The sequence below is a fragment of the Indicator indicator genome, chromosome 23 (genome assembly GCF_027791375.1).
Source record: "Indicator indicator isolate 239-I01 chromosome 23, UM_Iind_1.1, whole genome shotgun sequence".
Taxonomy (NCBI): Eukaryota; Metazoa; Chordata; class Aves; order Piciformes; family Indicatoridae; genus Indicator; species Indicator indicator.
The window spans coordinates 14,688,495-14,758,256 of record NC_072032.1 but is presented as its reverse complement, the minus strand read 5'-3'; the positions used below and the strand labels follow the sequence as shown (position 1 = coordinate 14,758,256).

The window sequence follows — 69,762 nt, the reverse complement described above, 5'->3', positions numbered from 1 at the left end:
ACAAGTGACAGGACAAGAGGTAAACGGCCTCAAGTTGCACCAAGGGAGTTCAGGTTATATATTAGAAGAAACTTCATGACTGAAAGGACTCTCAAACACTGGAGCAGGCTCCCCAGGGTGGAGGTGTTTAAATGATGTGGAGATGGGGTGCTGAGGGACATGGTTTAGCATTAGACTTGATAGACTCAAAGGTCTTTTCCAACCAAAATGGTTGTGTGATCATGATTCAAGCTTTGTCATACTCCTTCAGTCTCTCAAGATTTAGGAGTGCCAAGGTGATGTTCCTGCTATAACTATATATTAAACTGATCTGTGTCAGTTAATAACCTCTTCTTCATGAAAAAAATTACCAGCATATTTTAAAGTCTAATAGTCCAGGATCTCCTGGATCCCGTTACAAAACAATCCTCCCATTCTTTTGACATGGGCAAGAGAGAGAAAAGACAAATATTGAAAAAACAACTCATGTACACTGCAGAGAGCAAAAATGCAAGAATTCTGAGTGTCATGGCTGATCTTAGATACCAAGCAACATCCTTTTGAAACTGAACAGCCACAGAAATTAAACTCTGTTGAACATAACACTGAACTTCACCCAGTTTCATCAGCTGTTCTCTGTGCCAACAATATTTGAACAGTGACAACATCTATCAAGTGCTGCTGTAGAATCCTGTCCTTTCAACTGAAAATCTCTTAACTCACATTCCGTTGAAGGCTTAATCTCTATTTCAAGTATGATCCTTCCTCTTTCTTTTCCTTAGTTTAGGAAATATTTTAAGACAGCTTATTATGGACACATTTTTTTCTGTTATGAAAGACACTTGAACATAAACAAAACTTAAATCTATTTGGGGTTATTACATGAAAAGCACATAACAGAAATAACAAATGGTATTTAAAAGTTCTATCTTCCCCTGCTCTGCTTTGTCAGAAAATTGTTCAAGTGTCTGACACACATGAGATTAGTCTCAAAGCTGTGAAACCCCTGATAAAACTTGCTACTATCAGGGATTTGCTTATACTTCTTAAAAAAATATTATTGGAAATACACAGCTCCTACCTGCTGGATAAGATGCATGCATTTTGAAGACTGAACTCCATAGGCATTGTTGACAATATGGGGAATGTCATAATTAGCACAAATCACAGCCAGTTCTTCCAGCCTATGAGCACAAAATTGTAATTTAGAGAAGCACATTACAAATCAGACCATTTAAAGGCTGAAAGGAAGTCAGAATGAGAAAAGAAACTTTTTTGATTAGTACCTCAAGACAGCTCTTGACACTTTAAGCTATAAAGGTTAAGAAGAAAATTCTGTTAGCTTTTACATCTATTACAAACTGTTGACCTGGGCTGAAATCTTTCATGTTTCACTGAAAGTTTTGTCTGGAAAGTAAAAAGATCCCAAATCATTCTGCTTCAGATATTGGCATTTTTTAAATATTAGTTTAATGCTAACTAACAGAGCCTTAACTATTCTCACTTCCTTTCCTTTTTTTTTTTTTCCTAATATTCAGCTTGAAAATGGAAGCTTCAAGATGTATCTTGGGAATCAAAAGCATCATGTAACAGGAAGGGTGTTTTATGTGCTTCTGTTTATCCTAAAGAACTAATATTACAACCCTTTGGCTGAAATCTCACTTGTATATTTCAGATAAACTGATGAGCAGAAAATATATTCTTCAAAGGAATTAAGAACCCTAAAATCTCTGAATGTGGAGGATGACAAATTAAAACTTGGGTCAACTGTTTACTCAGAAATCAAGACAACCTTTATCTTGCCTTTAGAAATCCCAGTGAGCTCAGCCTGGATTGATTTCCCAGGCAAACGGGGATTCAAGTGGCTGCATCGGCCAGTTTGGGTAAGGGTCTTCAGCATTTTAAGCATGCACGTACTTAGTACCCTTTTTGGAAGCACTGCAAACAGGTTTTTCTTTTTGTTTTAAACTCTTGTTTTCCCCCAGAATTGTGAATATATTTTAAAATAAAATGTATTTGAAGAAAATAAAGTGACACACAATAACTTAAAGTGATGATAAAGGTAATATTCTTTCTTTTAAATAAATCAAGAAACTCTAAGCCTCCAATGCATTTTTACTCTATCTCCTTTTGTATAGTCTCTCGCTGTAATTTACTGACATTCATATAAAACTTGACAGAGTATGAAAACATTCTCCTAAGAGGTGACATTCCTTTGCATTCTATTTCTATTACATTGCCTGGTGTCATTTTGTAACACAAAAATTCAGCTGCAAACCTCAGATTACATTTTCTGAACCTCAGTCCTTAGGAAGACATCATCATCCCTGTATTACCCCTACAGAAATCACAGCTATTCAATGATTAGGAAACACCAGTAGTATAATGTAGGTATTGATCTCCTACACTCAAGATACTCAGCAGGAGCTGCATGCCCAATAATTTCTCACATTTATCAACATCCTGAATCCTGAACCACGTAACATTAACAGAATACTTCAGGAAACAGACCACTAACACAGGGCAAAGTTTTTGCCTCCTGATCTGCTGATCTTGATCAGACTCATTCCTCACCTTCCATAGAGACTCAAAGGAAAACAGTACAGGTAGAGATTTTCACCAAACTGGAAATATTAGAGGGTGTACTGCTGCAAATGTTTGTCTTTTTCACCTCTATGACACCAAGACTTTTTAAAAGGAGCAATAAGCAAGTTTCTACAAGTACTGAAGACAGAGAAGTATCTTTTCCTAAAAATATTCTACTGAACAATTAGATCCATATTACAACACAGGGTGAGAGTGCCACAGTTTGAAAAGAGTAAGTAATTATGCAGGGGAAGCACAGCACTTGTCTGCTTCCAGGGCTTAAAATGAACCACTAAATGTGCTGCTTAGTCACTTCAGAAAAAATAAAGCATTAATGTATGTTTTGCAACCACCTGAGATCAAAGAAGTCGCAGATATTAAGAGAAATATTTTCCATTTATTTTTTCTCTCCTGCCTGCAAAAGTTCGTAAAAAGAAAGCTTTGCTCTTTCTTCTAATACAAATAAAAGTAAAAAGATACAGACTTCTGCCAAGCACATAAACTCAAAAAGACACTTTGTTTCCTTTAGCTCTGTTTTAAATACAGTAGTTTTTAGACAGCTCCCAGCAACAGCAGGTAAAATACTAACAGATGTCCCCATGAGGAAGAGGGTTTGTACACTAGTGAATTACTGCCACGAAGTTAAATAACACTTCAAAGGACAGTGATCAGTACGCAGGCATAAAACCCTCACCTGACCTTTTAACACTTCGTAAGACACTGAAAATTTTAGAACACCACTACCACAACCAAACAAAACCTTACAAAAGCAAGATTTTTAAAAACAGACATTTTAAATGGAACCCTCCAGAAATGCTGCAGGGGATTTTCCTTCCTGCAGGAAGATGAATGTTATGGCCTTCAATAGTTGACAGTATCCTTTAAATAGAAAGTGCTTTCAAATCCTCCTATATCTGTAGTATATCATAACACAGTGCCACTACCTAATAATTCATCTCTTAGTTGCAGAGGACAAAACAATTGCATGTCAAAAAGAGGAGGCAGATAAGGAAAAGATTCATTTACCCAAGCTATAAAATAGACTATTCAATTTTGATAGCTGTGATTTAAGTTAGCCAATAAATCTGCAAGTCAACTCCAAGCAACGTTCATGGTATTCTGACAGAATTATACCACTTTAACATCCCTCTAGCAACTGGGTTAACCTATGATAAATACTGGGCTGTTTGGGTTTTTTTGTTTGTTTTGTTTTTTTTTTTAAGAGGGGAAGAAAACAGAATGAAACATTATCTTTACTTGCCTTGTTTCAGAGTCAACAATGTTTCTTTCCTACACCTTGAAATATTCAACTGAATTTGCCAGATAACGCAGTAATTAACAAAAAAGCATGAGCTGCAGAGGAGCTTTAAACCTAAGGTTCTTACAGGTTGTGATAAATTAAAAGTTCAAGTGGAACAAATGAGACACCATATTTAAAGCTATGCAAAAAATTAGTCATTTTATTAACACCTCATGCTTCAGTGTATTACACATAAGCCCACAAAAATATACCTGTCCAAATTACAAAACCTAATTAATTTGCTTCTTGATACTTATTTCTGCAAGCAAATAAAGGTTTTGTGAGTAACAAGGGTGCTCATTTTAGACAAGTGATTCAATACACCAAGCACTTTAGCCACCTCTATTCCAAAGAGCCATTTGCAGATTGAGAAGTTTTTCAAGCTATTTCCTAACCAAGCTACCCATTGAAATAATGTCCCAGATGCTCTACTTCCAATCCATAACCACAATGCTCATCTCAGCTTCAGCTAGTGCTTGAATGGCATCTTTGCAGCACCTACAGAAGCTAGGTACATGGACACATATTAGGAAAGAAAGCAATGCATATTAAGCTTCTTTTAATGGTGATTTAACAACTGGAAATTATAAGTAGCAGCACTAGGCAGCGAATGTTCAAACCAAGGTAAGTTAGAACAGGGCAAATCATGTTATGCTTGTACAGCACATCTGCCCTAGACAGTCTCATGAGTTTCTTAACAGCAATATATCTTCATTAGCCCTGTAAAACATCACCAGAATACTGAAAGTGTAACTCAAGTAAAGCTTTTACATTTGGTTTTAGCTTTCTGGCCTGGGAAAATTCATCATTGTCCAGAGAAGAAAAGCAGAAAAGGCAATAAAGAGCAGAAAAGGCAACAGTGATATCAAGATGTGGCATTAGCTAAGGAACTACATTTTCTGGACTATGTTTCTATGGAAGTCTACTTTTACCACTTCCATTCCTTTCACCACAAGAGCCTGTCATTAACCTCAGTTATACCATGGGATGAAAACCTGATTTTTCTCACCTTTTCAATGTACTTTTCTGAAAGTTGAACATTGTTTCAACTTGCCATTCTCCTTGAGCAAGGTGAGTAAAGTCTCTTTAATAATTGTTGGCAGCAATTTTAGGATGATGGGCTTTCAAAACAACAGTGTTTTGTGTTTTTTTGTTTGTTTTGTTTTGTTTTTCACTACCACCACACTACTCACCTATCGGGTACCCTTGGAGCAAAGCAAGATGTTGTAGAATGCACACAAAGAATATTTTCAGCACCAAGAGCCTTGATTTTAGCCTCCACTGCTCCGATGTCTGTCCGTAGCTCATCACCTTCTAATACATTTTCTATTACCACAGGCTCAAAACCTGACCAAAAAAAAGAGCAAGACCTGAATGTGCATCATCAGACCTCTGACTAATTGTGGAATTTTAGTTCCAGTACAAATCTGGTAAACCTTCTTGCTTCTGTTGTTTTAACAGATTCTTTCAGACTTGTCTTGGAGAGACAAATTGCTTTATTGTACAATGTCCATGTAACTAAAAACTACAATAACATTCTTGTTAAATACTGGACTACAGACAGAAGCTTACTTCACATTGTTTGCATGCAAAAGCAACAGGTTTGAAGATTAAAAAGCAAGTCTTTAAGCGGCAATCTTGTAAAACATCAGCCTACTGAAACAGCCTCTCTAAAAAAGGATGTCATTAGACAAGCAATAATGATCATTATGAATTGGCTTCCATCATAAGCCTCTGCCTTATTCAATCTATAAACTTCCAAATTACTTCTCAAGATAAAAATCTTCATCTTTGACCTCATTTTGAAAGTGAACTTCATCATATTATAAAACCCAAGCCGTCTCCCAAATATTTTCTTTCAAGTTTCCAGTTCAAATTCATATTTAGGATGTACAACAGTTGAACCTCATAAGGTTTTTCTCAAGGCCACCTATGAGAAATGCTTGAAACAAAGGAAGTTCTCTCCTCACAAACGCTGGAACATTTCCAGTTTTGGAACAGGTTGCTCAGGAGGGACATTGAAAAACCAGACAGGGTCCATCAGAGGGCTACCAAGATGGTTGTGATAATGCATACAAAGCTTAGAAAGACTTTTCAAGCCTCAAAAGGCTAAGGAGAATATCTAATGGCAGACCCAACCATCTGAAAGGGAATGAAAAACACAGAAGAACCAAACTCTCTGGGCCCCACTATTTAAGAAGGATGTGACAGTGCTCAAATGCATCCAGAGAAGGGCAACACACTGGTGAAAGGGCTGGCAGGAACGTCCTATGACAAGTGACTGAGGACTCTGGAGCTTGTCTAATTTGGAGAAAAGGAGGCTGAGGAGTGACCTCATTGCTCTCTACAGCTTCCTGAGGAGCTGAAGCAGAAAGGGAGGCAATGGTTTCCTTCTACCTGGTATCCACTGGCAGGATACATGGGAATGGTTTGAAGCGGTACCAGGGGCGGTTCAGACTGGACTAGGAAGTGTTTCCTTACTGAGAGAGTGGTCAAACACTGGAGCAGACTTCCCAAAGAGGTGGTCAGTCCCCCAAGCCTGTCAGTGTTTAAGAGGCACTTGGACAATGGCATTAAGATGCTTCAACTTTTGGTCAGCCCTGGTGAGGCAGTTGCACAAGGTAGTTGTTTTATGTCCCTTCCAACTGTTCCGTCAATAGTAGTTGCTCAACTTTCTAGGTTATAAATAAATCAACCTGAAAGGCTTTGTTTACAGAATAAAACACTGGGAACCATAAATTCCCTTCCCCAGACAAGTGTGGCATGGCAGCAACATGCTAGCTGAAGTGACTTACTTTCTTACAACTGATGAACATTCACTTTACTGAACAAAAGCAAAGAGTTGAAGAAGGGAAAAGGGAAACTCATTTCTAAAGCAGTGTAACATGGCAGCAGCTATATGAATTTCCCCTTCATGGCTCAACACCATTCCTGAACATGGGCATTTAAGGCTCAAACACTACAAAAGAACTTGGAATGATTAGGGCATGTTAGCCCTAGTCTGGTTTTCAATTAGTGATCTAGAAGATGGAGACTGCATTTAACAGATAACCTGAAACCTGCTTCTCTCCTATTTTCAGCAGATAATTATTTTAATTAATTATGTGGTACTATCTCAACTACTAAAAAAATTAACAGATTAATTATATTTCCCCACAACCTCCTCCTTGGCTTGATGTTCTAAATTGAGCATAACATTGCAAAAATACTCTCACTTTTCTTATATACATGTTCTATTTGTTCTGACCTGATTCATTTTAAACCCTTCTGCATCTTACCTGGACAGAAGCCAGTCCCTGCTTCCAAGCGTTTAGTCATTTTTTACCTAATGAGGTTTTTGTGCAAAAAAATAAATGTGTCCTTAGGAACTAGGACCAGAATCTATGCCACCACCTGCAGATACGTGCACTGAGGTGGAAAATTATGGTCTCCCTCACTTGACCTCTCCTTGATCCCATACATCTGCCTTCAGGAGGGGAAAGCTTCAGAGGAGGGATAGACTTATACCCTTAGCTTACTTACAGTGTGGTAAACAAGGAATTCCACTTGAGAGACATTCAGTTTGAACAACAAAATGCATCAAACTAATTTCCTGAGTGAGCTGAGCGACAAGATAAAAACCAAACAGGGCAGCTAACACTTCCCATGTTCTAAAAGAAAAGAATGCGCAAATCAGACAGCTTGTCACCTGATCACAATTCCTAGGACACATGCTTTTGACATAAACTTAAGTGAGAGATTTGAATCATGACCCTTGGCTTTATGTATTGGTCACAGCAACAAATCAGGCATCTGATAGTGAACTTCCTTAGTACTGTGTTCTATGCTGACCACTTTATACACTTCTGTACCTCAGCACACACCTGCACTTCATAAGGCATTAAGAAGACAATCCATAGGTGTGACTGCATGTTAGCAATCAGGAGTGTACAAATAAAGCACTTCAACCACTACACATTAGGCCTTCTCTGGATCTTACTGCAAGCACAGGAACCAATCACTCTACTAGATAAAGTTAAAAGAATACAAAGTATAGCCAAGTCAGCTCCTTCTTACCTGCAGTTATCATTGATTTAAAGCAGGATTTCTGGTCTATACGTGGCCAAATAATGTATTTTGCCTTTGGTCTCTTGTGCCGCAACGTTAAAAAACACAGAGTTAGACTCATGCCAGTTGCCATAGGAACCACAAAGCAATTGGTCACTGTTCGGACACCTGCACATAAGAAGAAAGTCAGAAATGAACATGAACAAGCCATGACATGCCCCCACAAACAGGAGATATTATCAGATTTACACCTACCAGCCAGCTTTATAATATCCAGAACAACTGAATTAGTAAGTTTGTTCAACAGGCTCGACCCTGCAGCTTTCGGCTGGACTGCAGAAATATCACCTGACCTTCCAATTCCATGGATCAACCTAAACCAAAAACAGGTTGAAAACATGTAGCAACTTTTTTTTTTTCCACATCCCAAAACTGGCTGACCAAAGAGAATTTAGTTTGGTAAACCTTATGAAACATGCTGTATCCAATGCAACCTATCGTAATGAGTTGCATGATAACTACAGATATTCACATGAAACTGTCATTTAGCAATGTTTCAGCATGCAAGTAATAATTTTGAGAAGACCCATAGTAGCAACACCTTTAGCATCTGGCAGGTTTCCTTTAAAGCACAGCTCAGCACTTCCTGATGTCTGTTGAATTAGCGTTATAAATGCTGACATGCTCAGACACAGCACCATGAAAATAAAAACCAGTTGCCTAGGGAGTAGCATCTCATAGGCATAGTACTACTATATACAGATACTCCCCTGACAAATGCTTCACCTCCACAGGGCACAGAAATAATCTATACTGTGACAAAATGTCCTGAAAGACAGTCAGTGGATCTCTCTGCTCATTTTTTCCTACTTCTTCATTTCATCTACCTCACTCTGCTATTCAGTATTACAAGCCATGAAACACCCTCTCTCTCTGCATTCTGTTTAGAAGCTATGTTTATTAAACTGAGTGTATAAATGCTGGATACTATTCATCACCTTTCAGGAGTCAAGGATCCTGTTATAGTTTCTAAAATCTAAGCTCACAGAATTAACTTTACCCACAGCTGAACTGCAGCAGCTGCTCAGTAACAGCCAGTAACAATGCCCATCTATTTATGGCTTTGATTCTGTTTTGAAAGTTCTGTGTTGGCAATAGAGTAAAATGCAGTCTGATGAGTGCACAGAATTCAGAACTTCTTGATACAAATTTCTGTATTGAATTTTCATTACCAGATCATTAAAAGGTCTTAAATGAAACAAAATTCTTTTATCAGGGTCGTGTCCTATATGCTGAACTGGTAGAAGCTTAAGATGTTGAGTTGGTTGCATGTAGGGAAAGCAGAGATCTTCCTGTTTAAAACTAATCCATGCCTTTCTTTTCTTTCTTAATACTGTGTAGCTTTTTTTCTGTATGTTACTAAAAAGTCCTGTAGTTGTAAAGTATCAAACTTTCCCAGTGAGCAGCTGTTTTTCTTTTGTTGAGCTGGTAATGAAAATTCAATACAGAAACTTGTATCAATTCAGCATAGCATTCTATTGTTTTTTCTCAAATGCTACCAAGGTCTCAGATAACCAGACACAATAAAGCATGCCATTTGAAAGCAGAATTAATAAATCTAAGTAATTCAAACTGCCAGTAATTTGTACCTGTAATGCCTTCGGGCAACGAGTCCTGATGCCACTCTTCCTTCCCTCTCACCCACACCACAGTTGCCCAGAAAGTTATTGCTATCCATAATAGCAAGTTCATGAAGAAACAGTTCAATGGTGCTTTCATCCCAACCATCTTCTGGACATTTTCCCTTAATAATAATAACAACAATAATATAAAAGTAACTACAAGAATTAGAAATTAAAAATTTAAAAACGTTATGCAACTTGTTAGATCACTGCAGCCCTTCTTTCTCACTCTGAAAAGGAGTTTATGTTTCATTATGTTGTTAGGTATTATAAAATGCTATGAACTCGTATTTGGAGGAAAGCTAAGTAATGGTGTACCCATGTATTAAGTGAAATTACATCAGCATATCTTGATATTAAAATAGGGTATTTTTCACTTTCAAGTGTTCCTTAATCATAGAATCAAAGAACGCACTGGGTTGGAAGGGACCTCTAGAGGTCATCTAGACCAAACTCCTTGCAATAAGGACATTCCCAACCAGCTCAGCAGAGGCCCATCAAGCCTGAGCTTCAATGTCTCCAGGTGGCCTCCATCACCTCCCTGAGCAACCTGGGCCAGTGTTTCACCAACAAACCTAAATCTACCCTTCTCTAGTTTATAACCGTTGGTCCTAGTGCTACAAGCCTTTGTGAAGAGTCCCTCCCCAGCTTGCTTGTAACCCCTTTACAGGTATTGAAATGCTGTTCTAAGGCGTCCCTGGAGCCTTCTCCAGGATGAACACCACCAACTCTCTAGGTCTGTCTTCACAGCAGAGCTGCTCCAGCCCTCTGATCGTTTTCGTGGCCCTACTCTAGACTCTCTCCACCAGGACTATGTGCTTCTTGTGCTGAGGGCCCCAGAGCAGGGCACAGGATTCCAGATGGAGCCTCACCAGAGCACATTAGGTACACACAAAAGCAGTGCAGCACATACACATTAATTACTCCCTAGAAGACAACAAATTATTTGATGTATTCTCTAAACATCAGTCTACTATGGCAATTCAACAGAGAAAAACTAATAAAAGGGTGACAACTACTAAGTATTACAGACCCAAAAATATTAGTTATGGCCTGAAGGGACACATAGCCTCACTTGTAACACATCATCTTATCTGCATCTTCCTTTCTAGCTATTTTCTGGCAGATAAGGAAATCACTTACAGAACATAACAGGTCAAAACCTGCAGCCAGATACTTGTTCCTGTGTCCTTTGCTGTTTTAAGAACTGCACTCATCTTTGTGAGCTGATGAGATCCTCAGAGGACAGGGACCCACAAACCCATGAAGCATCACTACAGCAGCTCAGAGGCTTTTTTTTTTTTATTTGGTGTGTCCCAAGAACAGTAAAACAATTCAATAGAGCTACTTAATTTCTTAAGTATGGTATCAAAGTTTGAAACTGTGGATTATGCGATTAAGGGACAATGATTTCTTTACATTGGAGACAAGGAAATACATTGGCTCGGCCCCTTCCAAACCTAAGTTTTTATATCCTGTAACAACATGTTAGCATCTTGGTGATTTTAAAAACTCCTTGGGTTTTTTTGGCCTTTCCCAGCAAATGCACAATCGTTTTTCCCTCCCAGAAGCTGCCGTTCGTTCTGGGGCTCCGTTGAGTCTCTACAGTGTGCCGAGCCCTCCCGAGCCGCCTCGCCCGGACCATGCCCCTGGCCCAGCGGCACGGGGGTTACCGAAGGCCCTGAACCCACTATCGGAGCTACAGGGGCTGCACAGCCCGGGCGTCTGCAGGGCCCGGCAGGCCTGCATAATCACGGGGCTACCGGGACACTCCCGCCGTGCCAAGCCAAGCCGAGCCGAGCCAACCGGGCAAGAGCGAGGCCCAGAGCCGGGCCCGCACCGCCCTCCACGCTCTGCAGGGCCCCAGCGGGCGGCAGCGGTTACCTGCTCCAGCAGGGCTCGCAGCCGCAGCTCGTGCGCGCGGCGACCCTGCGCCCCCTGGCGCACGTAGGCCGCCGTCACCAGCCGCTCTCCGCAGCCGAAGTTCTCCGCGTTCATGGCTGCGGGGCGGGCGGCAGCACGGCTCTTACTGACGTGGCTAACGGGGCTCCTGGCAGTACTGGCTCCTGGTCCGCTTCCTCCCAGCGCCGCATACAGAACTGACCACTCATCTGCCTAAGAACCTATCACTGTTCACCAGAAAGGCCGCTGCGCTTGCGCCATAAAAGAGCACCAGGACCCCTCCCTCAAGGAGGCTGGGCCGTACCCGCCTCGCGTCCCGCTCCGCTACTAAAGGCGGCAGGGTTTGGCGTCTCAGTGTGGCTTTGGTGTGGTGTTGTGACGGCCTTTGTCCAGAGCTGCTGTGTGGGTCACTGCGTAAGGGGAGGGAGGAGCCCACCCGAAACTAGAAATTCTTGGCTGTGAGGAACCTTATTCGTGAGCTGCTCCCTCAAAGTTTAGCATGGGACTACTTAAGGCTCTTGTACAGGGTAAGAGCCTTTTCTGTGGGCAGAGGTGGCTGTATGACTGTCTACAGCCAGTAATAGCAATCAGCTCAGCTTCAACCTGGCCTACCTGCCAGGGCTGTGGAGGCAATGCAAGTATTGCATTACAGGTAGAGATACACGTTGTTAAAAGATAGCTAATGTGCTTTCTTTTTTATGTTATTTGGGAAAACACAGTTATGGCAGTGGGAGTTCTGGGACAGCCATCGCATCTTTACTAGGAACTGCCAGGGATGCTTTAGCAGGTGTTGACTTCCCTGGAGCCCCCAGCTCCTTTCACTGTCCTCTGTGCTCAGGCAGCAACAGGGGCTGGCAGGTTGCCATTTGCCTGCCTAAAATCATCAGTAGCGAGTGTACAGAAGTTGAAGAGGTGTGTTAGTTACACAAAGTGTTTGTCCCAGTGTTTTAACCAGCCTGTACCTGATCAACTGAATTTGTTTAGTGAGTCTTATCTGATTCTTCTGCTTTACAATTTTAAGCTCAGAAGGCTAATTAACGTGGAAAGTACAGGGTGATCCTCCTGCTTCTGTAGGTCTAATTAGCCTGATTATGATCTTTTAGGCATTCTGACAAAGTACTCTTACACACTTGTTTGAATTGTTGTTCCAGACTATAATTAACACAGTCCTTTTGAACATAAAGGCTTTGAAAGTTGAATTATCCCGGCTCTTAGTCCCCCAGACACGCTGCAGCTGGATTGCTATGATGTGACGTGTTGCTATTCAGAGACCCTGAGCAGCTGTTGGTCTTGTTCTTTATTTTAAAGCGCCACAAGAGGGCGCTCACCCAAAGCTAAAAGTGCACAATTTCCAGGGATTTCCTTTTTCTTTGGTCTTTTTTTCCCACGCCAATGTTTCGACACAGTGCTCAGATGCATCTTATAAACAGATGACAAAACACGCTCCAAGGATTAGAGGGATAGTAACAAAAGTGTTAGCATGAGGAAAATTATCAAAGTTATTTGCATGATTTAATTGTTAGTAATTTTATTCCAAGTGTGTAATTGAGAGTATTAGCAACTCGGAATTAAAAGTAATAGTTTGTTAATAACGATGATGATAATGTATATTTTGTTTAATTGTGAGCTGTTGTACTATTTGAACTCTGCACTACTGAGGATTGAGGAAACGTAAAGGCTTCTTAGATCAAGACCTGTGTGCAAGTTACAGAACTCTCATTGCAAAACTAAGTTAGCTGTGTTTAGGCATATACTACCTTTTGTATGCTGATCCTTAAACCAGAAGAAATAACTACGGAGTTATTTATTATTTCATTCAAGAGCAAGAACTTCCATACTTTTTAGAAACTCACAGATGAACTGTTTGATTTTGAAACAGCTGCAACTCTTAACTAATGTAGCTCTAGGGAGATGAAGTTTCCTTAATGGTCTGCTGGGAAAAATGTCAGACTTCTCCCCTTTTAGCCTGATCTTTTTGCTGGAATTAACACTAGTATAGTTCTTTATACAGAAAATTACCCTTCCTATGCTTGTTTGCTGGGCATAAAGTGGCCTTTCATCTGGAGTCAGAGTTGACTATGCTCACTTTTAATAGAAAAGAATGGAAACAGAAATGCAAGTGTGAACAGGTTTTGTCAAATGTTACAGAAATTGATAGTTATGTAAGAAATTGACAGTGAGCTTAGTTCCAAAGTCCACTGGCTGACAGGTAACCTGAGACAAAACAAACACAAGTCAAGTATTTCAGTAAGGTCCTACTTTGTCAGTAAACAAAGTCATTTTCTTTCCATGCTCCAGGTAATGCACAGAATGAATCCTTATATCATAATTATAAGACTAATTAATAATAAATATGTGCTGTTACTACTTTAGCCAGGAACTGACTTGCTCCCTGTATGATCCAGAATCCCAGTTCTGTAGAGAACTCCAATATCTTCCTCCCACATTTCACCAAAATCTTTGGGCACTACACTGAGGAAAGCCCTTCTTCTGTAGAGAGGTGTAGGAGAAGGCATTCAGGTCAAAGTCTGGGGCAGCCTGTTGGGCCTGTGGTAATAATCTCTTACTGTCACTAACACAGGGATGGTTGTGGGAACATGGAAATAATAACAACATAGTGGTGTTGTTTTGACTTGTATTGTTTTGGAAGTTGCCATAATGGTGTAGAACAATGCTTTCTAGAGCATGAGGGTGTTGAGAAGCTGGCTAGTGGAAAGTGGTGGCCAGGAGAGGCACCTGTTTCAGCTGTAGAAGTAAAGCAAGTTTCAGGAACGGGTTTGATAAATGGCTAGCAGTGAAAACGATGCAGGTGTGGAGGCCTGTACCTCTGATTTCCCAGGTGAACGCCGAGCAGATCATGCCACTGTTAGGCTGTGTTAATCCACACCAGCTGCACACAGCATCTGAGGCTGCCCTAGCACTCACAGCAGCAGCAGCAGATCTCCCTCCTCGGGCTGACGCACCGCGGGAACATCAAATGTACAAACTCCGCCGTTCCCCGAGCACAGCCGTGCCCTGAGGCGTCAGTTTTCTGCAGCCTGCTCTGCTAGCCCCATGACCGGCGGCTGGCCTGCAGAACATTTTGGAGCCCGCAGGTACTCCAATGCCGAGTGCCACCCAACACCCCGACTGCCGGAGCTGTTTGCTCAGAGCGAGGACGGCCAGGAGGCGCCGCGGCTCCTTTAAGCAGGTAGCGGCGGCGGGTGGGGCGCCAATGCCGCGCATGCGCAGGGCCGTGACAGGAGCCGCGGCGGCGGCGGGCGGTAGTCAGTGCTATGGACTGCGGCGGAGGGGCCTGAGCTCGCCCGGAGGTGCCTCCTACCGTGCTCAGCCCCCGGCCGCGGCCGCCCATGGCGGAGCCGGGTGCTGAGAAATCCGATGAGCAGCTGCTGGTTTTCGAGGAGCTGGCGCCTCAGACAGGGCCGCCCTGGCGGGAGCCGCAACAACCGAAAACTGCCCCTGGCGGGGCTGTTAGGCTGTGTGGGGAGCCGGGGCTCGAGGAGGAGGAGGAAGAGGAGGGTGAGGAGGACTCAGAGGACTCGGGGCCCGAGGGGGATGGAGAGGACGAGCCTCTCTTGCGGGCGTCGGGTACCGGCCGCGGCCGCCGAGGGTGCGCCGCCTGGGACAAGGAGCCCCGCGCCCCTGCAGGTACGGCCCGGGGCCGCCGGCTGCTCCGCTGGGCTCGGCTGCACGCGGAGGGGAGCTGCGGGGGGTGCGCGGCTTGGGGTAGGTTGGCTCTGCCGGGGATGGCAGCCTGTGTGTCTCCTCGGGCGGAGGTACTCTGCCCTGTCCTGCCAGCGAGGCGAGAGAAGTACCTGAAGAGACCAAAGTGCGCTTTATGTGCCGTGCCCTGTGCCTCCCTGAGCTGTCCCTGTCTCAGAAGGGAGATTGTTACGAGCATCGGCGAGGGGCAGAGGTGCGTTGCCCTTTCTCGGCACACAGGCTCTGAAGGGAAAGTGCTACGAATAGCTCAAAATTTGAATGCTTTATGTGCAGCGCTACAGAAACTCCTTTGCGTCTTCATGAGTCTCCACTATTAACTTCTTGTTCTCTGTCTTCTGTTTTGTTGGGCTTTGCTTTGTTTCCATCATATCTCTTGAAACCTCTGGCTTTGCATGTTCTACAGATGGTTCTGTGGTGGGACTGGCTGCTGCTTCCTGAACACCTGGCCAAATCTCTCGAGTTTTCTATTCGTTTTGCCTATTTCATCACTTATTTTCTTGCAACCCTTATCTTTTTATCCTTTACTCTGTTCTTTATTCCAGTGATCTCTTCACTTACTTGTACCATCACATCCATTAACAGTTTTAGATGTGGACTCTGCTGGCACGTTTTTGGTGTTTATAAAAATGTATCTGCTTTCCATGTTTTGAAATCCAGTCTTGAAGAGAGAAATAAATGTGTCAGGAAAATTCAGAAATGCAAGAACTGAGTTATCAGTTTGAAAAGCAGCATGAGCATGACTGTTATCTCATTCTAAATATATGGACAAGATGATAAACTACACAGTATTTATGTTTGGTTTTTTTTTTCATGACGCCTTCAGGCTTTCTGATTCTGTGCAACTTTATAAGTAGATGTACCTCTAGGAAAAGTTTGCTGTCAGAAATCTCTGGACTTCTATCATTAATAATGTTTATTATTGTAATTATACCATAGAATTTCTTGCCAGAGACTGTTAAAAATTGTTCATTTTGCAACAATAGCATATTTTTTAAAATCCAACTAAGAACTCTTATCAATTTGAGCTAAATAAGTTATGTTAGTAACTTTTTTTTTTTCACTAGCCACAGAGAGCTTTTGCAAGGCTACTGTGCCTAACCATAAGAAAAAAAAAAACCTCATCCTTTAGCCAGTGATCCCAAGAGTAGATCTAACCTGTAATGTGAACTGGCTGTTAAAATATTAGAGTTCTGCCTTGTTCCCACAAGGTTTAAGATGTGTTGATGACAGTGCTTCTAGCAAAACATAGCAGTGATACTTCAAAGCAGAGATTAGAGCTGTGAGTCTTGCACCACTGGGGCAGTTAGGATGGTGAATGCAAAGCACTGCTTGGCATCTACTGCAGGAATATGTAGGGAAATCTCAGAATGGTGGCTGATCACAGCATCTCATCTCTTGTTCTTGATTCTTCCTTACCTTGTCTGTTTGTCTAACACTCGAAAGTACAGGATTGTTTCATGTGTCGGGTGGAACAAACACGCAACAGATGGTATTGCATCAAAAAGAGTGTTTGCATAAAGGAATTAGGGTCAGAATAGGAGACTGTATAGAAAAAGATGGAACTGGTAAAAGGAACTGCCTTTAATCATGGTCAAATAGTGTCTACCTAAAATAGTTTAAGTAGTGACTATGTAAAGAACACAAAGATGCACAAGTCCATGGGGTCCAATAAGATCCACCCACAGGTTCTGAGGGAACTGTCAGATGAAGTTGCCAAACCACTGTCTGTCGTATTTGAAAGGTCATGGCAATCTGGTGGAGTCCCTGCTGACTGGAAAAGGGGAAACAACCCCCATCTTAAAACAGGGAAAAAAGGAAGACCCTGGGAACTATATGCCAGTTAGTCTTACCTCTGTGCCTGGCAAGATCATGAAGCAGATCCTCGTGAAGGCTTTGTGTTAACCAACATGGCTTCACCATAGGGTAAATCACGCCTGATGAACTTGGTGGCTTTCTATGATGGAATTACAATGTCAGTGGATAAGGGAAGAGCAACTGATGTCATCTATCTGGACTTGTGTAAAGCATTTGACACTGTCTTGCATGACATCCTGGTCAAATTGGAAAAGTATGGATTTGAGGGGTGGACCCCTCACTGGATAAAGAATTGGCTGGATGGCTACACTCAGAGTTGCAATCAATGGCTCAGTGGCTAATTGGAGACCGGTGACAGTGGGGTTGATACTGGGACCAATGCTGTTTAACATCTTTGTCAGTGATAGGGACAGTGGGATCGAGGCACCCTCAGCAAGTCTGCAGATGACACCAAGCTGTGTGGTCCAATTGACATGCTGGAGACAAGGGATGCCATCCAGAGGGACTTGGACAGGCTTGAGAGGTGCACCTGTACTAACCTTATGAAGTTCAACAAATGCAAGGTCCTACACCTGGGTTGGGACAGTCCCAAGAACAAACACAGGCTGGGCGAGGAGTGGCTCAAGAGTGGTCTTGAGGAGAAGGACTTGGGAGTGTCAATTGATGAAAAACTCAACATGAGGTGGCGATGTGTACTTGCAACCCAGAAGGCAGCCCTGTGGTGGGCTGCATCAAACAAAGCATGACCAGCAGGACAAGGGAGATGATTCTCCTATCTGCTCTGCTCTTGTGAGACCCCACCGAGTATACTGTTTCCAGTTCTGGTGCCCCCAGTGTGAGAGGGACATTGAACCGCTGGAGCAGGTCTAGAGGAGGGCCACAAACATGATCAGAGGGCTGGAGTGCTTCCACTATGGGGACAGGCTGTGAGAGAGTTGGGACTGTTGAGCCTGGAGAAAAGATGATTCTGGGAAGGCCTTATAACAACCTTCCAGTACCTGAAGGGGGCTACAAGAAAGCTGGGAAGGGATTTTTTACAAGGGCTTGTAGTGACAGGATGAGATTGTGGATTATAGCATTTGTATGTTCAGTGCATCCTCATCATACAGTATTGCAGCTTCACAGCCTTAGGTATTGTCCAAATTAATTGGAAAAAGGTTATTGAGCTTGGTAGTGAAACTGCGTGAGAGCTGTGGTCTCCTGAGCAGGATTTTAATGAGTAGTTTTCAAGAGTGGTTGCAAGAAAAACCTTAGTAAGTTATATTGCAAATTTAGAGACTGTACTGAGAGCAAGTTGTGGCCTTAACGTCCTTTGACAGTGAAAAACTTGATTACAACAATTTTTGAAGAAGAAACCAACTCAGAGAACCCTATTACATTCAACCAATTCTGGCTTGTTTTCATATGGAGAATGTGGATAAACTGAAAGAAAACTTCTTAAAGATGCCAGTTTCCTTGCTTTCAGCCTGTTTTTGTAGAACCACATTGCTATGAAATCAGATGTCTCTCCAGTAGCAACACTGAACAAATTATACATTTCAAAAAGTATTTCTTACTTTTCCCCTGAGCATACAGCTTAATGTGATTGATTTGTTTTTAATCTGACTGTTAACTGAATATATTTTTTCTGCAGTTATCTTTTATGTTAGAACAGACATGGCTGAAGAATTCCTTGAGGCAGTGAGACTTGTCATAGATTCTAGAGTGAATGCACAGAAATTAAAACTGATCTCTGAGAAATTTGTCTTGCACATGGGTAACTTTAATACAGAAAGTTCTCTCTGTATGTCCTCTTCACCTGGAAGATTAACATGCAGAGCAACATAATATGGATGTGGCATTTCATTTGGTAACTGTATAATACATAACTCTGATTTTGCTTTTACTGACAGAATAGGTAGCAGTCACAGTTTGTTGAGGCTTGGATATGGAATAAGAAGCACTGATTTGAAGTGACTTTTACCATAAAAGTGTATTGTGGTGTTTTTGCTGTATTTTTATAAATCCTTTAAGTATTTTGTGACAGGAAAATCCTAGCCAACAAGAGAGAAAGGGTTCTGAGACTGAGATGCAATTCACTGATTGTTCCCTGACAGTCCCAGTAAAAGTCTTAAACTAGTTTATGGCAGAAGTATTGGCCAAGTAGTCCCACACATCCTGATTCTGTGGTGGTTGATCCTTAAGAATATGCTGTTCTTTTAAGTCTTCTTTTCCTATGCTTTTTAGTTCTTGTTTTGGAAGCCATGTTGTTATTGGCAAGTGTTTCGTGCAAGCAAGAGGCAATGCTCTAGAAAACAATGACCTGTACTACTACAAGGTGTCTGAAACATCAGGAGTAATTTTTAGTCTTTGTTTTTTTTTTCATTTGACTGTCCACCACCATCAGTTTGGGAGTTTTTCTGAATGGATTCTGTGTCAGTTCTTGTTCCCCTATGTGTTTTGTTATATCTTTTGTTTCTTCAAGTACTCAGATAGGAATAAGGCAACTTTTACCTCTGAATGTTTAATTAAGAAACAGCTACATTAATAGCAGAAAGGAGCCCTAATGCCCAGATGTTCTAAAAGACACTGAGAATCTGCAATAATCCTTAGTCCTAAAAGTAAGGTACAAAAATCTACAGTTCCAAAACTTGCAAAGACATTTTAAAGGTTTTAAAAAGTAGAAATACTGTATCTTGGCAACTTCTAGTCTAGTTATCTTTCAAAGTGTTTGCATAGAGTCACAGGCTTTGCATAAATGCCTGTGTAGAGCTGATACCTTGGTAGGTATGTAAAGAAATTCTACAAGCAGCTGATAGTGTTTTAATGTTGGAATGGTAATGACATGCAGGACTCCACTGGGATATTGGTGCCACTTGTAATGAATGGATCATTTTGTGAATAACCTGATTGTGTCTTAGATAACAGTCTGGCTAACCTGTTCCTGAAGTGAATGATGTGATACCATTCCAAAAGTGAGCAATGGGTAGTTTCAGGTAGCTTTCTCTGTAAAAGGACACAAATATTAATAAAAATCTGTGTAAAATCTTTAGCACTTTTTTTTTTTTACAGATATCATTTTGAAGAGATTTTTTTTTCCTCCCTTTAAAAAAAATTCCTTGAAAAGTATAAACACTGCAGTGCTACTCTCTAAGTAGTTGTTACAGATTTGGTTGAATAAACAAAAGGTAAATCTGTGGGAAACTTGCACTGATTTAATGGACCAGATTTTTCAGCCTGCTGTTGAATGGGCATTAGCAGGGAAGGCTTTTCAGTGTGTTTGTTTATGTTGTTGTTAATTGTAGTAAAAATTACACTGAAGTTTGCTTGTTTTCTTATTTTTCAGGCCATCTAGGACATACTGCTGATATGAATATATTTTTAGATGATCCAGAATTTGCAGAAATTATTCTGAGAGCAGAGCAAGCAATAGAGTGTGGAGTTTTTCCAGAGAGAATTTCTCAAGGATCCAGTGGGAGTTATTTTGCCAAGGATCCAAAAGGGGTGAGCTTATTACTGCAAAGGCAGAGACACTATCAGCAATGAGTTTAAAATGGAAATTTAAAAATCCTATTTAAATGGAAATTCATTTAAATGAGTTGTTTAATAATTTATGGTGTGCCCAAATCTATGTCGGAATATTCAACACAAGTAATATTTAGATTTCTAATTATGTCTTGCAGCATAAGCTAAGCCAACATAACTATTATTTCTCTGTTACACTTTTACTGTGTTTTAAATGGTCTGCACCAAAGAAATAAAAAGACCTCTCTAACATCTGAAAACAATTCAGAAATTCCTTTGTGCAGAATCTAACATTTTGAATTTCTTTGTATCTTGATATTCTGCAAAACTGAGCTTCTGATTTTGGCGTTGGTTTAGGTTTCTTTAGCCAAGCTTCCTGTATTATTATCTCTTTTTAGATAGTTCTTTATTTAGGTCATGTCTCCTTCCTCCTATATGAGTATTAGATGGGCAAGAAGAGTGATACAAAGAAATCTACCTTTTTACTTACACTGATCTGTGGAATCTTAACTTGAAGATTTGGCTTCCCCTCCAATAGTGATCAGAGCTCTGTTTCAAAGTAACCTCAGGAGAGCTAAGTAACAGTTACCTGAATATCATGCTTGAAAAGTAACATCTGGTTAGCATCATTTAGTCAAAAAGCAACACCTGGTTAGCATTTAGAGACAATGTCTTAGGCATACCTTCACACTGTTTTCTTTAAAGGAAGAAGCTTTTGCTTGCCAACCTGTTTCTAAAATAAGACTCCCAACCTCTACACCTTTGTTCATTCGTTATATGTGATTTTATTTTAAGCTTACTCAACAGTCTTCTGGTCTTAGGTAGATGCAGGTGTTCATTAATTCTGAAGATCTTAGTTGTGTTGGACAAGAAAGTTGTAACACTTCAAGTGCTTGGGTTTGCACAATGTGTTCAAGGTTGTTGTTCTTCCCTGCATCTCATCGATGGTCATTTCCCATTTGTTTAGGAAACATTACATGTTCTATTTAGCTTTTATTCATGTTATTGGTCATTACAGAATCTTTTGCTAGTTAATTTTCACAGGTGTTTACTTTGTTTTAATGCCACTTTTCTGGTGGTAGCTTTTACACTTTGAGTGATTTTTAGAATAGTTGCCTGACTGAATTAAAATAAACATTGGAATTTATTTATTTCTAAGATGGAAAGTGGCAGACTTACCCCTTCAAAATCATCTGAGAACTGCACATTGGAGTTCATACTCCTGTGTTCCAGGAACATCTGTTACTAATGACCCTCTTCATTGTGGCAGAGGAGAGCCAGAATAGGTTGGGAAGGAGTGGGGGGTCTCTCTCCTTCTGAAAATGGAAGGAAAAAGAAAATTATTTCCTAATCAGTTTGTGGGATTCTTGCTGTGGTGTTCAATGCTGTTAGCAAGGAAACCTGTTCAAAGATTCAGCAGGCATTTATAAATCCCTACTTCAGTAGTTTAGTTCTCTGTAGGTTTTCAGATTGTGTGATTATAGATATTCAAACTTCATAGTGTTTTTAAAGAGGCATTTTAAATTGGGATAATTAGGATTCTATCTTAGTTAACATGCAATTGGAACAAATCTGAGTAACCAACCGAATACTGGCTTACATCAAAACTTCTTCAAAAAATCAATGCATGATGTGTCTAAGGAATATTCTACAGTGGTGTTATGCTAAAAATGCTTTAAAACTGGTTGTCTTGGTTTAAGAAACTAAAATAGATCCAATTCTCTCTCTCTCCAATTCAATGGCTCTCGTTTAGCTGAAACCAGGACACTGCTGAAGTGGTTTCTTGGATTTTTTTGTAATTCTGTGAAATCAAGATCTTTTCTTAGAAAGTTAGTTAGTAGGGAAATTACTAGGGGAAAAAAAGTACTTTTTCAGGATTACCTGATATGCAAGTCTGTTTGAAGCCTCTTCAGCCTGATTTTGCAGTTTTTTGATGACTTGCAAATGCTTGAGAAACTCACTGTGCCCTGGGTCTAGTGAGAGAGTACCTGCACATCATTTTTGTAACCAGAGGATTTTAGGTGAAGCATCGTATTTCCTTCTTTTTTAAAAGGTAATTTATTTTCCTTGCATGGTTTTATTACTTCTGTCTTGCAATGAAGCATTGTTTTTGTTTCTAGCTAAGGTCCTATTAGTGACTTGCCCTCCCCCTTCATTCAGGTCATTGGTTTCAATGTAAGCATTTAGGAGAAATGAACACTGGAAAAGCTTCCCTCCCCCCCTTTTTTTTTTATATGAGCTACAAAAAAGGTCATGATAAAACATGAAAGTGTTTGCCAATATGAAGCTGTGAGAAAATGATACTGAATTCATAGCTGACTTTCAATTTTGCTTTCGTTCTGTGTGCTGAATTCAGAGCTTGTCTGGATTTGTTTTCCCAGTTAAAGGTCTGATAAAACTCCATTATGCACTCCCAGAGCAACTCCCAGTTGTAGAATGGATTTCACATCCTGGTTGAGGGAGTATTGCATCATTCTGCTTCAGACCAGTTTTGTGACTTGCTTTCTCTTATTCTTCTTGAGTAATCTGCTCTTCGTTGTGCTGGGAAGGAGCTTATTAAAGATGTGCTAAGCCTTCTTACTGGTAGCTTCTGAAACGTTTATCCACACTAATAGGAGGTTACAGGTCAAATAGTCTGTTTCCATTAGGTCATCCTAATCACTGATTTGGCTCTCTTGCTAAAATAAAACTCAGATTGCCTAATTAAAATAATTAACTTGTTGCATTTATTGGCATAGCTGGATAATGCTACAGAACAGTTCAGTTCTTAAGTAGCACTGTTGCTGAAGTATTGAATATTTCTGCATTTGTTGTTCATGGTGTAACCAATGAAGTAAAAGGTCCTGTGTCTGTTACAAATTGTTCTACAAAACATTTTTGATAGTTTAGCTTTTGGCTAATTGAAAAATGCCAGTGGAGTCAGTCCAGAAATTAATTGTGACTTGCAAAACTAAGACTGCCTTGATAAATTGTCTGTGCATTAAGCTTTCTGGGTCTGCTTTGGTCCTCCACAGCAGTGGCTTTGCCAAACGTAGCAAGATTTTAACTTCAGTGAAACCTTGAAAACCAGGTCTAGATTTGATACTATAGCATAGTGCTGTCCAGGAAAGTCAGGGAATGAGCTAAGCTCTGATTTAAAACCAGCAGTTTGTAGAAAGTATTTTCCAAAGAGTGATAATTAATGGCTTGCCATATACTGCCAAGCACACCACTGTGGTTCTGGGAAATGAAAAGCTGCTAGGTTGGTTTTGGGCGGGTAGATTGAGTTGGTTGGTTTTCCCTGTGATTCAACAGGGAAAAAATTAAATAACTCTTTCTAACAATTCTAAACCTAACATTAGAATTTTGCATAAGCAAGTATACCAAGTAAATGCAGTTTCTAAAGTGTGATTAAAAAAAAAAAAAAAACGCAACAAGTCAAGTGTTCAGAGAATATCCCAGCCTTTCATGTTGCATACAAGATTTATTGCAGCCTAACCTTTTATGAAGGTCTGAGTTGAATTGTGTCAATGCAGAACTTGCTCAGGAGTTTGTATGTAACCTTAGTATCACAGATAATAGCATACTGAAAACAAGAGAATTTTGTTAGTTTGCTTTCCTGGCCCTGTTGATAGCAAACTTACTCTACAAGATGAATTCAATTAGTGATAATCTCCTTCAGAAACTCATGGCATGAGGCTTGGATAAATGCTCTGTGCACTGGATAAAAAACTGGCTGGATGGCCAGGCCCAAAGAGTGGTGGTGAATGGAGCTAAATCTGGCTGGTACCCAGTCACTAGTGGTGTCCCCCAGGGTTCGGTACTGGAGCTTGTCCTCTTTATCAGTGATCCTCATGACCTAAAGAGTGAGTGTTGGTATGACAACATCCACTGTTTATCTCACTGAGATACAATTTGGAAAGGATTCATGAAGATACTAATATGAAAATGCTTCTTAAACAGTTCTTAAAAAGATAATATTTTAATTTACTTAACACAGTCTTGTGAGAAGGAATGAAGATGCTGCGTTTCTGCTGCAGCCTAGTGCATAAAGTCCATGTAGTGACTCTTCTATTGCTCAACTTTATCACAAACAATTGGAGGGCTATATATACTTCAGTGTGGTAATAATCCTGTGGTTTGAGATTAACAAATATAGAATCACATGTAGGAGGCACCTTGAGAAACCATCTATTTAATGCCTGTGTTGTGGAGCAGGATTGTTCCAATGTGATTCCTGATGGATGTCTAACTGACCTGTTGTTAGTGGCATCCTGTTTTGGAGACTCCCCAGCCTGGCACTCTGTTCCAGTCTTGAGCTGTTCTTATGGTTCAAAAGGGTTGTTTTTTCCTTTGCAACTTATCTGCTGAGATTTAAGTCTATCGTTTCTTGGCTCATTAACAGTAAATGGGTTGTTCCTTTCTTCACTCTGGCAACCTATTACATAGTTCATTGTGCTCCATTTTCTCTTAGGCTAAAGAATCCCTGTTTATACAGACTTTCATTTTTTGTGCTAATTCTCGTTGTCTTTTTCAGCTTTCTCCAGTTTAACAGATTTCTTGCAGCATAGTGTCTGAATAATTTTAAATATAAATGGTGGTAGATAGTGTGAACCATTGTCAGCTTTGAGTTAAGAAATCTACAGCAGTGGTAAACAACATCACTCTTTGAATTTGTACAGTGTAGAACATTTTGATCCATTCAAAGGAATGAGTAAACCAAATATAACAGGAAAAGTAACATTTGATTATTTGAATTCTGCATGTTTGTCACTTTCCTGGAACCATTATTTCTCTGTCAGAAGCATCTTGTCAGTGAGTTAACTGATAGGCTGAAAATTAATTTGTTATTTTTTTTAAAGCTAATTTAAGTCATCCTTTTAAAAGAAGAATATATTCTAAAATTCAGTCCTCTGTCATTTTGAAAAACTAGTACATATTAGCTTGTTTTCATTTTATCAGAAACTTTGAATTAGTACATCTCTAGACAGGCATTTTAATATAAATTTATTTGGAATGCCGTTTTGGTTTATTTCATCAAAAAGAGCAGCTCTAAAATCCAATGCATAACATCTAAGATACTTTCAAATAACTGATTTTCAAAATAATTTTAAGCTTTCACAGCTCAAAGTATTCATGCTTTAATTATCTTTTTTTCATCCTAGAAAATTATTGGAGTGTTCAAACCAAAATCTGAAGAGCCTTATGGACATCTAAATCCAAAGTGGACCAAATATTTTCACAAAATTTGTTGTCCTTGCTGCTTTGGCAGAGGCTGCCTCGTTCCAAATCAGGGATACCTCTCTGAAGCTGGTGCCTATCTTGTGGATGACAAGCTGGGGCTAGGAGTTGTACCTAAAACTAAGGTAAGAGTTAAAATATGCACATTACTGAATACAATAAAAAGTATATAGTGACAGATTTGTCATTCTCTGGACTGTGTTTGTGGAGACATCCTTTTATATGATGCATTATCCCAGTCATAAACTGTTGCAAGTCCACAGGCACAGTGGTTTGGTGTAGAGAGAGTGATTGTGATTTTGGTTTTGAAGGACAAGTTTGAGATCTGAATTGAATCTTCTTCAGAACCACTTCAGTTTCTAACATTTTCTGGCACTTTTGTGCATCATTTGTGAAATACAAAAACTGCAAAAGAGCAGTATCTCAAGACTCCCATTTTTGTTTGGGATACACGAAATAGAAAAGTACCTTTTCATGTCACATTTGTCTGTTGGAAATGCCTGATCCTGCCTTTTTTTTTAACAACTGAGCATAACATTTGCTGCAAATTTGTAATTGAAATGATAATAATAATAATGATTTCTGACATGTGTGTTTAACTTTTGTATTTCAAGGTTGTCTGGCTTGTCAGTGAGACCTTTAATTACAGTGCAATAGATCGTGCAAAGTCCAGAGGAAAAAAATATGCTTTAGAGAAAGTGCCAAAAGTTGCTAAAAAATTTAATCGAATTGGACTACCTCCTAAGGTAAGATGAAAAAGAAGTGCATTTCCTCATCCTTCAACAAAACTTTGAATTAAAAGGATAGGGAACTTCTACAGTAGAAGAAAAACCTTGTTGCTATCTCTTAATGAGTGATGTTTGATGAATGACTGTTAAATCTATCTGCTCTGTTCCATCATGCCTTCATTTGAACTATAATGATTGTGCTACAAGTTTGCAATCTAGCTTTAGGCTCAGGGAGTGACATAGTAGAGTGCTGTACGTTGCTCATTGTTCCTTTTTCTTCAGTGTCATGTTCTCATGTTGTCTGTTTCTCCCTTGCAATGTGAGCCTAAGATATCTGGTTCTTTCATTTTTCCTACATTTTCTTTTTTACTGTTTTATTCTTTTAGGTATTCTATTGTTGTGTTCATCCTACCTTCTTCTCATCTTGTATACAGTACTCTAGTGACTACAAACTCACATCTTTCTTAACTAATGAGCCTCGTTGTGTCCCCCAGATTCCACTACAGTGTTCTGTTCCTGAACTTTTAAAACACAAGTTCTGTCCAGCTTGGGCAATCCACTTGTGTCGGTTCCCAGCAGTTTCAATCCCTGTGACGTGTGTTATGCAAGCTTCTATCAGCATGGTTATTCCATGTGTTCTGTGTTTATCCATGTCCCTGCACATGTGCATCTATCTGCATTTCACTTCTCAAATATCATTTGAATTTTAATTTTGAAGACCTTTCCTGAAACCACACATGTCAGCCTATGCCATCAATAATTTTCTTCCTGTGACTCTTTGGGAAGCCATTTTCATGTAAAAAAAGGTCTGTCTTGAAAAAAAAGGTTAATGCTGCTGTTTTCATCAATCCATACAAGTGTTTCAGACAGGAAGGGTTTCCTCCTGTAATTTTTGGTGAGTTTCACTGAAAACACTTGGTTCAATAATTCATAGGAAAAAGAATATACATTATTTATTTTAATTTCTTTCACATATTGCTCCTAGTACTCTGTTCATTTATATTGACTTGTCTGGCTGTATTTTATTATGGTAAATGCAGTGAGTGCTTAAATATTTAAAACCAAAACAAATAAAAAAACCCAAACAAACAGAAAACTCCCAAACAAATAGCAATAAAAACCCAAACAAGCAACCTCCACCACCCACCCGGACGAAAGAACAACCAAACCCCCATAAAAAAAGGTGATGATTTGAGTCCTACTTCTTTTTTTTCCTTCAGAATTTAGAAATGAAAGTAAAACCATTTGATAGGGGTTTTGTTTGGTTGGGTTTTGTGTGTATCATGCTTCCTGTGTTCTGAACTTTGAAAGTATATTTTCTGTTAAGATTAGTTAATGTGACCTACCCAGATACGTTTTCCAAATGCAGTTTTTTCCTATTTCAGGTTGGCTCCTTCCAGCTGTTTGTTGAAGGATATAAGGAAGCTGACTACTGGCTCAGGAAGTTTGAAACTGATCCTTTGCCTGAGAACACAAGGAAAGAATTTCAGACACAGTTTGAAAGATTGGTTATCTTGGATTACGTTATCAGAAATACAGGTATTTGTTAGTGGGGCTTGGTATCTATCTGGTTTTGTAAAGCAGAAAGGGTAAGCAGTGCTGGCTGAAAGCTGCTCCTGAAGACTTCTAATGCATTTTGGATGCTTTTCTCACAATTGAAGGACCATAATGGCTCATTTTAAACTTCAGAAAATTTACTTTGGATTCAAACAAGTTTAAAAATCCAAACAAGTTTAACAATATAGTCATTTTGGTTGCTGACTGGTTTGATTTGGTTTTTTTATTGTTTTTTTTTCTCCCTAGGAAAAAGGCATACTACCCCAATGTTTCTTCAGAAAATGTTAGTTTGCTTGATGTTTTGCTCCATATTTGGCCAGTCAGGGAAGCTGAAGCAGTAATATGTACCTAAGAACACTTGGTGCTGTTTTGGTCTTTCCAATAAATCAGTTGCTTTGTACATTTCAGTAAAGCTAAAACATACGTGATAGAAAAAGCTTTTTGAACAGTTTTATCTGACTCCTTTGGCAGATTCCCCATTTACAATGTGTATCACTTTAGAAGATTTCTCTATAAATAACATGTGGTGACATGCATTTTCCTGTTTCAAGACAGAGGTAATGACAACTGGTTAGTCAGATATGAAAAAGCAGATGAAGGAGTTGATCTGTCAGATAAGGTAAGAAAATTGTACTCTGAAACTTAGATTCTTTCATTTGTTTAGTTTCATAACTTTGGCTTGCAGGGGTTGAAGTGCATGGCTTTAATCCTGGTGCATGGTCTCAAGAAAAGTGATAACTGCAAATTGTTCTAGGCAAAATGAATGGATAAATTCTTTGGGTTAAACTAATCTGGATAGAACAGTGCTAGAAATAATTTTTACTGGTTTGTTTTTCCTTACTGTCCTGGGCTATAATAATAAAAGTGCCCACTGCTGCTCAAGTACGTTTCTTCAGCTGCTTATGTGCTCTACTTATCTTGTATTTGGGGGAAGGATTTCTTTGTGATGGTAGTAGAGTAAGAATTATATATGCTGGAGATGATTTCGATGCTCCTTTATCTTGCTTTAAGTTGTCTTTAAGCAATGAAGCTAAGAAGTATGTTATTTAGTAATTTTAATGTATTTCACTGTTGTAAGTACAGAAGTATAACTTACTCTTAAAATATTCCTTCCATAGGACAGCCAATGGACCATAACTGAAGAATCTACTATTAAAATTGCTGCAATTGACAATGGCTTAGCATTTCCTTTTAAGCATCCTGATGAGTGGAGGGCATGTAAGTATTGCATTCTTCAGTCACCTTCCTTTTGGAGATTGGTTCCCAAATAACTCTTTTGGATGGTTATAGTAAGAAATTATCACTGTAGTTATACATGGAATCTTTAAATAAGGTACTTTACTTCAGAAAGTTAGCAACAGATGCCTTTTTGCAGCAGCATGTGTGATTTAATACTTGTTCATGTATTTTAGGTATTTTTTATTCATATTTCAAAGGTATAAACCTTTAAACAATACTAATACATAGTGATTCATAAACATACTCCTGTATGTAAACTGACTGCTGGTGGAATTGGAAAAAATGAGCAACATGTTTCTCGTGTGTTTGCTTGAAAAATGTGGTGGAAAATTACTTGAGTAATATGGACATGCAAGTTCTCTCCAATGACTAAACTTGCTCCAAACCCAAAGTCTGCTGAACAAGTAAACAAGTTACATGTTATCTTTACTTGTTCTCACCTTTAGCTCACTATGTACTTCAGTATTTTTGATGAGACTGAAAACTGATAATGCTGTTAAAGCTTGATTGCTTCTGACCACATCTCTGACTACCTGTAGTTTAGAGGGAAGTGCCCAGCAGGGTTTACAATTACTTCTGTGAACTATGAGCCAATCAAGTGTGGGCAAGTGTAGCTGTCAAGGCTGGTAAATTACCACACCCAGAGCTGTGTGTAGTCTCTATAGCTTGATCATACTCTACAACTACCTGAAGGGAAGTTGTGGTAAGGTAGGGGTCAGGCTCCTCTCCCAGGCAACTTGGGACAAGATGAGAGGGCATGGCCTGAAGCTTGCACCAGGGTTGTATGTTAGGAAGCACTTCCTTATGGAAAGGGTAGTCAGACAGTGGAATGGACTGCCCAGGGAGCTGGTTGAGTCGCTGTCCCTGGAAAGTGACACGGTCTGGTCGATGCAGTGGTGTTAGGTCATAGGCTGGACTTGATCTCAGAGGTCTATTCCAGCCTCAATAATTCTGTGATCAATTGTGCTGCTTTTCTGCACTAGATCCCTTCCACTGGGCTTGGCTTCCTCAAGCAAAAATTCCTTTCTCTCAGGAGACCAGAGACCTAGTTCTTCCTCGCATTTCTGATATGAACTTCATCCAGGATCTTTGTGAAGATCTTTATGAACTGTTTAAGGTGAGTTGAGTGCTTCTTTAAATTGAGCATTACTGAAATAGCTGATACCTGTAATAGAACAACTTGGTGATTTTTGTTTTTATAAATGTATCTTCTGTATGTTGTGGTACATTGCTATTGTAGCTTAAACATTGGCATGGTTAAAAAGGTGTATATAATTAAGAGGAAACTGTCACTAATGTGGCTAATTGATAGTAATTAGCTCATTTGAAAACATAGTTACCTTTTATGTACCCAGTTTCATATAATCAATTAAAGCTAATTAACAGTTATAGCACAAATCTGTGTAAAAACTCCATTTAACATACCTGTGTGGTGTGGATATGCTTAAAAACTGTAGCAAGCAGAGGAAATCATCTATTTAATGTAACTTAAAGGACCTGCATGCTTTTCATGGACTTGATTTTGCATGCATATTGTGTGAAGCTGATGCTGAAATCTTTACCATGTTTAAAGTAAATCAAACTTATTTTAAAGGTACTGAAACTGTGCCACAATATTGACAGATAAAGATGTGTTCTCCTCTGAAAAGTTACACAAGCAATATCACTTGGTCAAGTGAAATAATCCAAGTGATCAGGCTGGAAAGAAATGGAAGTTTCCTACTTTTAATGAAAATGCAGCTGTAGTGTCAAAACTAGTTTATGAAATACTCACAATGAGTCTTTGACTCAAAGTCAGAGTGACTCTGGCTTCTGTGTCACACCCAGTGGAAGCTGAAGCACTTCACTCTGAAGGAGGGACGTATTCTTTTGCCAGAGCAGAGGTGAGAGAGAGCAGTGTGACCTGACATGATGGTATTCAGCCTACCTACCAATTCCCTAAAGTGGTACTCACTGGTGTATTTTACTTTCATCATGTGGAACATCCTTCTTTTTCGCATATGTAAACTTCCTGCAAGAGAGAGACCTTTTTGTGGGTCATGCTACGACTCCACAGAGTTCCTGTAATTATCATAATATTGGTAAACTTGACTGTTTGTATTGTGAAACTGATGAATTTGTGTGCTAAATGTACAGCTAAAAATAGGTCATTTCCTGTAATAACTCTTTGGTTTCTTTATTAAAGACTGATAAAGGATTTGACAAGGCTACTTTTGAAAACCAAATGTCTGTTATGAGAGGGCAGGTAAGACTGCCTTTTTATTTTATTTCTCAACTGATTTTTAGAGGTATAAAACCTAATTCCTGTTGAATTGAAAGAAATTTTGAGGATTTTTGGCTAAATTTCTTTCTGGAGTATGTCCTTACTTTCTGTTGTCTCATCTGTATGCAAATAAATACTGATTTTAAAAAATTGTTTTTTCTAGAAGACTTTCTTCAGTGGGATTGGGTTTTGTTGGGGGTAGGGGAGCACTTAATTTTGTATGTCCTTAAAAAATATATCCTGTATATAGAAACATTCTGTATATCCTTAAAAAAAAAGAAACATTGGAGTCATAAACTGGGATGGAAAATTTGGTGCTAATTTGATTGTTATTAAAATAAATGTGAGTATTTTAAAATGCTCTTAGATTTTGGGTTCAAACATTTTCCAAAAATGCAGAGAGGGTTGCATGAAACATTAAAGAAAAGTGTAGTCAGGTAGCAGTAGGCTGTCATGGTGTTACCAAATAAATACCATCCTTCTATTTGCAGTCAAATATCTTTGTAAAGTGCTTTATTTGACAGCGCTGTCATTTATAGAATTAAGAGTGGCATCTAAATTTATCAGCCTGTTAACCATAGTTGATTTGTGTGCCCTCACCTTACCTTGCTTTTACTTTTTTTAGATACTAAACCTTACTCAGGCATTAAAGGATGGGAAGAGCCCCATTCAGCTTGTCGAGATGCCACGTGTGATTGTGGAGCGAAGCAGCACGGGAAGTCAGGGCCGAATTGTTCACCTGAGTAATGCATTCACACAGACCTTTCATAGCAGGAAGCCTTTCTTTTCCTCCTGGTAGCAACAAAAGTACGTGGGAAGAGTAAGTTTCTCATAACTTCTGTGTAAAGGCTCTTCAGCTACATAGTTTTGCTGTACACTGAGAGCTGACTGCCAACACCTCAGAATTTAAATTCTAAAGACTTAAGAAATCCGTTTTGAATGTAATAAAAGTTTACAATTTTTTGTGTCAAAATTGTAAATCCTTATGTCAGGGAATGGGAAGAACTTATCCATACTGTATTTTTATAGGCTGAAGTAATGTATTCTGAATAATAATATTATGAATAAGGGACGATACATGCTTTGCATATGCTGAAAACCTACTTTTGAATACAACAGGAATTCTTTTTTGTTGTTGTTTAATATAATTATAAATGTGAGGCTATCACTTTCCTTTTATATGGTCTTTAAAAAAAAAAAAAACAACACACAAGTGCAGAATGTAGTCTTTGATTATGAAAATGCTTTTCCTTGGAATTTCTTCCTGCTATTTTAAGCTGTTTATAGATTTTTTTTCATATGCTGGTTACTTGAAAAGTCATGCACTAAAAGAAAAAAAAATTAAAACATTTAAAAAAATCCATCTGTCCTTGACGAACATGTGAAAGAAAAGGACAAGGGAAAAAATGTTCCACATAGGTTTGGTTTTTTTGCACATGGGGACCAAAACCAGTTAAATAGTTCATCAAAATTCAACCAGGGTGAGTACACACGGTTCCTACTATGGTAAAATGAACTGAGTGTACATTTCAGAGGTTGAAATTTCACCTGTAGCTTTTGGAACTTGTGTATTTAAGTACATGTATGGAAAATTGTGATATTTCTTTCTAGATGCATCACAGTGAAAGAACTGCACCAGGTTATTAAGAGGTTTGTTTTGCCATATGTGTTCATCAGTAGTCACCAAAGTGGTTCTGCACTATTAATGACAGAAGCACTAATGTGTTCATCACAAAGCCCAGTCTGCCTTCTAAATTTCTATCTAAACACACCATTATTTTTTTTTAAGCTGGAAAAAAGCAAGACTGTAATGCACAGAGATTTCTTACTGTGCCCTTGGCAGTGTCACACTTGTGAGCCAGTTGCCATTTGGATTTCTGTTTAAGTTACTCGATGTTCATGTTTCTAGATCTGTAGCTTATGTAACACAGTAAATATTTTTTGTAATTTTCTGGACAGTTAAGACTGGAAATGGGAGAAGAACTGCTGCTTTTATGAAACCTTCAGTATTTCCAATTTTGATGTATTTTGTAATTCTAAGCAATACTGTTGAACTCAAAAATAATAAAATGCTTGTATTTTATATAATTTTGAGTGGGTGTAAATATTAATGTAGCATGTCAGCAATTCACAGGATTAACTGAAACGTTTAAGCCTTAAATGTAAAAATTCACTGTATGGTGGAGTTCAAAATAAGCTTGAGATGACCACCTTGATAGACTTTCCATGATTGTTTTTATTCAGACAGTTTATTACAAAATTTAAAATGGTGTTTATGTACGAGACTTGCCTACTGAAGCAAATAAATGTCTTTGTCTGAAGCGCACGGGGATTAGGCTCGGGAGTCTCCTTTGTTCAGCAGTCACCACCCCTGCTTTTGCTCTGTTCCATCCCTGCCTCTGCCGTGGACCGAGAGCTGCTCTCTTAGCCGTGGGGCCGCCGCTCCGCTGGAGGGCGCCGCAGCGCCGCTGTCCCCTTCTTGCCTCTGTGCGTGGCGCCGGCCGGGCAGTGAGGGCTGCCGGGAAGGCGGCGGTGTCATGGCGGCCAGCGAGGCGGCTGACGCTGAGGCCTTATGTGGTCGGGGTACGGGTGGGCTGACCCTGCTCGGCCTGGCGCCCAGCGCACCCAGCTGCCCGCACGGTGAGCCGGGCGGCGAGCAGGCTGCATGGGTGGGATGGGAGTGCGAGGCTGGCCGGAGGTGACAACGCTGACAGAGGTGGCCTGGGTTCCGGTGGGTCGGCGTTTGACACTTGTCTGAACGTCTTTGTTCGCCCTCAGCTGTCTTCTCGGCTCCACAGCGAGGGATTGTGTTTTACCGCAGGCATGGTTAATGCTCTGGTCTAGGAGCTTGGCACCTGGCGGTGGAGGCATTAAAGCAAAGATGTTGGTGTTCCGTGTGTCATCGGTAATTACCTTTGTTCTTTAGGTCCTGCTCTTCTGTTTGTAAAGACCAGCCAAGGGAAAGAGGAAGGAAGAAGATTCTACGCTTGTTCAGCTTGTAGGGATAGAAAAGATTGTAACTTTTTCCAGTGGGAAGATGAGAAGGTAAGAGAGCACTGCTTAAGACTGATTTTAAAAGTCAAAAGATTTTTTTCTTTATTTCAGAGAAAAATATATTTTGTTCGTGAAATCTGTGGTAGTAGCTGTTTACAAAACTTTTAAGTTTAGTGGAGCACTTATTTCTGTTGGGAGAACATGTTTCAAGTATCACTTTCAAGGCAAGTTGTGTATATTCTGCTGTCTTCCCCCTTTAAACAAATCAGTTCAGTGGGTTTTGCACAGATGTCTTGAAACTATTAACTGTGAAACCTTAAGGATGTTTTGTGGGTGCAAAGTACAAGACTCAGAGAAAAGCCCTCATGCTGGTTAAATAATCACACAAAAGACTTGGGCCACATTTCAACTGTTAGCAGTTGTTGAGGGCCAGATATAGATCTTCAGAGGGAATACAGCTCTTAGGAGTTGTGCTTAGGAAAAGTACACCTCTTAGGAAAAGTACACCTCTTCATCAGAACCATGTTTTGAGTTTTTCTGAGTATTCATGTGGTGGAGGAATGAAGTGTTTATTTTTTGCACAATTAAAATTCACAGTGAGACTCACGTTGTTTTGCAGCATGCCTCTGTGCTGCAGTCTTGCTTGCTCTTCTGCAACAACAATCCAGAGAATGTGGTAGGAGTTTTTTTTATGCAAAGTGACTAAAGTGTGAGGCCTTTAATGAAGCTTTTTTGTCTAATACTGAGTTTTAACATACAATATTGAATGATACCTGTTTCTTTTCTGATTTCCCATACACATGAATTTTACAGGTGTCAGAAACTAGGCTTGCAGCACGTGAAGAATATAACAGAACCCATCAGCCTTCTTGTACCCACAGACAGAATGTGGAAAGGTATTGTTATGTACGTTGTCTCCTGTAAAAATCAAGTCACACAGGTTTAGGTACTCTGAATGTAGAGATAATGTTTCAGGATTCTTTCAAATGCGAAAACATGCCAGAGGGATCTGGGAAAATACAAACTGGTTGACTGCAGTGGGAAAAGAGCATGAAATATTTAATTAGAGCATGGTGTTTTCAAAACAGGAACTGTCTCTTTCTTTTTTAAAGCATTGTATACCTGTTATATTAGTGCTCATAATGTGCTAACAGCAGGTCAGTAGCAGCACTGACTTTAGTGTGCAGAAAGTAGCAGGCTTATTAATGCTGTGAAAAGCAGAGGCACCTGAGTTTGTGTATAAACACCATATGTATTTGACCAGTTTATTATATGCTTCTCAAAAAGTGCTTTTAAGTATTTTTGTTCATAAATATTACCTCATTCAGTTAGGTAGTGCAGTTTTCCAAAGAGCAGCTTAAACTACCTTGCCTGTGTAAATGTCTGAACTCAGAAAAGTGAAATTCCTTTCATAGCTCCCCTTCACATCTGTTATAGAAGCTTTTTTAGAGTTTGTTCCCTATTGTTGTTTGTGTTTAAAGGTACAAGAATTTCGTTCTGTTACCGTTAGCAAAGAGGAGGTTTTGCCAGGAGTGCCAGCAATTGCTCTTGCCACCCGAATGGGACAAACACTCGGATCACCAGCTCCTTTATGATATCTCCACTGCTCAGTTACAAAGTCCCAGTCAACTTTTATATCCACTGGAGAATAAAAAGACAAATGCACAGTATTTATTTGCAGACAGAAGTTGCCAGTTCCTATTGGATCTTATTATTGATTTAGGATTCAGCCGAGTGCTCTCTGTTGGGACACCCAGGTGAGAATGGTTACACTCCAGTGTAGAATTGTTACACTTTCAAATCATATTTCTTCTCAAAATTGTGTGGCTTACTAATGTTTAAGAAATCAGAGCTTCTCTCATAATAAGAAATACTCTTATGTTTCAATTGGTTGAGATTATCCAAGCATCTACGAGGTCTTGCTTCAAGCTTATATGATACAGGAGAAGGCTGTAGCTGTACTACATACAGCACACTTGTTTAAGTGTCCTGCTTTGTTTCTTGCTCTATTGTTTTGTGTTTTGTTGGTTTTGTTTGTGGTTTATTTTTTTGGGGGTGTGGGGGGGAGTTGTTTTGTTTATTTCATCTTTTAAGACTAACACATGTTTCTGACTTTAAATATTAGCAAATGAATTTATCCACATTCAGATTACTCCATTTTCTCTACCTGTTTGATTTTAGGTTTAGTAAAGTGCCAGGCATTCTTGTCTTGCCAAGATAATTTGCTGAAGCCAGTGATTATGTGTTAAATTTCTTTGCTCCAATTATACCTCAGGCTTCATGAAATGATCCAGTCAAAAGCATCAAAAGAAGAAGATTTCAGGGTTAGAAGCCTTCTGCTAGATATTGATTTCAGGTAGGTTTTAACAAATGCTTATCTCTCTCAGGAGTATGTACAAAGATTTGTGTACTTACTGCTTTCAAAGATAAATTGTTGGTTGTTTTCCCTTTCCTGACTCTGCATCTCTGTTCCTGCACACATACACAAGTGATGCCCAGTTTATGAGAAAAGTAATGATACTTAATAATTCCCAGTGTTGGTTTGTGTTCTCAAATAATCAGAACCCAAAGAAACGTCTTAAGGCCTTGTTTTCACTGTAAATGCCCCTTAGGGCAGGCAAGAAGTTGTTTATATATAAAAAATTATTTTACAGGTATTCACAGTTTTACAAAGAGGATGAATTCTGTCACTACAACATGTTTAATCATTATTTTTTTGCTGGAGAGGTAAGGCCAAATATTTCTTGAGTACATTGTAAAGAAGTACATGTTGTTGATACAGAATTTTGTAAGAAAGTTGTGGCCAGTCTCATGGAAACAACTCTCATTAGGTAAAAGTGGTCAGTAGTACTGGAAATAAGAATAAAGAATAACAGTGCTTCATCAGCAGTTCTCTCCCACTTGATTCAAAGATAAAATTGCCTATTAAAGTCTTGCTAGCTAGTGTTCTTTCCACACTTTAGCTGCTGCATTTATTAAAACGACAGTTTGGTGTGAGTTACTGTCTTCAAGCCTTCATTAGCCCCTTCTTGCACTGCTACAGCAGAATTAATTGTTTTAGTCCCAGCCTTTACAAGTCCAATAAATATTCCTTTTATTTCAAAGACAAGATTATTGTAGTTCTCAACTCTCTGTTCCTGGAAATTACCCTCTGGTTCTTACAGGCTGGACATGAAACTTGCAGGAGGTTCTTGCGTCAAGGCAACGGTGAAAAGGTCATCATGGTAACTGATCCCCCGTTTGGAGGTTTAGTGGAAGCACTGGCTTCTAGCTTTAAAAGACTGATGGCAATGTGGAAAGACACAGAAAAAGAAGGTATCTGTTGCAACCAGATAGATGTTAAGCTGTAACATCACTGTGAGGAAAAGCACCTATTTAAGAGTCTGTGATTCCTGCTATGTAGGTGAATGCGAACACACTCATGTCATGATTTCTAAGGACAAACTACAATGTATCTAACAACTCTCCTGATGCTTTAATAATGCCAAATTCTCTAAGTCTCTCTTAAAAACCTTTTTCTTATACATCTGTTTGCAATTAAAAAGGATTTTAAAGGCAGAGAGAAGAATCACAGCACTGTTAGGGTTGGAAGAGACCTCAAACATCGTCCAGTTCCAATCCCCCCTGCCATGGGCAGGGACACCTCATGCTAGATCAGGTTGCTCAGAGCCCCATCCAGCTTGGCCTTACAAACTTCCAGGGATGCTTCTACCACTCCCTGGACAGCCTGTTCCAGTGTCTCACCACCCTCATGGAGGAATAAACTAACAGATCAGAGTTGTTAGCTACGTGAAGCTTACAGCTCTGCATGAATCTAATATGCCCAAACTTTGTTGCTTAAAGGAATTCATTCGTTCTTCTGCCCAGCATGCCATACGTATCTTGATGTATTCAGAACTGTTCACTGTAAATTTTCCATGTTTCATGTACTCTGTGTTTCTTTAATGCACATCTAAATCTTTTCATTACTAGATCCTATCAGCCAGGAGATGCCCATGTTCTGGATATTTCCATACTTCTTTGAGTCTCGTATTCTTGAATTTTTCCCAAGCTTCACTATGATGGATTACCAGGTATGACTGAACACAGTGAATCTGCTGCATTTCAGTTGTGTGCAGTGTGAACAGGACTATGAGTGAAAGCAGATAGATGGTAGCTTGTCACACTCACACTCCTACCATTTATTATGTATCTTCATGCGTCCACTAACTCGCTTCTGCTGGGTTTTCAGTGTGATGAAATTTGCAGTAATTTTAACAGGTGCATATTGCAGAGGTGGATATTTCACTTTTCCCACATGCTGAAATGTCAGTAGCTTCGTGGGTAATGCCCATTTCTGGTCAATAAAAAAGTCCTTTCATCTCCAAAATTGCTGGGACCAGAGTAGGATTTAGGATTACAACAGAAGTGTTTGGAATTGTATAACAAATTAAGATGTCAGTGCTGAAGAAGTAAGTTGCTTATGAATGTGTACACCAGTAACTTTTGAGAGCTCAGTCAGGGGTATTCATAATGTTGAAGTTTTATTCTCTCATTTAACAATTCTGCATAAAATATGACATGGAAACAACATACTTGTATCGTGTAGAGTGGAAATTTGTGGAAGAAAATTGTAAACTCATGCTAGGCTATGCTCTGCATTCCTGCTAGTGTTTAGAGATGAGAAATTTTGTGACAGAAGTCTCTGGAGGCAGTTTTGGAAAAGCTGTGCTGGTTGAATTTTTCAACTTGGTAACTGTACTGAGATAGGTTATGATGTACATCAACTGTCTTCCAGACAGACCAAATGGTATAGTTCCTTTTTTGTGCTTAGTGGGTTGCTCTTCTGTTGAGCAACTGCAATGTTATCTTGGATATCCCACGCAAAACAGCACAAAGGCATCACCAAAGTAAGATCACAGTGGCACGTTAGAAATTGAGTTTCTTGAGTCTAGCCTTATACTGTGGTTGCACAAGCTTAAAAATAAATGAGACAAAACACTGCAGAATTTGTAATCTACTTAGAGGTTAATCTATAGAGAAATTTTCATAAGGCCACGTGTAGTAAATATGCAAATAGTTCTGCCTGTGCTTAGCATTCAGTGTAAGACATCTTTTGCTTGGTATTATTTTTCTAGGTAGACTACGATAATCATGCACTTTATAAACATGGCAAGACAGGTCGTAGACAGTCTCCTGTCCGTATCTTCACCAACCTCACCCCAAGGATGATTGTGCTTCCTGTAGAAGAGGGTTATAGGTAAGATGTGTTCAAAGAGTCTATTTGTTCTTGGTCAGGGCATAACGTTTCTAAAGCACATTAGTATGGTACTGTTCAGTATTGTCATGCCAAACTCTTAGGTGCCAGGCTCAGGACTGCCTCTCTTCTTCTCATTCTAAGGTCACATGTTTTGTGAGGTCTGTTCAGGAGAGCTGGGCACCTAAAAAGCAGTGTGGAATTGTGGGATACCTCAGCTTGTGTCTATAGGAAATGTGTGCCTGGCAATCAGCTTGGCTGAGACAGTTAATAAACACTAAGAGAAGCATCAAGAGCAAAAGAGTGAATTTGGCTTGGCTTACTGCTAATAGTATTACTGATTTCAGTTCAAGCACCTGAATTTTAGTGTTTGGGAGTACTCTAAAGGATTATGAGGCTCTGGGCCTAAGTGGTGATTTTATGCCCCGAAAACATTAATTTAGTAAAGTAGTTTTGCAATCCTTACATTGTTGAGCTTGTATGAAACCAATTTACCTTGCTTTGTGAGTAAATGGTGAACCAGTACATTTCTAATTTTTTTTCCCAGGTTTTGCTCTATATGTCAGCGTTATGTTAGCTCTGGTAACCAGCACTGTGAGATATGCAATTCGTGTACATCAAAAGTAAGTATCTTGACTTTTTTTCTGGATGATAATTTTAGCAGTAGTCAAATAATAACTCTGGTGAAATATTTGCTCTCATAAATGCCTATTCTGATACTGATTTCCTTGGGAAAAACCAAGCAGTTCCATTTTGTGGCCGTACTGTTAAGTTCACAGGACATCATTCATAATCCACTGAGAATTAATTTCTCTTTCCCAGATCTCTGTGTTGCAAAGAGGATGAGAAAAGTTTGCTGCTTACCACTTACACTCATACGTCCTTCATTGGAGGTCTGTTGACACAGACATTTGTTATATTTCAAAGTTGTAGGACTTGTTAATTTCAAAATACAGTCATTTTGCTGCAGCTGTCACAGATTCTCAGGACTCTTGTTTCTAAGTTTCTGTTACTCCTGTAGAGGTCCTGTTTCTGTAAATAGTTGGTACCATACATCAGCAGTCCAGTATCAAGATATGATTGGTGCACTGCTTTAAAACAAACAAACAATGCATGTGTTTATCTGTTGTAGGATGGAAGACGATGGAAACACTGCTTTCTTTGCAAAAAATGTGTAAAACCCTGTAAGTACAGAAAAATACTTTTGGAAATGGAAGTACACTTAGTGTTTAAGGTATAGTCCAAAGAAACTGAGATTACAAACCAGAAGAGAAAATATTCCATAAAAGAAATAAAATGTAATTATTCAGAAGGCACAGAGTACAGGAAAAACCTCAATTTCGCAGGAGTTGCCATTTGATAACTTCAAATATGTGCTAAATTCTTTTCAAGGCATATTAAATCCCATTTCTATTTGTTATGGGAAAACTTCACTGTTTTGTCACGTAAGTGTTTCCTGAATTTTTTTTGTTTTAGTAAACTTTTTTTATTAGAATTTAGTTTTAAAAAATAGGCAGTTACTAAAATGTTTGAGAGAGCATGATCAAAGTGTGGTTCAGGCACACATGCAGTTGTGTTCATAGCTTGTGCTTAAACAGATGAAGCAATCATTTTTGTTACTGATGCAGAAATCACTATTTGTAAGTTCTTTTGAACATCTGGGCTGTTTTTCATGTGAAGATCAGTGATCTTAATATATAATACAGTGTTCTTCTGTAGTAATTCAGTAGTTCAAATGGTGAAATAGTTAAGTTCTATTGAAATAGTGTATCTAATGAAGGCCTGACTGCCTTGTGATAAGGGACCAGAAACTCACACCCATCTCTCTAAAACTAAACCAAAATGAAACCTCAGGTAATACAGCCTGTGTTTAAAACTGAGTTTCAGAACAATCATTCTACTGCTCCTCTTCAAGATCATAAATCATGTTACTTGTTTTGCAGCTTGGTTTCACTGTAACAACTGCAACTGCTGTGCTCTTCCAACCCACGCTTGTGAGAAGGCTGCTGCTGGCTGTTTTGTTTGTGGCCAGGCAGGTCACAAACGCAGTACCTGTCCCAGTCTTTCCTGCAGCAGAGCAGCTTGCCAGTAAGTGTGATACTGCAGTAATATGATGAAAGATAACATTCACATGAGAATAGCTCTTATCCCATGGAAACATTTGAGACAGAGGTGATTTTTGGTTTTGGTTGCTGATGTCAGCCATCACTATTGCCCACTTGCTGTGGTGTGTGTATACTGAAGGGAGGATGTGACAGCAACCAGGCAGGTCACTCAATGTGACTCCCTGTTCCTTAACTGTGGCTTTTCTTTCAAATCTGCTTTATATGAACCCCAGATTTTTTGAGTGGTGCATGAGATGGCTTTGTAAGGAAGATTTGTAATTATTGAAACACATTTTTAACCCCTTCAGATTCTTCATGAAAGGGCAGAGAGGAGTCTCTGTACTGGGTTTATTGCTTCCTGTCTCTTTTTGCTTACTTGTGGTGTCTTTGGTTTGTTGGGGTTTTTTTGGGTTTTTGTTTGTTTTCCTTTCAGTATTTCGGGTGGGTGGGTTTGGTGGTGGTTCTTGAGTGAAATGGCTGTAGCAGTGGAAATGCAAATTTTTCCTCCCAAAAGATGTACTGCTGTGGCTTAGTGAGCTTCAGGTAGTTAACCTCTTGGGTCAGCATCAAGAGATTCACTAAGTGCGTTTCTTAAGTTTTTTATGTCCATTTAAAGGTAAATGCTGAATAAATGAAAAATAATAGCAGTAAAGTGGGCAAACAGTCTTGGGACAATTATATATCATAGCATTGTAAGATGGAAAGTTCCATGTGTGTTTTGTGACAGTACTCCTGAGTTCATATACTTACATGGAAAGATTATTTCAAATACCACCAAATATAGAAGTACATTCTCCGTTTTATTCTAACCTGTATGTTCCTTCTTTTCTTTTACAGAGCTGACAAAAAGCAAAGACAGAAAATTACTCAAAAGAGGGTAAAGATGGGGATCTCTAAAAGATCAGCTATGAAGCATACCATATTCTCAAGGAAGAAAGTAAAGAATAAGAAAAAAAAGACATGATTTGGCTTGCTTATACAGAATTATTAATTTATTTTTTAATGGCCAGGCTTTGATTTTGTTTTTTAAGTGCTCATATTAACATCTAAAATAAAACCTGATTGAATTAAAACTTGCAGTTCTTCATTACTGGCACTAAAAAAAATTGCTAAGTAAACCACACACTCGCCATGCTTTTTGTGTTTAGGATTAACAATTTGTCTGATTTAATCTGAAATAAAGGGAGGAGTGCTGCTGGGAGCTACACTGGTGGATACCGTGGTTTTGTCTTAAGTACTGGGGCATGTGGGGTGAGGGAGGAAGTGAAGTTGGATGCCAGGAAGGCACAATTTCTTAGGAATCCAAGCTCTGTGTTTCAGTCCTCTCACAGTATGGGTTTGAATTTTCTCTCCAAATAGAAGCCTAAGAATAGAAAAAAAGTATTTAATAAACTCAGTAAGTGGAAAAAAGTTACCCTGTAATATGTTTTGGGTTTAAGCTACTTAGTTTTAATATTTTTGGCTTGGCACTGTTGATGGAGGTCGGTCGTACTCTCAAAATGTTGCATTGGTGCAACACGTTTGTGGTTGTAAATGTAAGAAATACAGAGGTTTGTATCGTGGGAGGGAATGTCCCTTCTGCATTGTTACACTGCAGCTGAAGCAGCATTTCTGTTGTGCTTATCCCTAGTAACAGCAGGATGAGAGCAAATGGCCTTGAGTTGCACCAGGGTAGGTTTAGGTTGGGTACTAGAAGAAAGTTCACTGCAAAAGGTTCTCAAACCCTGGGACTGGCTTCTCAGGGAGGTGTTTAAAGGACACAGAGATGTGGTGCTAAGGGACGTGGTTTAGTACCAGACTAAGGTAAGATAAGGGTTGGACTCGAAGACCTTTAGCGATTCCCTGATTCCATGAACGCAGCTGCCCCCAGCCAGCGCAGGGACCCCCTATCGCCTCCTCTCCGCGAGTTCCTCAGGGCCGCGGGCACTGCTCTCAGCTCCATGCGACAGGGCACAGCTCTCGAACCCGCCGTGGAGGACAGGGCAGGCGGGGATCCGTCCCCGCGGGCAGGGGAAGAGCCGGAGCCACCCCCGGGCGCTGAGACGCGGGCAACCACAGCCCTCCCGTCTAGGGCCCATCTCCGCCGCAGGAAGCACCGCCTCCGGAAGCCGGCAGCGGAGGGCGAGGAGGGGCCGACGTGCTGGGTCACAGGGGGTACCCGGTGGCAAGGAAGGAGTTCAGCCAGCCGCTGGAGCAGCCCCGGTTCCTGGCCGGGGAGCCCCGCCGCCATGCCCGCCTTCCGGCAGGTCGGGGAGAAGCAGCTGCCTCAAGAGGTCGTCTTCATGGCCTGGTCCCCCAAAAGGGACCTCATCGTCTTGGCCAACAGAGCCGGGGAGGTGAGTGACGGGGGCCTGCTGAGCCGCCGGTACCGGGGCCGGGGTGATTGGGGCCGTGGTTCGGGCCGCGCCTGGGGCTGCCGGGAGGCACTGGAGGAGGGAGGGGCGGCTGCTGCGGGCGGGAAAAGGCAGCCCCATGTGTGCGGTCCCTGCCGAGCCTTGGCTCTTGGCTGGGGCATAGCGCTCGTAAGCATTTAGGGTAGCGAGGGGGCTTTATCAGGCTTCTCGGTGCTTCATTGTCTCTTCCATTTTTGCTTTCTAATTTCTAAGTACTTTTACTGAGGATATTCTCATTGCCTGTATCGGTGGGGTTTTAAACCGCAGGAGATGTCTTGTTTAAGTTGGTTGGAATTTTTGGCTGGTTGGGTTTTTTTGTTTTGGTTGGGGTTTTGGTTTGGTTGTTTCCTGGGAGTGTTGTATGCAATCATGCTTGAAGAGAGGCTGTTGTGCTTTCAGGCTGTCACTGCTGGAGGGTTCTGGGTATCTATCCCCTGTTAGTCACAGGCTTCTAGGTTTACACAAAGCACAGTTTATTGCTCGGTTTTGCTGTAAGCAGTGTCCTATCCTCTAAAATTATATAGGAATGAATCATCTGCTTGGAGGAGTGGGGAGACTGACCTTTTAAGCCCCAGGAGTTATTAAAAAATAGTTTTAAAAGTGAACCTTGAAGTGATTTACAAACTGGTGTTAATGGAAGAAAGTGGCTTGGTTTTATTTCTGTTTTCTGCAATGTGTTTGCTTTGTAGGTTTTACTCCACCGGCTTGCGAGCTTTCAGCGCGTGTGGAGTTTGCCTCCAAATGAAAATACAGGAAAAGAAGTGACTGCTCTTGCTTGGAGACCAGATGGCAAAAGTAATGTCAAGTATATGAGGTGATAATGGTGCAATAAGAATCCCTTTAAAACCCAGTGGAAGTTGTGGTGATGATACTTCTACCTGTGAAGGAAATTCTCAAGTAAACTGTGTTTGAAGAGAGGGGGTGGCTTGATTTTATGTGGGGTTATTCAAAGTAATAGGTTTTTAGGTTTATTGCTGAAAGCAATTGCAAGAGAGATTTGTAAGGTGAATTCCTTTTCAAAATGCAGCTTTTTCAAGGCATAGGACAACTTCAAGTGCTGAAATAAGCAGAATATTTTTGTATGAACTACAAATTTATTGGGAGAGAAAGAGACTGTCTGATCAGGACTGAATGAAGAGCTTAGCTTCTTTAGTATAAGGCTAGAATTGCTCTAATAAAGCAATTACTTTAAAAGCCTTTGTCTTATCAGCAGAAATAATATTGAAATTAGCAGCTTAATAAACCTAGGCTGGAAATCAGTTAATTTTTTGATTCAGAGGTAGGAGAATGGGAACAATTCTCTTCCATGATATGTGGGTTAAAAGTATGTGTATTTTTTTGTGATGAAGTCTGAGGAGTTTAAGAAACTTAAAGCTGGTTGCTTTGCTTACAAGAAAGTAAGCACAGAAATTTGTGCCTGCCATGTGCTTTTATGGATGAATAAAATTAAGAAGGTGATGCAAAGGTGCTTAGCAAGTCTTGCGTTTTGTGGTATTTTTTTGTAGTAAACCCCAAGCCTTTCTGGTGGGCAGCCATCTGTATCATTTTGGCCTCAATTTGGCAGAAACTGAAGGCTCTGCTTTATCAGAACTGTTATTAGAAGTGTTAGAAGCATGCTCATTTTGACATGTAAATAAGTAATTGTGAAATCAGGCCTTTGACTTAAATTTATCACCTAAAATATGATAGGAGTTCAAATTCTCACTTGAAATCTACTTATTAGAATCAGCATTTGGAACAGTTTTAAATAGAAAGCTTGGTCCAGTACTTAGCTTTGAAGAATTTATTTTCTAGTTCAGTTTTAAGCACAAAATTTTGCACAATCTAACAATAACAAATAGCAAAATTATTAATACATTTTGCTTATCTTTCTCTAGTTTTGGCTTTTGGCCTTAATGATACCAAGAGGATTATTCTATGTGATGTAGAAAAGCCTGAAAGCTTGCACTCCTTCTCTGTGGAATTCTCCATTACATACATGCACTGGATGGAAGTAACTGAGGAAAGCAGGTGAATCTGAAAAACCTTAGGAGTAAATTATGGGTTCTGTAGTGCCACCTTATGCTTAGTGCCACTTTATGCTTAGTTTGTTACAAACAGCCATATAAAATAATATTATGGAACTGTGGGGTTTTTTTAACTGCTTGGCTAAAACTTTCCTTTTTTTTTTTAAAGATTAGACACCTTTCATATGCTCATTTTTAGTGCTGATACCTTAGTCATAATTCTTTAGGTTATATACAAAAATTTCACCATGTTCTTGAGCACCCACCTCTCGAGAGCTGCTTAGTCTAGTGTTAGCTTGCACAACCTGTTTTCTCTTCCAGTTTACTCTGTTAGTAATTAATTAAACTGAAATAATGTTATGTTTATCTATTTTGTTGTAATCAGTATTAGATTTAAATCTTCCTTCCCTTTTGTTTTCAAGACCTTTTAATGCTTGCATCTCTCATGATGTGCCTTTGGTGTTGCATCCAACCCCACTGGCAATGCTGCTGTGGGTGTGCTTGCTTCAGGATGTCAGACTGACCAAGTGGCCTTGAGCTCTGTGGCATCAGAGTATTTTTAGCAGCCTTGTGAGCTGGAGGGCTTTGTGGTCCCTTACAGAAACCTCTGATGTGCACCTTATTTCAGTGCAAGACAGTAATTAGACAAAACATAGATTTTAAAAAAGGAGTTGGTGTAAGCCTGGCTTTTGGGGGTTCCCCAGCACCACCTCCAGAAAACACCAATCTTAAAATAGCTGGAAAATAACTGCATCTTAAATCACTCCAGCATTCTTCTGATGGGGATAGACTTGTCTCCTGGTGGGGAATCTCATCCTTCTGTCATGTCTGAGGTGTGGTATTATGTATTGCACTTCATTCCTCCTCTCACTATGTGTCTTCAGAGTGCAGCTTTTGTGAGGTGTAGGTAGTTTGTACTGCAGGGCCGTACAGGGTTTAAACAGCCTCAGACAGTAACTGCAACACAGATGATGAAGGATTTGGTGTCAAGCTACTGAGCCAGCAGATACAAACTTTGTATTCTCCTTTGGTGGCAGTAAAAAAGTAAAGATTTTTTAGACTTTTTTTATTCATTTGAGCATTTGATAAATTATTAAAGGCTCCATAAGGGATTACCCTCTGATATTTGTGACTAATACACACAATGTGTTGAGTATCTGTTGTGACTCTGAAATTAGAAAGACCTTATCTTCCCCTCACTCCATTTTTACATCTTGGACAGTCTTGCCTCTTTTTTTCAGTGTTCTGACTTCCTTTTACAATGCTGAGGATGAATCAAATCATCTTTTGCCCAAATTACCAGCGCTACCAAAAAAGTAAGCATTGCACAGTAAGCTTGGGAAGATACAATTGGTTGGGGTTTGTCATGGGTTTGGTTATTCATTTTCAGTGCTTTGTAGGTGCCTGTCTGCTCATTGTTGACAATAATCCTTTTGTTTTCAGTTACAATACCACTGCAAAAATTTTCAGGTAAGGAATTGTCATCTCTCTGTATTTTGTTTTCTGCTGTTGAGACAAGATACATAAACCTCAACCATGTGTTTTATGTTTTCAGTGAAGAAAAGTCAGATGAGATTATGAAGCTTCTGGGTGATGTAAGGTAAGTTCTGTATGTGGGCTGGTGTGGCTTTGGGTTGGGGTTTTTTGTTGGTTATTTTTTGAAGCTATAAAATAATGGGTAAGTGGGTTTACTTGTAAGTTGTTCATAATCTGGTTTTAAGGATCCTGGAGAAAAGATAGGGAATGTCTCATCTGTACAAAGATGAAGTTCAAACAATACATTAAAAAAAAGTCACCATCAGTCTATGCTTTTTCCCCTTGATTTAGAGGGGTTGGCTAAACTTAAAATGAGTTCTGAGATCAGCTGTGTTAGGGTTACTTGAAAATAAACAGCTCTTAATAGGAAACACATGAGGAGATGCTGGAGGAAATGTGGGTTAGCAGACTGAGACTGGCTTTGTGGAGTGCTTGTGGTACGTGTTTGAGGAGGGTGTTTAAAGTCTGTACCTTGTTTTTCCAGTCACTTTCTTTCTATTCGCTTCTGTTCCTTACAGTCTCACCACTGAGAATCATCTTCTTTATGTCAAAGTTTACATCTCAGTTTATCACCAGCTACTCCTTTTTAAACTTGATACTTCTTCTATGCCTGAACTGTGTAATTTTTTTCCTTCGTTGCTCCTTCAGATAACTTCATAATTGATATTCTTTCTGGCAATGCTCAAGGCAGGACTTATCAGTGAAATCCAAGTTAGGGTTTTTTTGTTTGTTTGTTTGCTTTTAAATTTGCTGGAGTCTAGGCAGCAGCACAATGTTTCTTCTTGTTCAGTGATTCTTTAGAGGATCTTTTGTAAAGGGATGGAATTTCAGTGTTGAGAATTAAAATTTGTGTCAGTATGCTCAGCAACACCTTCTTGTATTTCTGCAGGCTTAATGCTCTTGTCCTTGGTGGCAGCTCAGGATTTATTGAGATTTATGCTTATGGAATGTTCAAGATTGCTACTGTAACTGGGGTATGTTCTCTTCCTTTCCATAATTTTTTCCTTCATAATATACCAAGCTACAGCTGAATTGAATGAAAAAAATACCTGTGCTTCTGCTTACACATAAGTGAAAGTGACTTGCTGAATTTTAAAGACAGGAAAGGTTGTTGGCTTGTATGGTTACCACTGGTTCTAACTGCTGATTTTAACAGCTGGTTTCAAATGAAAGAAGGTTCAACACTGATCCACAGTAAAAGGAGTGTCTTTGTTCCTGGGCAGTAGCTGGAAATTCCTCTTCATTTTCCCATGTCACTGACCACAGGCCTCTTTATGTGTGAATGTGTTAGAGCAGTGAATGCATCTTCCAGGAAATGCAAGATTAATTTTCAAACTGGGTTCTTTCAGCTGGCAGGTTGCTGTCGTGGGCTGTGTTTGTCTAGTGACTTGAAGTCATTATCAGTTATTACAGAGAAACAAGACTCTCCAGACAGCAAAACAGAGATAACATATTTTCAGGCAAGTAAAATTATTTTGAGATGTTCTTTTAAAGTCAGTTTGCTTTTTAAATTACTTTCTGGTAGCTTTATTGCTTTCCCATCATTTGCAGAAAAAACACCAAACTATTACTTGCAGCCTTTCTGCAGACTGGAGCATCTCTCCTATGAGGACAGGCTGAGAGAGGTGGGGTTGTTCAGTCTGGAGAAGAGAAGGCTCTGAGGAGACCTTTTTGTGGCCTTCCAGTATCTGAAGGGAGCCTACAAGAAAGCTGGGGAGGGACGTTTTAGGGTGTTAGGTAGTCATAGGACTAGCAGGGATGGATCCAAGCTAGAGGAGGGCAGATTTAGTTTAGATGTTAGGAAGAAATTCTTCACCATAAGGGTGGTGAGGCACTGGAAGAGGTTGCCCAGGGAGGTGGTGGGAGCCTCATCCCTGGAGGTTTTTAAGGCCAGGCTGGATGTGGCTCTGAGCAACCTGATCTAGTGGAAGGTTTCCCTGTCCATGGCAGGGTTGGAACTAGATGATCCTCGAGGTCCCTTCCAACTCTGACAGTTCTGTGATTTCACCCCCATTTAGCCTATGGATTTTTGTGGACATAGAGTTTCACTGATGATACTGATGATAATGATCTGAGGAATTCTTTTTCAATATTACTTTAATTGAATAAATGAACGTTACATTTACAGTTATTCAGAATTTTATCTTTCTGCACACAAAGGCACAGAATCAATGCAGTTGATTATCCAGTCTATCCAGAACGGTCTTGCTTAAAACTATTACTGTTAGATCTTCAAAATGAGGAATCTTTTCAGGAATTTTTATAGATGTATTACAAGTATTCATGGCCCCTTTGAATTAAATATATTTCCCTCTTCAAATCAGATTTAAGGAAATGAGAAGTGACAGTTTTTCTGTGGGTCCTCTCTGTCTTTATTTCTGTAATCTAAGGTTTATTAAAAGACAAATCATCTGCTGACTGCTGCTTGTTTCATTTCTTCTAGCTGGACACCAGTCTGTTGTCAAGTTACTTGCCAGAGGTAACTCGAATGGCTCGGAAGTTTACTCACATTTCAACTCTGTTACAGGTACAGTCCTGGTGCTACCACATCCTTTTAATCACAGTTCTTGCAGGCTTCAGTATTCTTAATGCAAGCAAAATAAATGTTTTCTAATAGGAAGCTTAAGGTGCTTTTAAGTAAGTATAGAGTTCCAGCTTGGAGAAGGACCTCAGAGTCCTGCTGGACCAGTAAGTTTACCATGAGAGAGCAATACACCCTTGTGGCTAGGAAGAAGACCATTGGTTTCCTGGGGTGCATTAAGAGTGTGACCAGCAGGTCAAGAGAGGTGCTCCTGCCCCTCTACTCTGCTGTAGTGAGGCCTCATCTGGAGTATTGCGTCCAGGTTTTGGCTTCCAAGTTTAGGAGAGATAGGGAACTACTGGAGAGGGTCCAGCAGGGCTACAAGGATGATTAAGGGCATAGAGCCCTTATGAGTAAAGGCTGAGAGACCTGGAGCTGTTTAGCTTGGAAAAGAGAAGGCTGAGAGGGGATCTTATCAATGTTTACAAATACTTTAAGGGTGGGTGTCAAGAAGATGGGGCCTGTCTCTTTTCACTGGTGCCCAGTGATAGAATGAGGGGCAACAGACACAAGCTAGAATGAAGGATGTTCCACTTCAACATGAGGAGAAACTCCTTTCCTGTGAGGGTGCTGGAGCCCTGTAACAGGCTGCCCAGTCAGGTTGTAGAGCCTCCTCTGGAGGCTTTTAAAACCTGCCTGGATTCATTCCTGTGTGGCCTACCCTAGATGAACTTGCTTTGGCAGGGAGGTTGACCTAGATGATATCTGGAAGTCCATTCTGTGAATTTATAATAAAATGTTATGTAACATCTACAGTATATCTTCCTTTGGCATTATCATGTCCACTGCTTGCATGTGTTTGGAAGAGGGGAACAGGGGAATGAGGCTTATGTCTGTCTGTGTCACAGTATATAAAGCTGTCACTGACCTGTATGTGTGAAGCTTGGGAGGAAATACTGATGCAGATGGACTCACGACTCACCAAGTTTGTCCAGGTACTGTAGGATTTTCCATTCTGTTGGAGAAAAACATCTTCTGCAGTAGTTCTGTCGCTGTTGACATCCTGCATATCTTAGTGGTGTTTACACAGAGTGCCTCCAGGTAACAATCTCCTCAGTTCAGAGGCAGCCTAGAGGCTGCTCTGTGTCAAGTGCTCTGACCATGAAGCTGAGTACAGTAAAGCAAGATTGTCTTGTGATACTTCTTTATTTTATTTATTCTAAGTTAGTTTTCAGCCTGCACAACTATTGAGCAGTTGCTTTCTGTTTAAGTTGTGCTCTTTGTGCTGCAAATGTTGAGTAGCAGCCACCCACACTTAGAGCCTAGTTCAGTAGAGCCATGGTTGAGATGCTCTTGGATTTGCTTAGATTTTGTGTTTGTTGCCATGGGTAGAAATTTGTTTGTTTGTTTAAAAATACATTCTTGGTGACTGCAAACTGCTTAGAATTTTTACTGAGTAATACAATTGGAGTACTGCTCCGATGATCAGTAGTCTGGTTTCAGCACTGAAGGATATGAGTGGGTTTTCCAATATGCTTTATTTGGAGTGTTTGTGAGATTATTTGGCAGCCTGGATTTAATCTCTTCACCAATCTTATTTCAATAATTTTGACTGACAGGAAAAGAATACAACCACTTCTGTTCAGGATGAGTTTATGCAGCTGTTGTTGTGGGGCAAAGCAAGGTAGTTACTGTTTTATCTGATGTTGAAATATCTGATATTGAAATAAATATCTGAAATAAATATCTGATATTGAAATACAAAAATCAATGCATTTTTGGTTCTCTCCCTCACCCCTTCAGCCTGGAACTTCAGGCATTACTAATGAACCAACTGACAGTAAAGGTATGTTCAAAATTTTTGTAGCATACTAAAATAATGTATTTATTAATCTATCTCTTAACAGAACGTTGTTGTATGTTTATATGTCTTCTTTTTTTTTTTAACAGGGTTTAAAAAAACTTGGTCAGTCCATAGAGTCTTCCTATTCCAGTATACAGAAGTTGGTCATAAGTCATTTGCAGAGGTAAGTCACAGAGTGTCCAATGAATTGCAGATTAAATGGCATGTTACATGCTTTGGTAAAAGACATTATGTTGTATTGGTTGTTCTTTGTGTGTAGGTGTGCTGGTGCAGAGGCTGTGATCATGGCAAGATGCACTATTTGACTCCTGGGTAATGGAGAACTGTTGAAGTATTTAGAGTGGTCTCCATGCCAGATCAGCTGCACCTGTACATCACTGCCTGGTGTGTTCCTAGGATGTATGCAACATACTCACACTGACTTCCTGTGGTGGTTAAAATCATTAGGACAATACTTGCTTTCCTCTGAAGTGGTACTTCAACCCTTACATGCCAGACCACCTTATAAAGCTCTCCACTTTGCATATTAAATGATACAAGTGTAGCATGCAGGTGAAGCAGTGAACATGCAAAGGGTGACTAAAAGATTGTGCTTCTTTGCTTTGCCTTCCTAGTGGCTCTGAGGCACTGTTGTACCACTTGAGTGAACTGAAAGGAATGGCTTTGTGGAAACAAAAATATGAGTCTCTGGGATTAGATGCATCTGGAATTGAAGGTACAGTGGTGTGTGTGACACTTAACCACTCTGATTTCACTTGCAAGAGCCTAATAATAACAGTTAGCTCTTTTTGCAGAGGCTATTACTGCTGTTGGTTCTTTCATCCTGAAAGCAAATGAGCTGCTTCAGTAAGTATGAAGTCTGGACAGTTTCAAAAATGTGCCTGGTGGGCCTTGTGTCTAAGGGGAGCATGTGGCTGGGAGTAGGGGAGGTCAGGAGAGCAAGACTCCTCTGGTGGTGGTGAGCTTTTATCCTCTCTTGCAGCATCTTGCAGACTTGATACCCTAAGAACAGTCCTACTGGGAAAGTTGCATTGGGCATTTTTTTAAAGAATTGACAATGCTTGGCAGGCCTCCCTGTAGTTAAGGTGGGACTTAAGCCTGGAGCAGCTTATGATGTTTAAATCCCATTTATTTTTTGTGTTTCTTGCTCAGAGTTATCGACAGTAGTATGAAAAACTTCAAAGCGTTTTTTCGATGGCTGTATGTGGGTAAGCATCCAGTGTCTGTTTTGCATTGTAAGCATTGAAAGGTCAGCAAGTAATTAAGCCAGTCTTAGCTACAGCTATCTATTGATTTCTATCACAGTAAACTTCTGGAAATCTAAAAGGTTACAGTTGATGAGGCAGGAGTAATTTTAATATTAAACACATAGGTCATAAATTTGATAGTTCTTAATCAAACTTAGTCGGTGTACAGTGGGGGTTGTCTGTACTTAACTTCTAGTGTTAGTCCAAGTTTGTCTGTTCCATGAGTGATTTGTTGGTCTTGACTTGAAGAAATTAAAGGGCAGTATTTAGCTTACATCAGATTTGAAGTATACTGAGATACTTTGCCACTTGCTGTTTTCTCCTGTGGAGACCTGTAGGGTTATACACAGAAGATGTAATAGTCACCTCCCAGTTGTGGCTGGGTAGCTGCAGGTAGAATGTTAGAAGGAAGTGCAGAATGCTGTATTTTAGCCTGCCTCATTTTATCAAGTGGTTATAAATAAGTCTACAACTGACCTTTTTACAACCACTTTAAAAACGAAGAAGTCTTACCAGGTACTGTAAAAGCACCAGAAATGCAGTGTCAGCACTTAGTAGCAGGACTGTAATAATTTCAACTTTAAAAACTGCAGAAAGCAGAACTGTCAAAGAGTTCTCTGTCATAACCTTAGAACTTTCATCATTTAAATATTCACTGTGCTTGCTGGGTTGAAAGCAAACAGAGAACTGCTTGTCTAAACCTCACTGATTTAAAATTACTTCTGTGCAATTCTCTTAAACATGTTCTGGGCATGACAATATTGACATATGTGTATATATATGTGTGTGTGTGTCCATTTATATCTATTTTACTACTAGTATGTAGATGAATAAATCCTTATGTCCCCTTTTTATAATAACCTGATCTTAGTCTTGTACAGGGTACAATATCATTGGAAAAAATCAAAGATTAAAATCCTGCAAGATTTGTACTGTAAGCTGGTGAGGCAGTTGAAGCTCTTAATTTAAGTCTCAATTCATAATTCTTTGTTCCAGACTCTTTTGCTTCTAGCAACCTTTACTATTTTATCAGCAGTATCTTATTACATAGCCATGGAAAATTAAGAATATTAGGAAAACCATATTAATATTAATGCAGTAAGAGTAGTATTATTTTTTTTCCCCTAAGCCATGTTGAGGATGTCAGAAGATCATGTGCTTCCAGAGCTGAACAAGGTAGTAGTAACATTTGCTAACACATGATGCTACATCTGTGTTCTGCTTGGCTTGAGTGCAAGGTGAAAGGTTTATTTTTGTTCCCAAATGTAAAGGGTAGTGTCTGTCACTTGTCTGCCTGCAGATTCACACTGATGTCTCTCTCTCATGAATTGCCTTTTCTGATTTCTTTTTTTATGCTACTCTCTTTAGTACACTGTGTGTGTGAATGTGAGAGCTTTGTGTATAGCCGCTCTTAATGTGCCCTATGTGGCTGCCAGAATGGGATTTGAACATCTTTACCCCTGCTGGGGGAGATGGAATACACCTGCATCAGGCACCATCACACTAGGTCAGCCAATTAAAGCACCCAAGGGCAGAAGTGCCTTCCAGAGGGACATAGGCAGGCTGGAGGAGCGGACAGATAGGGACATCCTGAATTTCAACAAAGGCAAATGCAAGGTTCTGTCCTGGGGAGCCATTTACCTCCTGCACTTGCACAGCAAGGCCCCAGCTGGGTGGGGAGCAGCTCTGCTGAGGTGGGCTAGGAGATGGTGGTGGATGCAAGCTGGGCATGAGCCAGCAGTTTGCCTGGGCAGTGAAGGTGGTCAATATAGCCAGGGCTGTACTAAAAGCATGGCCAGGAGGTCAAGAGATGTAGTCATAGTCACTCTTCTTATTCAGGACTCATCAGATCACATCTAGAATACTCTCCCCAGTTTGGGACCCTCCTGTACGAGACAGAAATAAACCAAGGTGAGTTCAGCAGAGGCTTCTAAGCAGGTTGGAGGCTGGAGCACTTTCCCTGTTAGGACAGTTTGAGGGAGTTGCACTTGTTCAGCCTGCAGAACACGTGTTTTGTGCTCATTGAAATGTACGTTTTACCCTTTTCTCACCTTTTTTTCTCCTCCTTTTAGATGACTCAAAAAGATATCACATTTGTTGCTGATTTCCTTACTGAGCACTTCAACGAGGTGAGTTCTGTTGCACTACAGCATCTATTTCTGCTGCCAAGAGTTGAATCTGAAAAGGTTTATAACAAAACAATTGTCAGCTTTTTGAACACTACTACTTCTTTGAGATTAAATAATTGTTTTGTTTGCATTACTTTTTCAGGCACCAGAACTTTACAATCGTAAAGGAAAATACTTCAATGTGGAGAGAGTTGGCCAGGTAAAGAATCAGGGAAAGAGAATGAATGAGAAAATCCTTAGGTGGAGAAGCTTTTAAAGCTGTGCCCATTTTCTCTTCTCTGTTCTTTTTGCTCTGTGTTGCACATTCCAGTAAAGGTAAAGGAAAATATTTTAATTATTTTCACCTTCATTAGGAAAAGGAATGTTTAACAACATACCTTACAGCAGTATCTTCAGTAAAAGAGTGAAACTTCTTTGCAGCCAGCAACTGCAATGTGGTGTTTGTCTTTATGCCATTCATCACTGGCTTTCAAAACAGTTGTGCTCAAACTTGATTTGAAAATAAGCTTCTTATGGAAACATCACTGTGGTCTTGGATACCTAAAAAACATGGAAACATCACTGTGGTCTTGGATACCTAACAACTGATTTTTCTTATTGATTCTAGAAGAGCTGGAATATTTAGTTTTAGGGCAAGGACATGCTAAATTAAGAAGAAGAAGAAATTAAGACTCATAAGGGACAATGTTGGAAGTGAATTTTAATGTCCCTTGTTCTTAAAAGGCAATCTTACCCATCTCTGTTTCTTTTGTAGTACTTGAAAGATGAAGATGATGACCTTGTATCACCTCCTAATACAGAGGGAAACCAGTGGTTTAACTTCCTCAAAAACAGTACTCCTCTTAAAGGTAACTTTCCTAGAGTGCTTTAGTAAAAAATAAAAGTGAATCAAAGTTAGATGTAGAATGTTACAAATGTAGAAGGGCAATCTGTTTTTCCCTTCTTAGGAGTTATTTCTATAGTGCTAGTCATGGGTCTTCATCTGAGTAGAATAAAATAAATGGGCCTTGTTATTTTACACAGTTTTTGGCAGCTGTTTACCAGTCAGTTGTTATTTTCTGAGTATTAGGAGTTTCCTACTTATAGTGAACCAGTCTCAGAAATGTTGGCTCAAAAAGAACCCCAGGAGATGTCTGGTTCCAGTTCAAGAAAGGTATCATTACACTCAGGTCACACCTGGGGGGAATTCATAGAATACCAGGTTGGAAGGGACCTCATCTACTCCAAACTTTCAGGGTAGGAATATAGTTTAAATGAGCTGGCCCAGCACTCTGTCAAGTGTCTAATGTAGGGCAATCCACCACCTCCCTTGGGAGTTTATTCCAATGTTTAATGGTTTGAATGGTGAAAAAAGTTTTGGTTCTTTTTCTGTCATCCAGTTTGAATCTCCCCAGTAGCAGCTTGTCCTCATTACCCCTTGTCTTTACCATCTGACTCTCTGTGACAAGGGAGTCTTGTTCTCTTTCACCAAAGTCTAAGACTATTTTGTTAATTAGTGGTGAAAAAGAAGTGAGAGATTATATCAAGCTGATGGTGAAAATGATTTATGTTTAACTTCAGAAACCATAGACTGTAAAACTTCTACAGCATCAGCTGTCTTGTAAGAGAATTTGCTGTAGCTGCCTTTTTCTGCTGATTAATTCAGTAAAAAGGGAGCCTCCACTGGAGGCTCATTATAATTTGTTACTTGATGTTTTTTGTAGCCATACAAGCATTTTTTAAAATTAACTTTATCTGTTTGCAGAAAGTCCACTTCTGTTTCCCTACTATCCTGAGAAATCACTGCATTTTGTCAAGAGACAAATGGAAGGAGTCATTGACCAGTGCTTGAAAAAGCCAGCAGTAAGTCCGTACACATCATGGAAATGATCACTTTCTTCTGGGGGGAGCAGTCAGCTGAAGTTAGTAGTCATGGCTGAGTAAGGCCTGAAGTTTTAGTCTTTGCTTTTTGGTGAAGATATGTAGCCCAGTTTCCACTCTGCCAGGATGTCTCAGAGTTTTGGCTAGGGAAGGATTTTTTGTTTCATGTCTTTAATTCCCACATTATTGGCTCTGTTTTTAGTGTTAGCTTGGTGTGTGTGCTGTGTGGTAGAAAACTGTGTTAGTTGGCTATACACTGGGCTATGTATTATGAAGAAACATGAAACAAGTGTTACCAAGTGGCAGGAATATTTGCATTAGGCATTTTTATTTCACTGTAAATATTTTCTTTGATGTACTCAGGTTCCTTTTGGTTGGTAGGGTGCTTGGGTTTTAGGGTTTGTTCTCTTAAAACCATGTATAATTATGAATAACTGCCTGCATTTTTTGGCCTCTTTTTGTTAGGATGCAATTGGGAAGTCAGTGCATCAAGCAGTCTGCATGTCTCTTTACAAAACTTCTCCCAGGTAGTTCTTTACATTATCTCTAAAACTCAGATGCACAAAATTACAGCAGCATTTTGTAAACTGTTTTCTTTTTTTTTTTCCCTTTTTAGTGCAGATTCTACTCCTCAGTTATTTAAACTACCAGTTCTGTAAGTATGCTGCTATTCCTTCTTCTGTGGCAATTACCAATTACTAAAATTTTATCTAAATTTTCATTTCCTCCCCCTACATTACAGGTGGAATGATAAAACAGCCAATATACATTATGTACTCTTCACCATATTAGAAAACTCTGTTTCCAAAATATACATTTTGAGGAGACCTACTGACACTTCAAGGTAAGACAGAGGGAGAAAGTGGTTTGTACACATGTGTGGACTTCGTGATCCTGAGAGTCTTTTCCAACCTGAATGTTCCTGTGAATCTGTGTACCAGAGACATTAGAACTTGAATCTGTTTGTATAAAGCAGAAATCAGCAGCATGAGTACCACCTTTCCTGGATACTAGAGAAAATGAGGGGAGGGCATTAGGAAGTGCAGTAGGAAACTGCAGCAGGAGTTTGTGTTGTATTGGAAAATCTAATTACAAGACCCAAGATGGTTTTAGGCTTAGGAGGAAAAAAAAAAAGGGAGTCCCTTAGTTTTGCTTCTCACAGAGTTACCTGCTTGTGCAACCTTGTGAAAAATAACAGGGAGTCATCTTTTCAGAGCTGCTTTGTGTTACTCTAAATATTATTCTTTGATTAACCTGTCATTTAATACTCAAGAGAAAAATGAGAGGTGGACTCCTGGGTGCAATAAATAGAACACATCACTCTGGTGTGTAGTTTTGTGTGCCTGCAGGAGTTTTTGTCCAAGATGCAGTTTGTCACTGCCTAGTTGTGCTGATTTGAAGATGTATTCTGTCAGTGGGATCACTGAAATGACCTGGGCTTAGAAAACAGCAAAAATTCCTCTTCTATGTCAAATACTGATTTTTATAATCTCTGCTATTGAGGAGGTAGCAAACTGTGATAGGAGTGTTGATTTCTACAGCAGTTTTGCTGCTGAAGAAAAGGCATGGTGAAACTGTCTTTTGTATGTTCAGTTGAGAGCTGCTCTTGGTAAAATTACAGCCTTGTGGTGTAGTTTATGTCCTAGCTCCTCCCTCACTGATATCTAAAACAGTCTAAACTCATTCTCCATAGATTTGAGTAGGAGGTAACTTAATGGACTTGAGACTAGGACAACTGAGCCAAGAGTTCAGCCAAGAACTGTATCTCACAAGCCAGGCACAGTTTGTCCATTTCACTCCATTAGTCACATTTTGCTGAGGGGCAGAAGGCATCAAAAGGTTCCCATCCACGATTTTCATAATTTGGAGGTGTTAGCCATGTATTGTGCTAAGCTCAGACAGGCTTACACCATCTCTTACCACAGCTGGTGTCAGAGGGTATGGATTTTCTGTGAATGGAGTTAGTCACTGAAGTAATGAAACTCTTCTTCTAGGTCAATCAGCAACGGAATTCTGGCAGTGGAGTTTGGAAACTTCCTGAACAACAGTATAAATGAGAGCTGTGACTCCAGGTCAGTAGATTTGAATTTTCTTCCTGAACTGCAGATAGCTAAATTGAAGACCACCTTTTCTAGGGTTTATTTTATGTTAGGTTAACTTCTCAGGCATTAGAGTTTGGCTTTTATCCTGCAAGTTACCACTTCAGAACTGCACCGGCTTGTAGTCTCTGGGTGAATGCAACTGTTAGAAATGGCACAGCTGCAGGAGTCTGGGCATCTTATTTTGCACTTCATCTAAAAGTCAGGTAAATTGTACTGTTTGAATGTTGAAATGACAACTTTGGCACACATGCAAGAAACAGAACTGCTGGAAACAGCTTTTGCTTATGTTTTTGAAGTATGACACAGTGAGACTTTATGTACTTGAATCAAGGCATCTTAGAAGGCCTGGCAGACTAAGCTCATCCTTTCCATGTGGAAAGGCCAGATGTGGTTGCCCTTCCTTCAGTCATGTTTCTAAATTTGCTCAGGTGTTTGTGTTTACTGTTTCTCATATTTCACATGAAATGGGAAGAAACAAAATTGTTAGTAAGTTGTTTCGTGTTCTTTTCAGAGTAATTTTTGTTGCATGGTACAGGAGCCTGTCATGGCTATGGCTGTCTGTCTTAGCTGCATGACTGACCTTTCTCTTTTACAGTAGGGTTCACTGCTAACTACTGAATACTTCTTAGCATGAATGCTGTGTAGATGGCGAGTATTTTAGTTCTGCATTCACTTTATGCTTTCTAAATTGTTTTCCCATAGGTGCTACAGTTGTTTAGATGCACACTTCTATGATGATGAAACTGTAACTGTAGTTCTGAAGGAGAGTGTGGAACAAGAGGGGAAGGAAAGAGTCTTAGCTCAGCTGCCTTTATCTTCAGTGTATGCAGATGAGGACCAAGATAGAGAATTCATCTGGGATTCTACTAAAAGGTACACTGAAAAACTAAGCAAGTCTGAAAATGCAAAGCTGAAAAGCAGATTAAGCAAACGCTCTAATTGTGCACAGTTACTCATACTTGCAAATACTATAAAGACAAAAACCTTTTTGTGTGAGGAAGAGTGGGATGGAGAGATGACAGCTTCCTGAACAGTTTGGTTTGGGGGGTTGGGTTGGTTTTGCTTTTCTGAGACTGAAATGCTACCTGGCTTTCAGGAAATGGGAGGACCAACTGAAGAAGTCAATGTTTTTTCTTTGTAGAGGATGCTAATTTTGCTGCTCAGAATACTTACATTTAGGATGTTTTCAGCATATTTGCTCACATAGCTCTCTGCCTTGTAATAAGGATATAGAGGTAGTTCTTCATCTTTCCCCTATTGCCAGCTTAGCCCTGGACCATCAGAACTGGTGCCTCTCCCTGTGTTAACAGGGGAAGAGGAGAGTATCTGGGGGAAGTGAATACCCACACTGAGAAATGGCCAATGTAGTGCAAGCAGTGAATCCAACCTTTCAGCAGCTGTACCTCACTTGCTTTTTCTTTTTTCTGCCTTTGCCTCCCTAGTGGGTTGCTTAAGATACATCTTTACCTCAAAACAAAGAGCCGTGCTGAACTGTAAATACTTCTTTTGTGTGTGTCACAAAGCAAATGTATATTGAAGAATGAATAGAGAATACTGATGAAAGCAAGTTCCAACTAATCCTGCCCACTGTAATAGGTAGAGAGTTCCTTCACTCAGTCTTCTCTGAGTGGAGGTAAACTGAAGTGATACATCTTGGAAAGGTCATGGAGGCCAAACTTGTGTGTAAGTGGAGACATTGCCTCAAGGACTTTGTTCAGAAGCTCCTATTCTTGCAGAGGAGAGGCTTGAGGGAAGGCCATCCTCATCCTCCTGCTGTAGCTGTTACTTGTGGGAAGATCAGGCTTTACCCTCCCTTCTCACCAGCTGTAATCTTTTACTTTTTCAAGGTTCAGATGAGGTAAATGCTTTGTTTCCACAGTTAGATCCCTGCTCTAGAATATATGTAGCAGTGTTATGATGGTCTCAAATGCTTATCTGCCTGCTGCATGTGATACAGTCAAACCTAAACATAAAAAAATAGGCTGAGTTTTTTTCTTAGTACTGTAATTGTGCCTTTTGTCCTAGCTTTGAGTTTTTGTTCTTGCTGTGTGCAGGCTGGATGAGCAGTGTGGTGAGGTACCCACGCATACTGTGTTCTTGGAGAATCAGTGGAGAGTGCTGGAGAATATGAAAGCTCAGTATGTTTCTGTAAATGGCATTAGAAAAGTCTCCTGTGTGGTAAGTAAAGTGCCTGTGAGCAAGCCTGTGAACAATGAAAGCAGCATGCTAAGGCTGTTTCTGCTGATGTAGTGAGAGTTCCCCAAAACAGAGACTGTTGTGTCAATGTGTTATAGGTGTGTCAGCACACACTCATTCCTCTCGTAACACAACGTGGAAGAACTCTAACAGAACTTAATAGACTTACTCCTCAGCCTGCTGATCATTAAAAGAGTTGCTAATTTCCCCAACACCTCTAGTTTTCAAAGATAAAACTGTTTTTTCAAAGCTATCTGCTGACATTTCAAGTGGTACTGATGACTTCATTTAATAACTGAAACTTCTTAATGTCTCCATAGCTGAGTTCAAATCTCCGGCATGTGAGGGTGTTTGAGATGGACATAGAGGATGATGGGGAAGTTGAGGAAGAGGAGGATGAAGAAACAACTCAGATTGCAGCTGGGGAACCTGATGAGCTGAATCAGTCTGCAGATAACCAGGACAATGTGTGTGGTACAGCTGCTGAGGAGCTACCTGATGAAACTGAAGAACAGGAATTGAGTCTGGATCCTTGATGTTAGGCTTTTATAGTGGTGAAGGACCAAGACTTGACATTCATGCTGCTGCTAGATGTATCCTGACCCTACTGGAGCAGCTGCAGCAGGATATTGTGTGTCAGAGTCCTGTACTGATGCTCTGGAAGGACTCTGTTCTCCAGTATGTCTGTTTGATCTTTTTTGTTTTCTTCATTTCTGGCACATGGTTTGGTATGAACTAAATTTCTTTGAGGGCTTTTCTATTTGCAGTTTTTTTGCAGGTGAAGAGAAAAATAAATACCAACAAATGTTTTTGTAGTCAACCTGTGCAGTCCTGCATACTGTTGTGTAGATCAAATGAACTTGTATGTGAAACAGCAAACTCAGGACCCAATTCTGTTCTTCTCAGATTTCATGTTCTAGTCATGGGTACAGAAACTTCCTCCAGAGCTGAATTCTAGGAGTGCATGGCCAACAACAAGCTTGCAGATCAGCATAAGACTGCTTAGACAACTAAATTTATGTACTTCTAAAAATTCTTTTGATAACTTCTGCCCTCAGTGACACAGAATTTCAGTCTGTGCAGTTCTGTAGCCCTCAGTGCAGCATTCCTGAGTGTGTGGAGCTGTGTTTGTCTGTATGTTTTGCCAAAAGTTTGCATGTCTCAGCCTCCTTCATTCCTGTGAGATTGTTCCTGACAGTGTGGCTTCTCCATCTGGTATTTTTGTAATGAAAAGTTAAAACAGACAGTATATTTATTTATTGTTTTTAATAAATACGTTTGGCACTGTGTGTGCTGCATAAGCTTGAACACAACCAAGTTGCTTGCTCATTAATGTCTTGCTGATGTAGTGCTAAGCAACAGAAGCTGGAAACAGTGTTTAGAAACCTGTGGGGTTTTTTTTTCATTTCCCTGCTAGCTGTCAGTCTTGACTGAAAGCTCATCTCTTTGAACACACAGTGCTCCTGGATGCTTGATGTTTCTTCACAACACTGAGTGTGCCTTCAGTCTGTGCAAAGGCTTCAAGAATGTGCTCAGTTCAAAAATCAAACTGGATTTGCCATTTGGCATTGGAGAAATCAAACACCAGACTGTCTGGGGTACTGAAATACACCATTCTCAAACAGCCATTTTTAAAGTGGATTTTTGAACTTTTTGAGGGAGACCCTTGTTAAAAAAAGCTGTCTGAGAGAGGCTTCTTATTTTTCCTTTCCTTATCACCCTCCTTGAAAGCTGCTTGCTGTTTGATGTTCTCATCTAACAGATGCTGATGGTTGCAGGCACAAAGAAGCTCTAGGAGAAGAGGGGCAGAAAGTCCATCCTCAAGTGCTGTTTTCTATATAGCTCAGCTACTCTTGATGAGACATTGCTGCAGCAACAGAACCCTCTCAGCTTAAGCCTGGCCTTATCTTCTTCCTGGAAACTTTTGCTTCAAATCTAACTTCTCAGAAGTGTCACACTAGAGTGCTTGGGAACAATTGTTTAGCTGTGCTTTCTGCTGCATAGTTTTAGTCCATGGGCATATGGAAATCTGAGCTGTTCTGCTCCTAATTGTTTCTAAATTTGTGTTAATAGCAGGTGTGTCCTGTGCAACAGGGACATGCCCTTCAGAAATCTCCCTGTGATTTTTCTCTGCATCTTTCTAGGCCAGTCTTGGGCATACTGGAGTCAGTGTGGGTTTTGTTTCTGGCTTGGGTAAGTACCTGTGCACATTTCACAGCTACAGACTATGAGTGCATCCAGTTTAGGTCAGTGCTTCTGAAAGCATTCCTGGTTCCCTTTGGTTTGTTACAGATTTCTGTAAGAATAAATGTCAGGAATGTGTTTTCCAAAGGATAGTAGGAAATGCTTGGTCTTAAAAGTTTGTCAGGATTTTGGTGGTGTTGAACATGGTGATTTCATTTGGCACTTTGATCTCATGCTTTTTTATGCTAACTGAAGGCTCATTCAGCCTTTTTCTGCAAGGACTTCTCATTCTTTCTTGATAGTTTTGTAGTCAAAAGAGCCTTTATGTTCTCAGGAAGTGTACACACAGTCCACTCTGTAATGCTAATGCTTAGGTCTCTTAAGAATCATTTCTTTTATAATGTCTGCCTGGTTTGTATGTGCTATTTCTAGTTTTTGAAAGAGCTTGGGCAGCTATAATTTTATTTTCTGCTGTTCACCTTCTGTAAATCCTTTTCCAGACCTTTTTGTCCTTGCCTTTTCCGCCTGATCTCCATGACTTCAACACTCACCACGTTGCTAGGTTTCTACTTCAGGCTGTCACCAGGTGATGGTCTTTTCCTTCACAACCTGGGTGTGCTGTAGTACCATTGCCTCCTACTCAGGTTGAGTGACAGAGCTGCTAGCAAATCAATCTGAAGACCATTGGTGCTAGCAAAGTCCAGGGTTGAAGTTATTATGGGATATAAATGTAGTATGGGTATTCTGGCATTCTTCCCCAGGGGGTATTATGTGGCTCCTGCTGCTGGCTGGGAGGTTTACAGCTCTGCTGGCAGCTCTCTGCAAATTATGCAATCTTGCCTGCACCTGTAAATCAGAAGACATTGGGTGGTTTTCTGCAGGTTTCACACTTAACCTAGAGGATAAAGTTAAGACTGCTATCAGGTTTAGTTCTTAGTTCTCACCACTTGGGACCTTTTCTATTTTCCTGTATGGAAATAAAAAAAGAATGTTTTCAAATCCCCACTCTTACTGTAATACAACAGGAATTCAGTTAGAACTGTTCCATGTTGGATCTGGTGTTGACCTTCTCTTAGAACATAGCTGAATCTCTTCTGCTTTGAACAAACCAATTATTTGTTTGCTTGACTGGAAAATGTTTGGTTCTGCAATCTGAAGATCAGGGTTTGTGCTGGCCACCTGGGAAACAGATTCAGGGCCTTCTTCAGAACAAAGTGATCAGAAAACAGTTTGAAAAACCCCACCTCTTTTTCACACCCTAGTGGCTCCTTTACAGATTTAGAGGAGCAATCTCTTTTTTTTTTTTTTTTGATATGTACATTTCTTTTTCTTCAATTAGTTGCTAAAGTCTCCAGCAATTGATTTTACTTTTTTGTAATTCTCAAGAGAATTCCTACATAAATTCTGTCCTGAAGATGGAGGCTGCCCTCAGGTGCACTGGGAATCATTCCCTTAAACAGCCACTACAGATAAGACTCCCAGGGGCAAAGGTAAGGCATTTCTTCATCTGGTCACCTTTATTTTAGACTGTTGAGGGTAACCTACAGTTCCCTGAGGCTAGAACAAAGACCAGTGCTTTCAAATGTTGCAGTCATCTGAAGAACAATAAAACTTTTATCTTTTGCACTGTGGTTTCCAGGTAGTGGGTGTTAATTTTGAGGTGATGTTATTTTGACCAGTTGCATGGAAAATCAGACACCAATTGCCCTCATTTGGAGTTACTTTATTTTTGTAAAAAGCATTATTAAGGCAGCAAAAAAACTGGGGAGTAAAGTAGATGAGAGTTCTGGATATTTTTATTTACTTTGGTACCTAGAAATCTCTCCTAAATTGGCTTATCTTCTAGAACATGTTTCAGTGTAATCCCTTGAGAGAAATAACTAAGAACTAATATCATCAAGGGAGGTTCTCCTCCCCCTCTACTCTGTCCTAGTGAGACCTCACCTGGAATATTGCATCCAGTTTTGGGCTCCCCAGTTCAGGAGGGACAGGGAGAGATGCTGGACAGAGTCCAACAGAGGGCTACAAGGATGCTGAAGGGACTGGAGCACTGCCCTGTGAGAAAAGGCTGAGAGCCCTGGGGCTGTTCAGTCCACTGAGAAGACTGAGAGGGGACCTAATAAATGTCTATAAATATTTGAGGGCTGGGGGTCAGAAAGGAAGGGATAGGGACAGCCTCTGCTCTCTTGTGCCCTTGGATAGGCCAAGGGGCAATAGATGGAAACTCCAGCACAGGAGGTTCCACCTCAACATGAGGAGGAACTTCTTCACTGTGAGGGTCACAGAGCACTGGAACAGACTCCCCAGAGGGCTTGTGGAGTCTCCTTCTGTGGAGACTGGATTGTTTGAAAGGGAATTCAGTTCCCCTTCTTAAGCTGCTGGCTTTATAGTTTGCTCTGCTACTGCTGCAGTGTTACATCTGATACCAAAAGAATTAATGGCCCAGAGGATGGATGGATCTAGCCAGGTGCCTTTAAAGACAGAAAGGATGGGCCCAGCCTAAACACACCATGAAGGGAAAGCGGAGAGGGAGAAGTGCATGTAAAGATTTTTAGCAGTAGATCATTTTTAGCAGGAGATCATTTTGGAAGACCTAAAATGCTGATCCAGAGTTAAGGGATATGTTGCATTTTCTGTGGTATCTATTAATCATCCTGATGCTTTGAATGCAACTTAAAAGCAAATTGCTCTGGGCCAAATTCCACCCTTGATTATCCCTGTAAAAGATGGTTGGAGGCTTTGGGACACAATTCAAAGGGGGGTGGGGGAGAGTTTTCTTTTTGCATTCCTACTGTGATTATGGTACCAGTTAGATCAGACATCCACTTTGGTCTGATTTCTCACCAGCACCATACTGTGGTCATGCAGGATCAGTCACACCATGACTAGCAACAAATGGATAAAAAGAGTTCCTCGTACAGACTACAGAAAAAACAAACAAACAAACAAAACCAAGACACAAAGCAGCAGAGCTGAGTGCTTCATATGAACTTTAAAAGACACTGATGTTCCTCACATGGTGCTCTACAAGTAGCAAGTGACCAAGGCTTTCACTTCTGCTTCTTTCCAAGTTGAAGTTCCTTGTGTAGTAGATGATTCTCAGGATTGCTCTCTGCTTTCTGATGAAAGCAGTCACTAATCTGAAGTCAGAAGTGACTCTACAGCTGGGCTTTCACTTTTCACACCCAGATGGCTTCCTTCCTTACATGTTTTGAGTTGACTTCAACTGCAGGGCTTAGCTGTGCCATGCTCCCCCATGAGCCATGGCTTGTACCTGGGAGACTGATGGTTGAGGACTTTTGCTGGTGATCCATAAATACATGGCTAATTACAATGTGGTTTTGTTCCTCTCTTCTCCTACCTCTCAAATTTTAAAATGCTTTTTAAAAAAAAGTAGAATGAGAAGGTTTTTATGTAAAGTATTATTCTGGTTGGCAGAGGGATTGAAATGGTCACATGTCAAATAACAGATGTGGTGTCTTCTGATGGAGATGCAGTCTGTGTTTTGGAGAAGTTTGGAGTTCCTGAAGGTTGGGCAGATGCAGGATCTGACTTGAAGTGAGGGATCTGGTGGCTCACTCATGAAGAGTGACACTCTGAGAGTTGCTTTGGGTTGATTTTTTGGGGGGGAGGTGATAGATTGAGATGACCAAAGTGTAAGGGATTTTAAACAGTCTGTAGCTGGAGGAGAGTGAAGAGAGACTCTGTTCCCTCTTTCCTGTCTCCCCAGTATATTTTATCTTTATAGATTACTCCAAATTCCTTGACCTGAAGCTTGGTTGCTCAGTACTGAGTGAAGGAACAACTTATCTGTCATGGTCAAGTGTATTGGCACAATCTCAGCTCTAGCCAAAGTCCTGTGCCAACCTGCCCTTAATCCAGCAAAACTGATCCAGGCTCAGCCTTTAGTTATAAAGTCCTGGTTGAAGGAGATCCCCCAAAGAGAATGGAGTGCTTCCCTCCCCTCCTCCCTTAACACTGAGCTGCTACAAAAGCAAAGCTTAGAAGACAACATCCTCATCTGATTCAATTCATAACATAAACATCAGCAGAAATCTGCAAGTCTTCACAGTCAGTAAGAGGCAGGGGAGCAGTGTACAAGTAGAAGAAAAATGTTTAGAATTTGTTTAAACAAAGTGGATTTAATAAAAGCACCAGTTACATGTTCTGTAGGAAAAAACCCATCAGGAGCTGCAGTTGCAAAAGCTGTCTCCTACCAAACGAAGCTGTGCCACAGTCCCTGCAGGCACGCTGGAACTGGCTTGTCTCAAAGGGAACCAAGGCAGAACATGAAAATAAGTCCATCCCTGCTAGTTGCAGCTAGGGGACAGGTCCTGAACAAATTTAAATGAAATTTTACACCTTCCATTTTCCCCCCAATATTTATTAACACTTTTTTTTCCCCCCCTTTGTTTCCTGTGTTACAACTGGAGGCTTTCAGGTTTCAGGTTCTGTAACAGACCCAAACTTCCCTTTTTTTTTGCTCACCTTAAGAGATTCTATGTACTATTTATTCCAGAACATCCCTCAGCCATACTAACATGCATGTCCTCATGACAACAGCACATGCAGCTCATTTCCTGCTGCACTCCATTTGTAATCTGAGTTGAACTTGGTCTCCTAGAGTGGGATTGTCCAGTCTGGAGTGAGCCACCAGCAAGGTTAATTGTGTTTGCTGTGCTTGGTCCCCATTCTCCTGCACAGAGTGTGTTGTTTTCTAACAGCTGACTCTGAAGGAGCTGCTTGGGAAGGGGTCTGCATTTGTTTTTTTTTCAAAGGACTTCCTATTCAATCAGAATTATGGCTTACTTTAAGTATAATTATTTCCAAGATGATGTTTTCTCAGTTGGTGCTTTACATAAAATGGGAAATATTTGATAGCACCAATCTAGACTAAGCTGGGGGAGGAAGGCTTTTTCATTCCAGTAGGCTTTCCAAGTGTTATTTTAAAACATTTGTCAGAGTTGAGAAATCCTCTAAAAATAGTTTTGTTTTGTCAAAGCAAGCAATAATTTGGAAGCATTGAGAAGAACAGATAAGGGAGAACATCCATGAGAAATGAAAGTGAGTGTGAAGCCTCTCTTCCTACACAGACACTGTCCACATCATTGTGAAAGAGTTTTTGTTCCAAATGCTGTGATCCTCCCTGTGTCTTTCATTTCTCCCTGCAATAGCTGATTGTGAGATTGCTTGTAGACATTTACTGAAAGAAATATGTAAGGGAGGCACCACTTGTGTTACTCATTGCTGGAAGTTGCATCATTTTGGATTGTTTGGATGGAATTTACCTCATATTTGCTCAGTAGTGTAAACTTCTGCACAAATACTCTTGGTTTCACATAACTCAAAAATCATTTAACTAATAGAAGAAAAACTTCTTAGCAGAAGGAGCTGATTCTTTCCCAGAAGCTTGCAACAAGGTGTGCTAGAGATCCCTGAAACACAGCATTGGAGCTGCATGAGCTTCACTGCACTCTGACATTGTGTTGCAGGGAGAATGAAATCACAGCATCACAGGATGTCAGGGGTTGGAAGGAATCTCTGGAGATCTTCAAGTCCACCCCCCCCCCCTGCGAGAGCAGGACCATAGAATCTAGCAGAGGTCAAAATGAGTGAATGAGGTCCTTTTTGTTTGGGCCACACTGGGGATAATCAGCTGGTTGGTTTCAGGAGAGCAGTAAATTCATGTTCCTCTCAGGTTGTGTATTCAGCACATGGGTTTGAAGTTATGTCATAAAATAGAAAACAGGGCTAGCAGGAAGACAAGACAGAGAGAAAAGCTGGTTTTTAAAAGAGGAAGATTCCATTTCACTTGAGCTTGTGAAGGGAAAAGAAAAGAGCCAC

The 69,762-nt window shown here is 40.1% G+C and overlaps 4 protein-coding genes across 5 annotated transcripts in view; 3 read left to right on the top strand and 1 right to left on the bottom strand.

The window, feature by feature from the left end:
* Nucleotides 1–11,592, bottom strand: part of SEPSECS (Sep (O-phosphoserine) tRNA:Sec (selenocysteine) tRNA synthase) — a 23,310-nt gene extending 11,718 nt beyond the window's left edge. Inside the window, exons 1-6 of the mRNA XM_054391638.1 lie at nucleotides 11,479–11,592; nucleotides 9,562–9,716; nucleotides 8,168–8,286; nucleotides 7,922–8,080; nucleotides 5,059–5,212; nucleotides 1,061–1,163 (exon numbers count right to left, since the gene is read on the bottom strand). Of these exons, the coding sequence (XP_054247613.1) occupies nucleotides 1,061–1,163; nucleotides 5,059–5,212; nucleotides 7,922–8,080; nucleotides 8,168–8,286; nucleotides 9,562–9,716; nucleotides 11,479–11,592 (804 nt within the window). The remainder of the gene's footprint in view (nucleotides 1–1,060; nucleotides 1,164–5,058; nucleotides 5,213–7,921; nucleotides 8,081–8,167; nucleotides 8,287–9,561; nucleotides 9,717–11,478) is intronic.
* A 3,254-nt stretch (nucleotides 11,593–14,846) lies between these two features.
* Nucleotides 14,847–32,344, top strand: PI4K2B (phosphatidylinositol 4-kinase type 2 beta). Its single transcript, XM_054391600.1, has 10 exons — nucleotides 14,847–15,144; nucleotides 20,360–20,517; nucleotides 25,683–25,883; nucleotides 26,373–26,504; nucleotides 27,872–28,025; nucleotides 28,595–28,662; nucleotides 29,162–29,261; nucleotides 30,266–30,399; nucleotides 31,468–31,527; nucleotides 32,171–32,344. Exons 1-10 carry the CDS (start codon nucleotides 14,847–14,849, stop codon nucleotides 32,342–32,344), a joined length of 1,479 nt encoding a protein of 492 aa, XP_054247575.1.
* Nucleotides 32,345–34,082: 1,738 nt separating this feature from the next.
* ZCCHC4 (zinc finger CCHC-type containing 4) lies at nucleotides 34,083–42,898 on the top strand. The gene is made up of 13 exons (XM_054391494.1): nucleotides 34,083–34,185; nucleotides 34,472–34,590; nucleotides 35,353–35,435; nucleotides 36,021–36,296; nucleotides 36,815–36,895; nucleotides 37,194–37,266; nucleotides 37,704–37,854; nucleotides 38,512–38,612; nucleotides 39,657–39,778; nucleotides 40,323–40,398; nucleotides 40,908–40,959; nucleotides 41,719–41,863; nucleotides 42,718–42,898. The coding sequence occupies exons 1-13, from the start codon at nucleotides 34,083–34,085 to the stop codon at nucleotides 42,842–42,844; spliced, it is 1,509 nt and encodes a 502-aa protein (XP_054247469.1). The 3' UTR covers nucleotides 42,845–42,898.
* Nucleotides 42,899–44,100: 1,202 nt separating this feature from the next.
* Nucleotides 44,101–62,332, top strand: ANAPC4 (anaphase promoting complex subunit 4). Of its 2 annotated transcripts, none has more exons than XM_054391471.1 (28): nucleotides 44,101–44,216; nucleotides 44,963–45,068; nucleotides 46,151–46,283; nucleotides 47,521–47,595; nucleotides 47,723–47,749; nucleotides 47,835–47,879; nucleotides 48,705–48,789; nucleotides 49,165–49,275; nucleotides 50,259–50,342; nucleotides 51,245–51,331; nucleotides 51,956–52,020; nucleotides 52,140–52,182; nucleotides 52,287–52,363; nucleotides 52,815–52,915; nucleotides 52,995–53,046; nucleotides 53,353–53,408; nucleotides 54,577–54,623; nucleotides 55,520–55,576; nucleotides 55,719–55,775; nucleotides 56,331–56,424; nucleotides 57,321–57,418; nucleotides 57,902–57,963; nucleotides 58,053–58,091; nucleotides 58,179–58,280; nucleotides 59,431–59,508; nucleotides 60,241–60,411; nucleotides 61,593–61,716; nucleotides 62,055–62,332. In XM_054391471.1, exons 1-28 carry the CDS (start codon nucleotides 44,109–44,111, stop codon nucleotides 62,268–62,270), a joined length of 2,400 nt encoding a protein of 799 aa, XP_054247446.1. In that variant the 5' UTR covers nucleotides 44,101–44,108; the 3' UTR covers nucleotides 62,271–62,332. The 2 variants fall into 2 exon arrangements, with proteins under 2 accessions (XP_054247446.1, XP_054247445.1); XM_054391470.1 differs by having other exon boundaries at nucleotides 44,109–44,216; nucleotides 54,577–54,626.
* The last annotated feature ends 7,430 nt before the right edge of the window (nucleotides 62,333–69,762 follow it).

Excerpts from the sequence above, each read along its gene's own strand:
- ZCCHC4 (XM_054391494.1), top strand. The coding sequence starts at position 34,083 with ATGGCGGCCAGCGAGGCGGCTGACGCTGAGGCCTTATGTGGTCGGGGT. Across the intron at positions 34,186-34,471 it reads CGCACCCAGCTGCCCGCACG|GTCCTGCTCTTCTGTTTGTA; the intron begins GTGAGCCGGGCG and ends TTTGTTCTTTAG. Across the intron at positions 35,436-36,020 it reads CACAGACAGAATGTGGAAAG|GTACAAGAATTTCGTTCTGT; the intron begins GTATTGTTATGT and ends TTGTGTTTAAAG.
- PI4K2B (XM_054391600.1), top strand. The coding sequence starts at position 14,847 with ATGGCGGAGCCGGGTGCTGAGAAATCCGATGAGCAGCTGCTGGTTTTC. Across the intron at positions 25,884-26,372 it reads GAGTTGTACCTAAAACTAAG|GTTGTCTGGCTTGTCAGTGA; the intron begins GTAAGAGTTAAA and ends TTGTATTTCAAG. Across the intron at positions 30,400-31,467 it reads ATCTTTATGAACTGTTTAAG|ACTGATAAAGGATTTGACAA; the intron begins GTGAGTTGAGTG and ends TCTTTATTAAAG.
- ANAPC4 (XM_054391470.1), top strand. The coding sequence starts at position 44,109 with ATGCCCGCCTTCCGGCAGGTCGGGGAGAAGCAGCTGCCTCAAGAGGTC. Across the intron at positions 51,332-51,955 it reads GACTCACCAAGTTTGTCCAG|GAAAAGAATACAACCACTTC; the intron begins GTACTGTAGGAT and ends TTTGACTGACAG. Across the intron at positions 58,281-59,430 it reads AGACCTACTGACACTTCAAG|GTCAATCAGCAACGGAATTC; the intron begins GTAAGACAGAGG and ends CTCTTCTTCTAG.